We start from the raw sequence: 61257 nt of genomic DNA, 5'->3' as shown, positions 1-61257 counted from the left end.
ATTATGGATGTTTTGACTATATGCTGATCATAGAGTGATACACAAATCAAACCCACTTCGGTTGGTTTGGTGGTATTGTCTTGGGACTTGGGAATGTGCTCCTCCTCAAGGTCTCAGGTTTGATTATCTCTAGTGCCAATTTGGGTGAGCTAATTTAGCCTCTTAAAAAAAAAAGTGATACACAAATCAAATCACTCGAATTAACTTATTTTCTTCCTCTGGTGTATTCATTTGGTTGCACTATGATTTGTTTTTTGGGATCATGTTTGATAATAGAGTTTGCTTGTAGGTTGTATCCTCTGTTTAATGAGTTTCTTATTTACTTTTTCTCCTTCAAGCAACATGATCATGGTGGCCTAGTTGTCAAAAGATAAAGGGTGTCTTTTTTAAGTTCCTTTGTCAAGTTATCTCTATTCTATACAGTTTTTGGTCTGATGGTTGTGCACTTTGCTATGTACTTGCTTTTATTTTTTTTAATTGTTGTTATATTATTGTTCACCATGTTAAAAACTCCCAAAAGTTGTCGGTCCAGCTTTTTTTGGTTGATTGTTGGAAGATTGAGGGTGCAATTCTGAATTTTGGCACATTCTGTTTAAGTTTTTGAGTTTGGTGATCCATAATTTAAGCACTTCATAATGAGTTTTTCTTCATGATCCAAAGTTCATCCCTAAGTTTCAGTTTGAAGAATAATAGGAATGGATTATTTTTATCACTCTTCAAGTTGAGGTGATGCCAGAGACTCGACACAAGTTATAAGTTATTATGACCATGGTACTTGTACTTGATACAAAATGAGATAAAAAACATTGGTAACTCTGGGATTTTTTTTTTTGGACCGATTTTAAGTACTCTTAAGTTATGTCCATGGTACTTTTTGACCAGTTTGAAAAAAAGTACGGTGAGGTTGAAACTGAGTCACTGTGTTTTTGTGAAACTACAGACTACAGTGTAATTTTTGTCAATCTAATCGCTCATCCAAATGAGTGCTTAGATGCAAAATTTAATGTTTATGAAAACAGTTAGGGTTAAAACTGTGTGCTATAAAGAAAAAAAATATGTGGCATGTCACATGATGGAAGCATTCACCCTGGGAAAGTAAATTATTTCGACTGAATTAACCCTGCAAAATTGATTAAAGACTAAACAAATACTCCTTAGTCCTTACTCACATTTCACATTTGCAGCCACAAGTTTCTTAAGCATTGTTGTCTCAATCATAAGTCACACAAAATCCCTACTCGCATACTATTATACTATATTGGCTTATTTGTTCTCTTACGTTTAAAAAATATCAATTTGGTCTTTTATGTTTCAATTAGGTTTTAATTTAGTCATTTTCGTTAATTTTGTCACTAACACCGTTTGAACTATACACGTGTCAGTGTGTTCAAGTGTCCACGTGTCTGTCCACATATACAAAATGGTTGCCACATGTGACAAAACTGACGGAAAAACTAGCTAATGCAAACGATAAAAACGTAAGAGACTAAATTGATATGTTTTAAACGTAAGAGACCAAAGGACCAAAAGTTAAACCTATTATTATATTACTATAGGTCCGTTTGAGTTATTTATTTTTGGCACAAACAATTTAAGAAAGCAAAAATGGCACAAACAATTTAAGAAAGCAAAAACGTATTATGTATGTGTATTTATAGATGTCTGTTGTTTAATTGTGTTAATGAAGCATTTCTCCGAAAAGGAACTCATGTAGCAAGTCTTGTTTCTTGTGAGTTGTGTGTCTCAAATCCCAACTCTTTTTTATCTCTGTGTGTATTGTTTAGTTGATAAAGATATTGTAATATATATAGATCAAAATTTAAAATTAAAATGCTCAACTTATTTATCTTAAGAAATGAAATTCTAACTACTAGACACTTGACCCAAAAAGATAATATCAAACCCTTTTTTGCTGCTTTCACATGAAGTGCTCCTTGCATAGTCGTTTGCCGTCTAGCTTTTCTATCGAACCCCGACTACAAATATATAGGTTTGTCTGTAAGAGCCAAAGATTGAATAGATTATCACTTAAACCGATTTATTATTAATTAATCAATACTTTTTATCAACCACATAATAAATTGAATTGATCAAGCAATTAATTAAGGATGGTGTTAATTTTAAGACTTTGGCTAATCTCCACAATAAATTTATGTTTGTTTTTTTGCCTTTACATTTAGGTGAATTCTTCGGTACACATATTATGTGGATGTGTACCGGTACACCGCTGAGGTGGTTAATAGGTGTCAACCATTTAATGTAGATTTTGTTTCTTTATTAAATTTTCATCATTAGACACAACTTTTTAATATTTATAAATGTATCATTCACATAAATATAGTCAATCAATCATGTTCCACAATAAATCAAAACATGCATCAAATCTTTTAATCTATGTCACATTTTTTTAACAAGATTCAAATAATTTAATATTATTTAATATCCTTTAAAATAATATAATTTTAGTATTTTAACAACACTCAACACATTGTATTTTCTATAAAAAAAAACGTATGATTTAAACAATTTTTTTATATTATTATTATTATTATTATTTTCTTTCATTTTTTTTAATATTATTAATTTACAAAGTTTAATATTTATTTACCGTTTAACCATTAACACATATAATTATTTTTTTGTACAAAAAAACTTAAATTTGTTAATATGCTTAAATATTTTATTGTAATAGTTAATCTAATTAGTTGATGTTGAACCGTTAGATTGTCGACATTTAAATTCTTAAATATTTTCCATTTCAATTTGGTCAATTTATTTCCTTAGTTCTTATGGTAGAATTGGTAGAGACTATTGACAAAAAAAAAATGAATTGGTAGAGACTTAATTATCAGTTCTTGATAACTAGGTTTTTTGAATAACAATTAATCAAACTAGTTGATATTGAGACGTTTATATTGTCAAAAATTTGAATCATACGTGTGTCATTCCAACTAGGTGGTATTGAATTGTTTCATAGAAAATTGATTTCCCTTGTCACAGTCGTTATGCTTGTATCGAAATTCTTTCTGCCATCATTCCATTTCAGGTATTTACAGAAATCCCGTGGATGGTACCACAATCTGTTCGACTAACCATTAGATTATCAAAATTACAATTTCTAAGTATCTACTGTATGTCATCCCAATTAAGTGATTTTGAACAATCTAATTGAAATATGATTTAATATCGGCGTTAAGAGTTGAGTTAGGATTTTTGAAATTAGTAGGTTCGTAGGGTTAAATATGATTTAAGGATAAAACTTATTGACTTATTTTTAAACTTGGAAAAATAAATAAGCTCTTATATATTATTTATAAGCTTGTCAAAGAATTTATGAAAAATTTGTATGAATGATTTATATGATATAAACTTTCAATCCAACGGTGAATTTTGTATAATTTTAACAAGCACACGTGCACCACTTAAGACATTTGTGCATGTTAGCCTTCACCATTTTCACTAGGGAAAACTTGTAAATTAATATTTTTTTAAGCAACTTATAAATCAAAGTTTAGTTGTTTGTAAAAAATATTTTTCATAAGCTAAAAAATAAAAGCAAAATAAAAATTGGTTCATGAAGAAATTTTAAGCAAAATAACAATTATTTATTTGCATAAGTTATTTTTTTTTATAAGTTTAGAAATAATTTAATCCAAATAGACATTTTTACCACTACCCCATGACCTCAAGCGACTACCCAAACCTTTCACCACTAGACCAAAAGATTCTAATTTTGTAAAGACTAAAAATTTAGTAAAAAAATAGTAAAACAAAATTTGGCCTAGGATGGATTAGAAGGCTAATGCTATGGTGGACCGCCTTCACGAGTGGTCCACCGTGGACAAGTGATTTACCGAATACATATTTTACAAAACTTACCGTTAGATTGAAAGTTTATATCATATAGATCATCTATAAAAAAAATTAGAAAAATTGAAAATCATTTTATATGTTATTGATATATATATATATATATATATATATATATATATATATATATATATATATATAAACTTTCGATTTTTCTAATTTTTTTTATGGATGATCTATATGATATAAACTTTCAATCCAACGGTGAATTTTGTAAAATTTATATTCGTTATAATGTTATTAATGACTGGTCTACCATGGACCACTTAATGAAGTGGTCTGTATTATAATTTATCTGGATTAGAATCAGAACCCATGACCATACGTTAACAACACATACAACTTACCAACAAGACAAATAATCATCTTGTTAAAGTAATAAAAGTAAAGATGTAAAACAAAATCCCAACTTTATTCCTTAATGTCATTCTGCCATCATAGTAAACAAAAATTAACATATTTCATTTTTGATTTTCTTCAGAAATACTACCATTCTAAAAATCAACAATATCTTTCAACTTCGATTTTCTTCAAAAATACTATATTTCTAAACAAAAATCAACAATATCTTTCAACTTCGATTTTCTTTAAAAATACTACCTTTCTAAACAAAAATCAACAACATCTTTCAACTTCGATTTTTTTCAAAAATACTATCTTTATAAACAAAAGTTAACAACATCTTTCAAGTTTGATTTCTTTCAAAATTACTATCATTATAATTATAATTACTTTCATTAAGGATTTCTAATATTCTCAATGAAGTCGTTCAATATCACCTAATTGAACTAACAATAACTTATGAATTTAAATTTCGACAATCAAACATTTATAGAACAATCTAAAAAGTTCATTTACAAAACTTTAGCATTTTTCAAAATAAAATGAATTAAATATGAGTTTTTGAAATCAAAATATGAAGATAAAAGTAACAAATATTTTGACTTAAAAACCAAATATTGAGCTCCTTATTTTTGAACAAACTTTTTATAATGTTCAACACGTATTTGCAAAATTATCATAAATACACATCAACTTAACAACATGGCGATAATTGCATGCATCAACAATTTGTAGGGATGAAAGCATGACATATTTTTATGAAGACAAAAAATTAAATTTATTTAACCAATAAAATATATTAGGAAACACTAAAAATTAACAGTATTACAATAATATATAAACATATTAAGAATTATAAGTTTTTTTTGTAAAAAAAAAATGTATTTTAATAATTATATATATTAATGGTTCAACCGTAAATATATATTAAACTTTATGTGCAAATAACTAATAAATTCATATTTAATTCATCTTTTGTTAAAAAAAAATTAAACTTTAGTAACAAATATTCATATAATGTACTAATCATGACCGCGGAAAAAAAAATTAAAATTTCAAATGGTACGCACGAGTTGAATGAAAAGTAGGGACTAAAAACATTGACCGATGAAACTTCAGAGACTAAAAAGTGTGAAAACAAACTTTAGGGACTAAAACGAAAATTATGGGAAACTATAGGACCAAAAACATATTTAACCCTTTGTTTTATATATATATATATATATATATATATATATATATATATATATATATATATATATATATATATATATATATATATATATATATATATATATATAAAGAGCATAAGCTATTACTAAAACAACATCCCCAATGTCATTCCGCCGTCAAGCACGGAAAACAAAAATCAATAATATCTTTTAACTTTGATTTTTTTTCTTCGAGAAATACAAATATTCTAAGCAAAACTCAACAACGTCTTTCAACTTCGATTTTCTTCAGAAATACTACCCTTCTAAACAAAAATTAACAACACCTTTCGACTTTAATTTTCTTCAAAAATACTATTTTTCTAAACAAAAATTAACAACATCTTTCAACTTTGATTTTCAGAAATACGACCCTTCAATATATAATCATGGTATCATGGCAAATATACGGTTTCTACTCTCAAATTTTTGTCTTAAACTAAGCCAGTTCAAATTTATTATGAGATTTCTATTCTCTTTAATTTTCGGTTTCAAAATTCTTTAGTTTCGTGTTTCATCCTAACCCCACTAGAAAAAACAAAAATAAGGGCAATTTTCTATGACCCCTAATACTTAATAAACCTAAAACAAAAAATCCAACATCCACAGCCTAAAAAAAAAATCCATTGGTCAGACATTGAAAAATCACGAAATTGCAGATATCAAATAAAAATATAAACTTAATGGAAAAAAAGAGATCAGACTGAATTCAATGGGTGCTATAATTACAAAAAAAAAAAATAGAAATTGATGGAAAAAAAATACATACAATTAAAACCAGAATCCAAGATTAAAGGAGAGAGAGAGAGGCGAGATATTTACTTTCTTTTTTAAGGTTTCTAAATTACAATAATCTCCATTTTGAAATTTTCGTAAATTAAAAAAGTAATTTAGAAAACTTCTATTTAAATAAGTCTTTAAATGACATGTTAAATTATCATTATACGTGGACCAATTAAAATTATACACCTTAACAGTGTACCGGTACACATCCACATAAGACGTGTACCAGAGTGCTCACCTTAAATTTACTCTCTCCGTCCTAAAATATAAGAACTAGTTGACTACTGCACGTACACCAATGCATAACTTTGATTATGAATATCATTAATTATTCATTAGTAAAAAATATAGAAATTTGTTATTTTGAAAAATACTCGTCGAAACAAATCAAACAAGATCTTATATGATAATATTTGTATTTATATACTTTTAGAAAAATACGGTCAAAACAAGACATATGAATAATACATTTAGTCATATGAGGTCTTATAAAATAGGCCGAAGGGAGTATATTAGTCTCATTATATTCTATTTGATTCGGTGAGGCATGCGCACTGGCCAAGCGTTGTTCCCCCTGAGAATCGAACCCGGTATTCCCCGGGTACGTCCTTAGAAGGAGCTCCTTGCCACTTGAGCCCAATCAACTTGGTTAAGTGAAACAAATCTTTATCGATGCACAAATATACTTTTACTATTAGATCAATAAATTTTATCATTAAATCCAATGAAATTTGACATTGACTCAACTATGAGAATTATTAAATCGATAGTTAAAACAAACTTATTCATTATAAATGACTTATTTCATTTATGCATTAGACAAAACCGTATTTTTATTTTAAACCTTAATTTTATGGAGAATGTTAACTTGTGCCCTTAAGAGTTAAGACACATATTAAGGAAGCAAAAATAGAAATTATTAAATGTTAATTTGTGCATTTTGACTTTTGAAACATTAAATTTCTTGTATCATTAAATATTAAATTTCTATTTTGGTGTATCTTAACATGTGCTCTAAGACCCTAACTTTATTTTGTTGTGACAATATTTCTTATCATTTTAAATAACATTTCTCATTCCGTCACTATATACCCCACCGCATCACACCACACGAACAACGTAGAAACTAACAAAGCAACAACACATTTATTTAGGATTTAGTATTTAGTACACTACAAGTCTAAGCTATACCCCCATTTGGCCCCAATCTTATTTTGCGTGTAAGTATTTTCAACATCCCCTCTTTTCTTCTTTTTCTTAGCTATAATTGCTTTTATTGTCCTTGTTTTCGTACTGTACAATACAATTACAATGTTTTTGGATGCTGGAAAAACTAGAACCCTCCAGAAACTTCAACAAAAGTGAAGTTAAGTTACCTTATGCTTTTTACTATTCATATATAAATGCACTGTCTTGGATCAGTCTCTTAAATTTCATGATCTTCTCATCATATGTGGTTTTGATTTTGGTGGCCATAGTTATTTTTCTCACTTATTGATAGTTGTGTTTTTACTATTTCTATTAACTTTTCAGGTACACATGACATTTTTCTTTCTATAATTTACATTTTTGTTTACATTTCTGATGGAATTGAAATGCATAGTTAGTGACTTAGTTCCCCTTTTCCAGCCCTTTATGTTCAGAGTCCTACACTGAATGAGATAATGCCTAGAAATGTGTTTATAAAATTATATGTGTTGGGTAGTTCTTACCTTATAAGCCGATTTTGTAAATGTAGGGTTAGACTCAACTCACTCAAGTCACTCAACCCAAATTTTAAGATGGTATAGAAAGGATTAGCGGTGCAGCTTGTTGTCTGCCTACTTTTCGTTCATGTGTAATTATCTTACCTATATTAAAAATTAATAAAAGGTATCAGAGTATATCCAAAATTCATTAAGCCACCTGCTATTAGGTCACTCAGGTCACACTCTAGATGTGCAATATTAGGTGTGAGGGTGGTTTGTCCACACCCTTACAAGCCAATTTTGTAAGAATAGATCCGTTTGGCTACAAAGCATAGATTTGTAAGCAATGCATGTATCTTGGTCAAGCCATTTATCTATTCCTTTAATTAATAAATATAGGATAATTACACATGAATGAAAGGCAAACGGATAACAAGCTAAACAGATCTATTTGTAAGCTGGCTTTGTAAGAATAGATCCGTTTAGATACGAAGCGTAGATTTTCACGCAATGAATGTACCTCGATGAAGCCAATGATCTATTTGTAAGCTGGCTTTGTAAGAATTGGTCCGTTTAGATACAAAGCGTAGATTTACACGCAATGTATATACCTCGATGAAGCCAATGATCTATTTGTAAGCTGGCTTTGTAAGAATAGATCCGTTTTGATACAAAGCGTAGATTTGCACGCAACGTATGTACCTCGATGAAGCCAATGATCTGTTTGTAAGCTGGTTTTTTTTTATAAGAATAGAGCTGTTTAGCTACAATGTATAGTTTTGCAAGCAATGTATGTACCTTGATAAAGGCAATGATCTATATGTAGAAAAATTAATCTAGACTAGGTATTAGAATATAGGACATGCTTCAAAAATGAAAGTGATCTTTGCTTTGATTAATCTAGTTAAGTTTTGCAGCTTCAGAAATGCATGTTTGGAAATCTGTTTATATGCTTTGTTTGTTCCTTGAATGGATGAGTCATGAATGCTTATTGATTCTTTTATAATCAAATTAATAACTCAGGATTCTGTAAAACGTCAATTTCCAAATTTGTCTTGATAAGTGTATCTTGGTGTAATAAATCAAAGCATAATATTTGCAGGTTGTGTTGTTGTCGATTGTCGGTTGAAAGAGTTCCTTTGCAATCATGAGTTTTTCTTTTCGAGGGAGTAGGGGAGATATTGAAAGCGGATTTTCAGAATATGTTCCTGAAAGAACCTCAACGGTAACACTTAATCATTGTTGTTTTTGTGTGTTGATGTTAGTCTTTGTACAATGTGCTAGTTTTTTTTTTTTTTTTTTCATTTTTTTTCTTCATATATCTCAGATTGTACATAATTAGACTGATTCTTATGCTCGCTTTTTTTACTCAGCGGGTTCATCCATCTCGGCCATCTAATAGCAACACTCTAGCTTTTCTTATTACAGGTGAGCTAATATCTTCTGTATCTAGTGTTTGTTTGAATTGACTTATTTGAGTTTATCTACTGATGTAAGCACTTGTGGTTGTGGAACTGTTTGACAGAGTTTATGGAAACAACTTATGACTTGTCCATAAGCTATGTTATGCTTATTTTCATAATCTTTCTAGGATAACTTATGAAAACATCTTATAGCTTATATGAAAACAATTTTGACTTTATTGTATCTCTTGTTATAAAAATAGCTTATACATAGCATTTATATGATAAGCGCTTATACTACAAGTGCTCAATTAAACTGTTTATTCAAACTGGACTGATGCTTTACTGCCTTATATATGTAGAATGTTTAGCGATATTTCACTTACTCATACTTATTTGGCAGTTATTTTGTTATTCATGGTATTAAACTCCCCTCAGATGCTACATGATTTTTTGGTAAGTAATTGCTTCAGATTTGATGTACATATGCTACTAGTTTTCATATTAACTCTCTTCTTCATTAAGTTAAAAAAGTAATCATTGACCTTTATCCTTTTCAGCTCTGGATAGTAATGGTGGTCTTTGTGATAGTTACAAGCCTGAGAATGTATGCAACTTGTCAACAGCTTCAAGAACAGGCCAGGGCTCATGCTGCAGCAGCCTCTGGTTTGCTTGGCCATGCTGAATTGCGTTTTAACATGCCACCGTCTATTGCGATTGCATCTAGAGGAAGATTGCAGGGTCTTAGACTTCAGCTTGCACTTCTTGACCAAGAATTTGATGAACTAGGTATTATGCTTCTGAGTTGCACTTTTGGATTTGTATTTGGCATATTCGTTTAAGTTGACAATGGCAAAAGAAAATGAAAGCTTATTTAGCATTATTCTTGTTCAAATATGCATATTCATTTGTTTTTTCATTCATTTTGTTGCAGATTATGAAACTTTGAGAGCTCTGGAATTTGATACTGCTTCTAGTACTCCTTCAATGACTGACGAAGAGATAAATGCCTTGCCTATTCACAAATATAAAGTTCCAGGCCCAACAAAGTAAGTTGCATAAGTTGTGTTAGGCTTGCTTTATTTGTGTGCATCTTTGTTCTTTCTTTTCTTTTCTTTTCTTTTCTTTTCTTGCAATATAGTGTTTTGTGGGTCAGTCCACCCTTTTTTGCAGTTCTTTAGGTGGTACAAACTGCTGAATTACTGGTACTGTTGATTGATTTAATTTTAAAGTTCTCGTATATCGTTTAAGAAAACCAACACGTATGAAGTATAAATCTTACCCAATGCAGCAATAGAGGGAAGCTGCCGAGGTTGACTTTACCAGAGGCTTAGAATTTATATGCCTTAATTAGTACTGATTTTGTATTTTGATAGCTTAACGAAATATAGTGTACAGAAACCATCAATTGTGATTCAAATTAGATAATCAAACATTTGAAGCTAAATTTTATCCTAAATTTATGGTAACTTAAATCTTGCACACAAGAAACATAATCATTTGGTAATAGAATGATGATCTTGAAATACAGATTGGCGTGCAGCCGTGCACTGCTTACTAGTTTACCATTTGTGAGGAAGAGGCTGCCTTATTATGACATTGATTAGGAAGCAGTAACTAACAATAGCTTCTTGAGAAAAAAATTTCCCCGTGGTCTTTCCTTTTTAAATTTTTTAAGGTTCCTCTTAGAATTGGGAGTTGGGCCTAACTCAACCTTACAAAACCGGCTTGTAGGGTGAGGATTGCTCTCACTTATAAACATATTTTCAGGCCTTATCGCAACTGATGCGGGACTCTTAACAGTTCTTATAGTAGGTTAAATGGTTAACAGGATTTGTTTTCTCCCTTTTGTGCGTCCGCGTTTTGTAAAGAAGTACCAAGCCATGATAAATAAGTTGACATAATTTGTTTATATTTACAGAGATGGCTCCACCGGTTTGACATCCTCTTCTTCAGAAGCAGCTGAGGTAAATATCCCTGTCATCTAAACTTTTTCTTTTGGTTTATTTGGTCTCACTAGATCATTTGAGTTATGAAGTCGTTTCTTGGTAGTAATGATTTCAATGCATCTCTTGTTTTTTGTTTTGGTTGTTAGTTTTATGTACTAGTGGTCTATGTGATGTTTGATATTTCGCTTGCTATAAACGTTTTAGGCATTCCTCTCATATATAGACTGCAAATTGCTCCTTCCGGAATGAATCATAAGCGAAAATTGATCAAATTACACATATTAAAAAAGGTAGTTGATCATATGTAATCTATGCAATTGAAAATATAAAAAGTTAAATTAAATGAGGGGTAGTTTAGATATACTATCATCATTAAGTAAAAGAGAACTTGTTAAGTTTTGCTTATATATTTCATTAAGGAGAGTATATATGATAATTAGCCAAGGTGTGATGTATCTTCATTGATATGCTTTTGAAAAAACAAATTGCTTCTCGATATGAGTCTTCTTATCTTACGGCATCTTGATAATGTTTATATATGAGCCTTTTTTTCAAATGTTTCAATCAGGCTAAACAAGACTCTAAAGGAGCAGAGGGAAGTGCCAAAGATCCAGAAGATGAGCTGACATGTACTATATGCTTGGACGAAGTTATGAGGGGGGAACTTGTCCGAAGCTTGCCATGCTTGCATCAGGTTTAATACAGCCTATCTTTTGCATTCATCAATTTTTTTGTTTGTTATAAAACGATGATTTAGCTCTATTGAAAATTAGTGCTTGTTTCTTGAAGTATTAGGCTTAGTTTTCTCATCTTGATTTCTAATCTGGTTTGTTGAAAATTGGAACTAGTCATCCGATCTTTATTCATCGATTGCAGTGGCTTTTCACTTCACCATTTTTAAACCAACCTTGACGTGTTTGTAAAATTTGTTATCATTTTTATTGAATCAAAGCATGATTGCTGCCACTTTACTTCTGTTGCAAGTTGCAACTCATCCCTCCTTAACTCTTAACAATTTAATAGCAAGTATTTGGTGTGTACCGCAAAATACAGAAATGATCAATTTACTTGTTTCTTTCGATTCAGTTTCATGTCAACTGCATTGATCCATGGCTCCGACAACAAGGAACATGTCCTGTGTGCAAATTTAGCATGGGGTCAAGAAGGCAGAGAAACACCGAGGGCGAGTCAGATGATTCAGATACTGTATAGTATTATTCCGATATGGCTGTAAAGTGTGCGATGTTCTGAGTTACATAAGTATGTATATTTTTTTGGAATTGGTTTATACCCTTAGCTTGACATGAATATTTAAGAATGTAATATATCCATTAAAGTAATGAAGGTACAAATTCTTGAATGTTCCCTGAATGTGCAACACTGAACATATATAGCATCAAGTGGGAGGTGATGATGGTAGAGAACACACATATTGATATAAAAATATTGAAAAGAATGTATATACTCCCTCCGGTCACATTTATTAGCAAATTTGACTTTTTTTGTTACATTGAAAAATGGATGTATGTGGTCTAAAGTCACATACATTTATTCTTCAATGTACCAAAAAAGTCAAATTTGCTTATAAATAAATGTGACCGGAGGGAGTATATATATATTGTTAGATAATAAAAATATTGGGTTTATGTTAATGGGTCCTTTAGGCTTTTAAGTTAGTATAGTTCGTTAGATTTTACTATATATAGGGCCTGTTTGTTTGAGATTTAAAAAAATGATTTTTTTGAAAAATATTATTTTCAAGAAAATAATTTTTTTTAGAGATTTTGAATAAAATCTAAAGCTATTTGCCGTTTATTTACGATCATTAAAATCTATTTTTTTAAGATGGTGAGAGATGATGAATGATAAAAAAATGGATTTTGATAAAAGCTATTGAAAATAGATTCTCATTTTGATGAAAAAAATGATTTTTTTACTAAAATGATTTTTGAAAAAATCTCAAACAAACACAAGATAAAAAAACAGATTTTTTTGGGAAAAATAGATTTTTTTTTTTTGTGAAAAATCTGAAACAAACAAGCGCATATTTGCTTGTAGCTTTCGTTATGTTAGGCTATTGTAATGTTATGAAACCCTATTAGCCTCCTATTAGCCTCCTTTGTTATTCTGTTTGGTTTTCCTTGTCTAGAGCTTGTTTCGATCCACCTTGAACTTCTTCGTCATTTTTCTGGTGTTGACTTGAGTTCTCCATAGTTGGGAATTTGTTTACTTTGTTTTTTTTTTTTTGAGTGATTGATAGAATTTTGTGCCTCCGCTGCTAAAAGGGTATTTGTGTTGGATCTTAAGTTGGGTATATATGGTGGATTGGTGGGATATGAAGGCTTGCTGCTTTGGAATTTTGGATCATGTGCTTCGTTCAAACAACTGAAAGTTACATATGTTTGTTGGTTAATCCATTGCCATTCAAGAAAAAGAAGAAAAACAGACGGCATCATACGGTGAGGAACTTTTGTGCACCGTATTGGTATTGATTCTTCTAGGCTGTTAGTGCTTCTTATTTATAGTACCAATAGTTGATAATATATATGGCTCTCTTTTGTTGGTTTGGTTATTCTCACCGGTTTGTTTTGGTTTTGTTGGGTTTCGTTTGGTTTGATTTCGTTTTGTTTGGCTTAATTTGATTTTGGTTAGTAGCTATTTTGGTGGTTTGTGAAGCAAAATTTTATGGTGTTTCTTTTGGATAATTTGGTGAGTCTCACAAGTTTTTGTGAAAAGTTTGAATTTTTTTCCACTACTCATCTCTTTTGATTGTTTTTTTTTTTTGGTGATATTTTCTTTATTGTTGGTTTCTCTATTTAGTTGTCTTCTTCTCTATCGCTCTTTGTTATGGTATTAGTTGGTTTGATTCTTCTCTCGGTTGGTTTGATTTTTCCTCTATTGGTTTGATTCTTCTCTGTGTTGGATTGCATATGATCGATTTTTTATTTGATTTGGTTCTTCCTTTTGATGCATGGTTCCCATCTTCGAGTTTGCTCCTCTCTTTGTTGGCTCTTATGTTTTGATGTATCTCTCTGATGATTTCTCTTCTATTTGGATGTTTCCCTATGATGATTTCTTCTTCTGTTTGGATGCTCCTCTCCGATGATTGTTTGATTTTTTTTTCTCTGTTTGATTGGTCTTCTCCCTATTAGTTCTTATGTTTCGTTGCTTCTCCCTAATGGTTGTTCTATCTAGTTTGGATTGAAATTGTTTGGTTTGGATTGGTTTGATTTGAATCTTCTCTATGTTGGTTCTCTCTCCTTAGCAGCTGTTGTTGTTTTGATTCTTCTCTACGATGACTTCTCTGTTTGGATGTTGCTGCTCTCTGTTGGTTATGCTATTAATTGGTTAAATTTATTACTAAGGTTAAGTTGTAACAAGCTTAAAACTCAGTAAACTTTAGCTTAATGTTTGGTGTTTATATTTTTTGAGTAATGTTTTTCGTTTTTTGTTTAACAAACTCATAATGTTTCTTGTTAATGCATAATTAGTTTGATGGGAGGGGTTAGATAATAAAATATTGGGCGGCTATTGTAGATTAGGTTTTACAATATATTTGTTTGTAGGTTAGGTTATTGTAATAAAATGTTATGAAACCTAGTAGCCTCTCTTGTTAACAAAGAGATGGCAAAAAAGAATAACAAAGGAGCTACTGGAATTTCATAACATTGCAATGATATGACATAATGAAAGTTACAAGTAAATATATAGTAAAATCTAATGGATTATACTAACTTAAAAGCCTAAAGGGTCCAATAACATAAGCTCAATATTTTATTATCTAACACCTCCCCTCAAACTCATGATGCATCAACAATAAACCTTATGACTTTGTCAAACAAAAATGAAAAACATTACTCAAAAATATAAACTCCAAACACTACCTAAAGTTACTAAGCTTTAAGTTTGTTACAACTTAACCCTGGAAATAAATTAAACCAACTGGAGAGAAGCAATCAAAGTGAGTAACCATCATAGAGAGAAGCATCAACCAAAGAGAAGAATCATCCGATAGAGAAGCAACAACCAAAGAGAGAGAACCAACAGAGAGAAGATCCAAATCAAACCAATCCAATCCAAACCAAACAACTTCAATCCAAACCAAATAGAAGAACCAACAGAGAGAAGCAACGGAACATAAGAACCGATAAGGAGAAAACCAATCAAACAGAAGAACCAAATAGGGAGAGAAAGAGACAATCAAAAAGAAGAATCAATAGAGAGAAGCAATCAATCAGAAGAATCAATAGGGAGAAATGCAATCAATCAAAAGGATTAACATGGAGAAGAGCAATCAAACATAAGAAGAGAGGGAGAGTCAATCAAATAGAAGATGAAGCAACCAAAGAGAGGAATCAAACCAAACATAGGAACCAACAAAGAGAAGAATAATCAAAGAAATAACCAAAGGAAAGAAGACAATCAAAGAGAAGATCCAACAATAAAGAGAGACTCAACCATAGAAGAAACAATCAAAAGAGGATTTAACATACCAACAAGAAATCCAAATCGCCATAAACAAAACTCTTCGGTTCATCTGAAACAAAGGAGACTACCTGAGCTATAATCCATACACGCCACCTCTTTTCATGACGACTACCTTGTTTTTTGAAGCTCCTCTTGTTGTTTATGCTGACACTGTTTTCAGGTGTATTAAATCGTTCCCTAAAGGAACGTCGTGCAGTAGAGATGGTTTGTGGGCCCAACACTTACTTGACGCATTGTGTGGGGAAGGTTCTGCTGTGGCAAGAGATCTTACTCCGGTGGTTAACATGTGGCTAGGGGGGAGATGTTCCAATATTTTGTCAGAATTTGTAGCTTCCGCACCCTTGACGCCGTTATTAAAGCCGAATGGTGGGATATGCCCTATTGCTGTAGGCACTATTTGGAGGCGCCTGAGCTAATATTAGATTCCAACTTCTTCATTTCAACCATCAAGGTGTCTACATCGACTCAGCTGCAAATATCGACCATGCATTCTTTTTTTATAAGTGCGTGTTTGATATTACGGTGGGTTATAACTGACCGTGATTCTGCCAAACTTAGGAATTCAAACATGCATTAAATTCTCATATCATATCTGGATGCTTGCAATTTTCTGATTTGTTCAATAGTTCATTAGTCCGTTGTTTGTTATCCTGTTCTTAAACTATGACGATGTTGTAACACCCCCTTTCCAGAGACTGAAAAGAAGAGCGTCACAGTTCTCTACCCAAATTTAAATGCTTAAATACAAGCAAATAAAATTATGCTGGTTTATTTTTCTTAAAAAGAAAGTAATAAGTGAGAAATGTACTCTAATATATGAGTATTATTTTTTGTTTCTTTAAGTAATTTCAAAATACACTTTATGTAAATCGGAGGTAAGCCCATAAATAATGTGCATCACTTATATCAAACAATCATCTAGTAATTTTGCTCAAAGGATTTTCAAATATAAAACATTTCCATTTCACATAAGTATCGTACAATTTTTCAATTTAAAATGATAAAAAAATAAATTCCTACAAAATACTCTAACCCACAAATAATCACGAGCTGGTCAAACACTAAGATACATGTCAGCTAGAGAGTACTCCAATGACGTCATCAATACATATCAAAGAGATCTTTCTCTTCGGACTTCAAAAAAATAAAACCAGACCACCAATCAGCACTAACGTTCTTTATTTTAATGTCTCTCACAATGTCATTTTTCTTTTCTCAATGAACTTCAACTTGAGGTCTTAGAATCCTGCACTAACTGTTGTAAGGGGTGAATCACTTGTACACAAGTTACCATCGTGATGATGTCACAAGGCTACAGATAATATTATACAAGTATATACATTTATTTAATAGTATATATACATACCTAAGTATCTAATCATGTATTTAATTAAATAGAATCAAGTAGTCAAATAGTCACAAAAATATGAGTTGCACAAAACATTATATCAATATCACAATTCAACAATTAGTCAAAAACAAAGATAATCAAATATATCCAATATATCAATCATCAAATATATCAAACATCAAAATTTAATCATTTAAAATGTATATAAAATCCAATCATATAATTCTTCACTCAAAGTTAGTCTTCTAACTTGGTTAGTATTATCTTTATTCAACCTACTCCATGGAGACCTCTATTATGAGCGTAAGGCCGTTTCAACTGCCATAACATGGTCGTTTGCAAATCAACATATATCAAATATGTCTCAACCATTCTGGCCCGAGCGCTACACCTTATTATAGATAGTCCTGCACAGTCAGGTTTCACCACGTCGGGTTATATGATTTCCTCCAGTCAGAGTGGCTATCTCTGACTATTGGTAGGAGTTCAAAACGCCGGTGATCCCCATTAGGTCTTGAGGCGACCCAGCCGAACCTATCCTCAGTCTTACATACATTATAGTACTGTAAGAAACACCCTGTTTTGCTCTTCACCTATCAAAGGTGATTAATTATTTAACTCTTCAACTTAATTTGTCTTTGTCAATATCTAACTTAGACATATTAATCCTCAAAACTCACCATACAACTCATGAGATCACCTCAAACTTTCACCATAAACACTCAAGCACATGAACATTTTCAAATCATATCATTGCAGAAGATTTATTCACATAAACTCAAACCAAATCAATCACTCATCATTTTGCATTTTGCATATACCTTAATGAATTTAAATTACTATAAAGTACACAACACCCCTAATTATAACTAATAATATAAATATACAAGTAACACATTTCTTGTGCTCATCGAAACTTATTATTAGCGATTCCCCTTACGTCGAAGCTTTCCATAATCTCTTGATAAATTACTTCGTTGAACTCCAACATCACCTAATAACTCATCACAATAACTATATCTTAATTCACCATCAAACAAAATCACTCACTCCTCATAACTAATAAATAAAATGTACCTATAAGAAGTTCGGTCTAAATTTGCTTTATTATTGTAAAGAAAGATTAACATGAGTCCATGTGTCCATATTAAATATTAGTCTTGTAGTATATGTTTGATACCATTCAAGTAGTTATGGACAAGAGTACAGAGGACCGAAAGTTTGTTCTTAAAATAAGCTTAAGTATGGAAATTAACAGCTTGAATCAAATTTTAGAAATAAATTCTAGATACAACTGTTCCTAATCACAAGACTTGAATAAAAGCAGAACAAGAGAAATGGAATTTCATCATTCTTGGAGTATATGATCATGATTTCAGGTATTGTCTAGGTTGCATAGCTAAGATCATTTGTTCTTCATGGAATTTTATGGAAAGGCTCATGTATATGTAACAAATGCTAGCTAATGAAAAGATGAAAGAATCTATGAAACTAAGCTAATATAAATAAGAAATGAAATGAAAGAAAAGGAATTTAAAAGAAAAACAAACAAAAGAACAAAGAGAGAATAAGAAAGAAATTACTAACTTCAATTGTATGCAGAGAGGGAGAGCAGAGCTGGTGTGAAGAACTGGTGAGGGTGATGGTTGCTATTTATAGGGGAGTTTGGATGATTTGTATGGACAACTAGGAGACCACATTTTCATTCCCATTTGTGTAGAAAGTTAAACCACGTTTTCACTTCCATGTTTTTACATGTGTAATTCTTATCTAATAGTGCATCCTTATCTCTTTAATTTTCATTTAATTTTTCATTTAATTTTAATAACATGAGTGATAAAATTAATGATACTATCTTTACCTGGATATTTCTATGGTCTCAAAGATATTTTTGTTTTCTTTTTCAGTGATAGAAATTTATACTATCGAGTGAACCACTGTCCGAAATCCGGTAGAATTTTATGCTCAAATTTTTATCATAGCCTACTAAAATATTTCATAATTGATATCTAAAATTACTTTTCTTAAATTCACGGTCTAAAGAATATATTAATTACGAGTCTACACGAGGTGAAAATATTAGGATATCACAATGACATATTTTTATAAACTATTTATTTTTAACGGTGTATATTTTTATACGGTCAGTTCTAAAATTTCAACCATATCTTACATTAAATTATTAGATTAGATCTATAGATTTTCTTCATCTAAAGTTCATTTCCAAAAAAATAATTACTTAAACATTCTTACACTTTAGACACGTAACTAGGACTAACAAGATATTGTATACTCTTTAAATAAATTATTTTCACAAACTATTATGAACATATAACTAAATCATCAAATTTATTTTATTAAAATGTTTAAATTAATAATATAAATAAAATATTAGTTTATAAAATTTGGGGTGTTACAGATGTCATGTGTTAGAACATCTATGCATTGTACTCTCTTTAGTCCATTTTTGCCTATAAACACAGTATATTAACTTTGCTGTACGAGGTATGTACATGGTTAGGTAACATACTATACTATACCAACATATATATCCTCAGTTAACTACTGATAAAGGTAGATAAATTCTGTGGGTCTCTAGAATAGATCAACTTGTATTTCACAAGTTTGGTTTACAGAATAGTTCATAGATTGTTATCAATGTTGCTTTCCTCTAATTATTCTGGCTTTCTAAGGCTTACTATATTAGTGATAAAGATTATGCTAGAAACGTTTTCTCTTTTTTTGAAGGAAGTGCTAGAAACATTGATAATAGACTTTTTATTTGTCGCACTTAACAAGTCTGAGTGTAGATTACACACACAACCATAAAATTTTGGGTTTAAATATGAATAACTTAATAATATAATATTTGTATTCGGTGATGTTGGCAAAATCTTAATAATATCCACATTTTTATTGAGCGGTGTAACAATACTCAAATGTTACACATATGTAATTTGATTCATCTATATATATATATATACACTCTACAATTGTTATCTATGCAGTTTCATATTTTGAAACTATTGTTGAGTAATAAACTCATTATCAATATAAGTCACAAGACAATCTGAAAAAGTGTTAATTGAAATTGGTTTCGGTCTAAGCTAGTGGTACAAAAAAATTAATTAGGGGTTCAAAATGCAAAATGTTATTGCTAAGGTTATTTATGTGAATATCTAGTTAACAAGAATGCTGAACTAGTGTTTAGTATAGTGTGATAATAGAACGTGTCTTGCGAGGGCTGCTTGCTCCTCTATGCGCTCTCCTCCCTTGGAATTTGGAAAGGGGGCGCTCATGCCTCCTTAATAGGAGGAGGGGGAGGTTGAGCTCACCTCCGGCTATTCAGCTCACGTGAGCTATTAGCGTGGAGTCGTAGGCGACTATACTAAGACTTAGTTCGTCCCTATCTTCTTTATATCGGGCCGAGCAGATCTATTGGGCCGCCTGATATTGGGTTGAGGCGAACTCAACCAGCAAAGGGAAGCCACTCAGTACACAATATATATATATATAATTTTTAAGTTTAAGTGGTTTAGTTGAACCCCCTCACTTAAGTGTGGCTTTGCCACTTTTTGCGTTGTCAGTAGAACTAGAACTTGCACAAATATTTTGTTAATAGACTTTTTACTTGTTTGTAGGTGAAGTGACAAACACAACTGAAATTCACACATACAAATTTAAGATTCCAAATTTAAATCTGAGTAAAAATATTCAATTTAATAATATGGACATTTTTAACCAAACACATTGATAAATGATAATAGACTTATTTTAGCATGACAATTTTTGTTGTCTTCCTCGATAAAAGAAAAGGTAGATATTGACCAAAAAAAAAAAAAAGGTAGATAAAATGTCCTCCTCCTTGCTCTTACTTTCTTTATAGCTCAAGTTGAGATAGGTACAAAACATATAACACCAACCAGACACATGAATTTAAGCCTTTCATGAAAAGGATATGACTAATTATTGTGACTTAAACTGAAATGTTTTTTTATGACATAGGCCAATCTAAATGTAGCATCTGAAATAAGACTTTGTCAGCAAGTATAAACAGTTAATTAGAATGATTAAAAATAACAGTTAATTAGAAAATGCCATTTTCTTGTTTTTTTTACATAAAGGTGGCAAAGCCCCAAGAAAAAAAAATTAGGAATTTACACGAATGTTCTGAGGCATGCAAGCGCCGGAAAAATCATCAAAAATAAGACTTTGAAGCTTTTGAGGAGGAGTCTCAAAAATATGTAAATTCAGAGAGTTCAAGGTTATGCTGAAATTAGCTAACCAATCAGCTGATCTATTTCCTTCTCTTCTGATATGATTAATCTGAAATGCCATTTTCTTGTTATTTCACCTGTAAACGATTTTTTTTTCCTATTAAGGGTCCGTATGTTTAAGTTTTTTTTTTTGTTATCATTTTAATAGTGTTTGTTTTAGACTTTGTAGAAAACTAGTTTAAACGGTCCATTGAATTTTATTCGATATTTGAGTTTGTCGTTATATTAATGTAGAAAATTTACTTAAAATTAAATATTTAAAAATTAAATATTTGAGTGATGTTACAAAATATAGGATAATTGAATTATTGTGTTAATTATTTCTTGTAAACTTATTTATTCAATTTTCTTTTTGTTTCAACGACAAATAATGGTCCCGTGTTAAGTCAAAAAAATAATAATGATCTCGTGTATATTTTTAATCAAAAATTAGAAATTTTATTAGAAATATTTAGGATAATTTAGTAAGTTTGATACTAACTAACTTTATTATAGTATTATTAATGGTTAGTAGTAAACTTTGTAGGAATATTGTTTATGTTTCGTTTATAAAAAAAATATTGTTTATGTTTCTATTTTTTTTGGATAAAAAATATTGTTTATATTTCTTTTTTGGGTAAATAGGGTTTTACCCCCCTGCAAAATAGGAGAATTTTGCATTACCCCCTGTAAAATAAAAAGTTGTGATTCCCCCCTCGTAATATTAAGATTCTTTGTTTTACCCCCTGAATTGACAACATGGATTTGGAATCTTAATTTTGCTGACATGGCAACCATACGTGGTTTTTTTTTTTACACATGACTTTTTTTTACTGTTTTTATTTATTTAATTTTTATTTTGCCACATATTGAGCTATGTCATTTAAAAAAAATAAAAAATAAAAAACAAAAAAGGGGAAAAACAAACAGCAAGAAACATCAACAATTTTCACCACTCTCATGGGAAGAACAAACAACAACAACCCATTCTTTCATTCAATTAAAAAAAAAAATCAAAACAACAACAACAAACTTCATCTTCAATCTTAAATTTCATTTCATCAATTCAATCTCAAACCCATAAATCCAAAACCATAAAAAACTCATAAGTTTCTCAAAACATAAAATCTCACGGTTCATTCTCCACCACCAGCCACCACCATTGTCGTCGTCCATCTCTCTTTCCCACCAATTGCATCTCTCTTCCTTGCAGCATCACTCTCACTAATTTCCGCCGATTTTCAGATCTGAATTTTGTTGTTTGTTGATTTTCCAAAAAATTAAAATTAAATCAGAATTAATGATGTTTGGAGAACATGTGTTGTTGTTATTTTTCTTGAACTTGTAATTGCTAACCCAACTCATATCCTTCACCAAGATCAAAGGAATGAACACGTGAGAGGTAGAGACCAGGAAGGAGAGGGATGAAGGAGTTGATTATGTTAGGGTTGTTGTTGGTGGTGGTTATGGAGGAGGTGGAGGAAGAGTTTGAATTGGAGGAACTGTTGAGATGATGATTTTATTTTATTTTTCGATTTAGGGATTTAAGATGAAAGTTGCTTCATGAGATTTGATATGAAAGTTGTTTTTTGGGAAACAAAATTGTGGGATTTAAGATGAAGATTTTTTTTAATTTTTTTTATTTTAAATAACAATGATTTGGAATAATTATAATAATAAAAATTCTAAGAAAATCCACATATGCATGCCACATCATAAAAAAAAAAGATTCCATGTCTAGTTGGCGAATTAGGGGGGTAATTGAATGAATCTTTGTATTACAGGGGTAATCACAAATTTGTTTTTTTGCAGGGGGTAATGCAAAATTCGCCCATTTTGCAGGGGGGTAAAACCCTATTTACCCTTCTTTTTTTCATAGAGTATCGTTTTTTTATTTCTATATTCCTATTTTTATGGGGTTTCTTTTTCTTTTTTTTTCTATATTCTTTCTATATTTTTTTATTTACTAAATTTTCTATAATTTTTTTTTTCTTTCTATTTTTATGTATAAATTGTTCTGTTTTATTTCTATCTATAATCTGTTTTGTTTATATTTTTAAGCATATTATTTTTCTATATTTTTTTTTGGCAAAAAAAAACTTTCTATATTTTTTTTAGTGAAATTACAATGAATGATATAAAACTTGCAACGTACGCTATGATCGGAGTTCGAACTCCAAATCATCCATTTGAGTTTCCAATGAATTTTGTCAAGCCTTAAAATAATGTCAAGCTTTAAAATGAGTCTCTGATACTGATATTGTGAAACACATTCTGGTTTTTGGTGATTGTATTGTTGACTTATTAGCATGTCTTGTGCCTTAATATTTGGATTAGTGTCTTAATGATATTTTCGCTTCTTCAAAAGTTGAAATTATTTTCTACATGAGTCCTAATTTGTGAGTAAATCATAGTAGCATTTTACAATATCAATTCCATTCAAAATCACATTTATGAAACACTCCCACATTATATATGTTACAACTTACAACCCACATTATTTAATTGTGTCAACCAGCGGCTTATCTTCACTTTGTAAAGTAAAAATATGCAAAAATAAATTAGCCAATTTTACATATAAAATAAAATATGCAAAAATGTCTTAATATTGGATGGATGCACATAATACTGTTAGTTTGAAAAGAAAGAAACTTGTAATTAGGGAGTAAAGATTGGGCTACGTATTTGAGACACAACTAGTAAAATTAACGTTAGTGGCACTCAAAATTTGAAAAGAACGGGACCTTACAAAGTTGGTAAAAATCAATACTCTTGCAGAGTTGTATATCCTACTTCGCATGAAAGCATAGACCTACGACCAAACAAACATTACTTTATAATCTTGTACTTGGATATAAATAAGCAAGTTTCCACTTACATTTCATCACATAAGTGATTCCTCTTACTAACCTTGGTGATGCAGTTCAAAATGATTGCCACTTTTCCTTCATCACATGCCCTATTTGTAGCTTTTCTCTTTGCCACCATTTTCCTCTGCACCTCCCTTGAATTTGTTCTGGCTACTTCGCATCATGGAAGCGTTACAAGGCACTACAAATTCGATGTATATACACACACTTTTTTTTTCTCTTTTCAAAATATAATTTGTTCTGATTTATCATGTGATGCTTTTGCACTCTTTTTTGTTTAAAACTAGAATTATCAATATACACACACCGTCACACAATGTAACAAACTAAATTACCCAAAAAGCCTCTACCCCACGCCGGATATCTATTGGTAACCATTTAATCAAGTAACGCGAACCAAATTTCAAGTTTAGTATTTGGACTTTTCAAAAATATAAATCAAAATCTTGTGAAGTGTTTGATCTAAATTCAATGGTCATCGATATCTAAGTGTATGAATGCATATGAATATCCAAACTTGGGAGAATCCATTTTCAACGTATAGAGCACAAAAAATGTTATTTATATAGTATATATCTATATGTATATCATCGTTTTATTATTTGTGCAGATAAAACTAGTAAACGTTACAAGATTGTGCCACACAAAAAGCGTGGTTACCGTGAATGGGAAGTTTCCGGGCCCTCGAATTGTTGTAAGAGAAGGGGATAGATTAGTGGTTAAGGTTGTTAATCATGTTCATAACAATATCAGCCTGCATTGGTATGAACTTATTTTAATTTTTTATTATATTAACTATAAGTGATTTTGCGATCTACAACTAGTTGTACTGTAAAATCGAGCGTAGAAAATCTAAATTTTATTTTATTTTTATCAAATTAGATCTTCTACAGCCGAATTTATCATATAGCCGACCATAAACCGTTAAATTTAAACCTTAGATGAGATAGATTATTTTTTATCTAGGAATGTCCATGCATAAGAAATGAATTATTGTACTAATGTTGACAAATTGACAATAGTGGTGAATGCATGACAATATAAAAAAAAAACAGGCATGGAGTGAGACAACTTCAAAGTGGTTGGTCGGATGGTCCATCATACATAACTCAATGCCCCATTCAAACAGGTCAGAGTTATGTGTACAATTTCACCATTGTTGGACAAAGAGGAACTCTCTTTTGGCATGCTCATTTTTCATGGTTAAGAGCTACTGTTTATGGACCTCTCATCCTTCTACCAAGGCACAACGAATCTTATCCATTTCAAAAACCCTACAAAGAAGTCCCCATCCTCTTTGGTACATTCACAATCATTCATATTATATGATTTGATACTCTTTCAATTTCTAATTTTTAACATAAATAATTCTTTGATTTTGATTTCTTAAGATCACTAGCTAGAGTTTATATCAGGGCCAACTCAAGGATAAAGCGATTCGAGCTATAGTAATGCGGTCCAAACTATAACTTTAGGCCTCAAAGTTTTGTTATAACTATTAACTATGACAATTTTGTTACAAATGTTTCTCTAGTTGAGTTGGTAAATGTGAAGACGCTATATCTTTCTGAAACAATTAATTTTTTTTATTTATTTTCATAAATCCTTATGTAATTTTTTAAAAACAGCCTCAAATAGAAGTTAATTTAAGCCTCAAAATATGTTGGGCAGACATGGTTTGTTTATATATGAAAAAATAATTATTAATATAACAATTTTTTTTACAAGAAAATATATATAGATATGGAAGGGTATTATAATCTTATATAAACATGCATGTATGTATATAGGTGAGTGGTGGAATGCAGATCCGGAAGCTGTTATTGCACAAGCTCTTAAGACAGGGGGTGGCCCAAATGTTTCTGATGCTTACACCATTAATGGGCTTCCTGGACCTCTTTACAATTGCTCCAAAGGTACACGTGCAGCTTCAATATATATATAACATATTTTAATGCAAAATTACAAATTAATTATTAAATGAACACTTAAAAATTAATTTATTTATGTATCTAATTTGATTGAATTGATTAGTTTGTTATGATATATGTATGATGAACAGATACATACAAATTGAAGGTGAAACCAGGGAAGACATATCTACTACGTTTAATCAACGCTGCACTCAATGACGAACTCTTTTTCAGCATAGCTAATCACACCTTAATCATTGTTGAAGCTGATGCAACTTACATTAAACCATTCAAATCCAACACCATCCTACTTGGTCCAGGACAAACCACTAATGTTCTATTAAAAACAAAATCATATTATCCAAATGCCACATTTTTCATGCTAGCAAAACCATATTTCACTGGCCAGGGCACTTTTGACAATTCCACAGTAGCTGGAATTTTAGAATACACTAAACCATATAATAAAAATAATAATAATAATAATAATATAAACCTTCCAATTCTAAAACCTTTACTACCATCCATCAATGATACAAATTTTGTTGCTAATTTTAGTAACAAATTTCTTAGCTTAAATAGTCCAAAATACCCTGCAAATGTGCCTAAAAATATTGACAAGAATTTTTTCTTTACCGTTGGACTAGGAACTAGTCCATGCCCAAAAAACCAAACATGTCAAGGACCAAATAATAGTTCAAAATTTGCAGCTTCAATGAACAATGAATCATTTGCTTTACCTTCTATAGCACTTCTTCAACAACATTTCTTTGGAAAACCTTATACGACGGATTTTCCGGCTGTACCTTTAAGGCCGTTTAATTATACCGGAACTCCTCCGAATAATACTTTGGTTAGTAATGGAACAAAGACGGTGGTGATACCATATAATACTAAAGTTCAGGTGATATTGCAGGATACAAGTATTTTGGGAGCTGAGAGTCATCCTTTGCATCTTCATGGGTTTAATTTCTTTGTTGTTGGTCAAGGTTTTGGAAATTTTAATGCTAGTAGTGATGCTCCAAAGTTTAACCTTATTGATCCTGTTGAGAGGAACACTGTTGCTGTTCCGTCCGGTGGTTGGGTTGCGATACGATTCCTTGCTGATAATCCAGGTGATACGCTTATACTTATAGCACAAGTACCATCATATAATAAAGTCAAACCGTATTCATATAAACTACAAGTTATTTTCACGAGCTTCTTAAAAATCTTATGAAAATAAGTTGAAAACAATTTATGAATATGTTATAAGTTGTTTTCATAAATTATCTTAGAGAATTTATAGAAGTTGAAACCACTTATAAACATGTCATCATCGGCTATTTTCAACTTATTTTTATAAACTCTTCCAAATAGTCTCACAAATATTTATAGCAGTAGATTAATTTATATAAGTCAATTTCCGAAAATATGTTCATCATATAGTTTTTCTTATCTTGTCTCTCAAGTTATATATATTCTACTTTGATAACTTCAATTATAAAGTATTATAATACTGATTTATTTCAATTCATTTTATTTTATTTTGGTGAGTTGCATACTAATTTTGATCTATTTGATATGAATGTATGGTTGAATTAAACAGGTGTTTGGCTAATGCATTGCCACTTTGATGTTCACCTTAGTTGGGGATTGAGGATGGCTTGGATTGTTGAGGATGGAAAGTTACCTAATCAGAAATTGCCTCCTCCTCCTAAGGATCTCCCCAAGTATTGTTGATTCATACTATATATAACTATTTTGGGTTTCCTATACCAATTTCCTCTACCAATTTTCCCTCATAAAGAAACCCTTTTTTTTACACATTTTGAATTTCTAATTCCATGTAAATTTAAAGATTTATTATGGTTTGCCACATTTTGCATATGTCTTTCTTTTATTGTATTGTATGATCAATTTTTGTAATTTCACCTAATTTTCAAGTGACAAGAAAATAAATAAAGGTGGGTGGTTTTCTATATAGCATTTATATATATCATATGGTACTTCCTTAAAGATATTTTTCTCTGTCATTCTTAGAATATAATCGAGCAATCAAAGTCTTCTATGATCCCCTTTATGGTCATTTAGTTGAGTGAAAAGAAAGTGGGATGAAAGAAAATTACGAAAACTAATGAATGAATTTAAACTAATTTTAAATTATGGTGCAGCCAATTGTTGACCATTAAATTAAAAAAGAGAAAATAAATCTCTCTTAATCTAATGGTCTATGTATCGCTAACTGCACCATAAAACCAACAATAAAAAATCCAAACACACTTAACCAACAATATAAAAATGATAAGTGACCAAATAAATAATTTATAAAACTATATATATAATTTTATACCCGTGACCATTTATTGATCCGTTTGGTTTGGGAAAAAAAAGTGAGAAAAAAATTGGAAACCAATAAATAAACTTAAACTAAATTTTAGTCCAAATTCATTCGTACAATAGTAAAACAAAACTCACCTCTGGTGAGTGGTAACTAACAATCCTTTGTTAATTTTGTTTTTCACTTTTATGGGAAAAACAAAGAAGGAACGTGGCTTGTATTTCCAATGTAGATCCAAATACTACTATGCTAAGTTGAAGCACTCTTGAGTTTAATATCCCAACTATTAGTATTGTTTTTTACCAAACAACCTTAAAATTTATCCCAACTGTTAGTATTGTTTTTTACCAAACAACCTTAAAATTTACACAGAATAAACCCCTTTCCTTCTAAACACACAAATATAGGGAAAGTGAATATTGAGAGAGGTGACAGAATCAGATTCAGAGGCAGCAATTACATGAATCTAGCATTATGCAAATAGATATGAATCTAGCATCTAGCATTAGTATAGTGGTACTAGCATTTGTCATTAAAAAAACTGAAACTAAAAAGTGCTTTTCACTAAGTGAATATAACCAAGATAGTCAATTCAGGTGGTTAATGAGCTTCCTGTAGAATAAATTGTTTGGGAGAATTCGAGTTCGATTACTAGTGGAAACAATTATTGATCAGACTTTACTTACCTCGTGTCCGAACTTTAGATTATCAGAACACCATCCCTCTGAGAATCAGAGGGTTAATAAAAAAAATGAAATGAATATTTGCAAATGTGCAAATCTTATAAGTAATTCATAATTACAATTTCAAAGATGAAAAAAACGTACCCTCCAAGTTCAAATAAAAAAATTGGTACACTGAAAAGGGGATCTGTGACTCTAAGCAATAGACTTGTTCTGCTCTCTGCACCTCCCTTCAAGATTAGTACTACTACTTATCTCCATGTTTATGCCAACAAACTAACATTGATACACATTTCCTCATAATATAAAATCTTGCTTTTTGTTCTTTGGCTATATTGGTACATTTCTTACCTATTGATGGATTCTTCTGTGAATAGCTTCTAGGAAGATTATTGCTACTGTTATTTGATGTTGAAGAACTCTTTTGTGATAAGCTTTTCAAAAGTAGTGGTGAGTTTGAAGAAGAGCCTCTTGTTGAACAACTCCTTGAGAATAATGATGTTTTGGAAGTTGATGTGCTTGAATTACTTGTTTCCTTCTTTGATATCTTCCACTTTTCTCCCATTACAAAAACAATTAAAGGATTAATTATTGTAATATATACAGAACTATATAGCTAGCTACAAACCTTTGTGTTGTGTGTGTGTTTTTGTGTGAGTGAGAGTGGAGAAAGAGTAATGTTTAGGAAAGAAGAAAGAAATGAAACTGATTGTAGTGGGACAGTGTAGTGTATATAAAAAGTGGTTTCATAAAAAAATTATTAATAAGATTTGGTATTATAATAAGCTGATTAAATATTAATTAATATACAAATCTGATGTACATAGATATGTATATTCAATCATCATAAAATTGTAACTGACTATAATTCAATAGTACATTGTCAATATCAATGTAGATTAGTCAAATTGGTAAGAGTTTTGCTCAAATGATACAAAGACATTAATTTAAATCTTGATGTTAATGCGATGATTCGATTGGTCAGCAATATGTGAGTACATTTGTCACTATTTAAGACTTAAATTTTTCTTAACTCTGGTGAGCTCTCGAGACCAAACTTAAGTTTTTTTTTTAATATTCTATAAAAAAAATGGATACACTACCAACATTTTAACCATTTTATAATTTTCTCTTTGCATTTTTTTTTCTTTGCCCCTTTTGTAGAACTTGACTGATTTAGCATGGTTCAAATTTGGATGTGAAAAATTGATGGGAATGAATTTGGGATGGATTCATGAAACCCCTTTTGAGACAAACCTATTGTATGGTTCTAAAATGAGCAATCACTTATTAAAATAATAGACTATAATGTGTAGACCAATGTTAGCTGGTTCTCATGTGATAGATTGTGCACCAACTTGTGGCCGTTAGAATCTTGAAAATATGTATTAAAGTCACAAGGACTATATATGTCAAATTTGATTAATTAAGATGCTCTTCATTATTCAGCAGAATTCACATGGATGAATGAATCAAATTTGACACTAATTAAGCAATATGGTTGATATAGTCAAAAGGTGTGTTTGAATTAGAAAATCACGTGTTCATGATCTATATCTTATTGTATGAATGTGACTATTGTTTGTCAATTGTCATTGAAGAAAAGGGTTTTGAATTTTGTACCTATTAAAGAATATATATACATGATATGATGCAAAAGAAGACAATATATTCCTTAAACAATGATTAATTTCCATCTCAAAGTTTTCTTCATTATGAAACACTAATTGTGAAAAAGGAGGGAGATAATTAATTGGCAATTGGATGTACGTATAGTATATGTATTCAATTTTTTTTTTAAACAGCGAATATATTACCGATGTCTGCACAAGACAAACAGAGGTCGGAAAAAGCGAAACTACAACATAAATGCGCCGTATATAAGCGGAACACTATATTCAATTAATCTTATGATCACGGCAATAAAACTCTTACATGTTTACTGTCATAACTTTTGGTCCCTAGTTTTAATCAAGTACTTTTATATTTTTGAATGAATTGTATTTATGCTTATAATATTATAAGAACTTATCCCACGAAAATTTAGAATTGTTTAACGTACGATGAATTAATTATTTATGAATTTTTATGCGTAAAAAACTAAAAAAATCTTATTCAGTTTATTCATTGTTAAAAAAAAAATTAAATGCTAGGCTACTTGACCAATTTTTTTTTAAATATTTGCAAGAGAAAAACTTATAATGTACTTTTGTCAAAAAAAAGAACTTATAATGTACTACTAAACATGACCGCGAAAATTTGTCCAAAAAAAAATACGGCCGCAAAATAAATAAGACTTCAAGTGATATACACGAGTTGAGTAAATATATATGATAAAAAATTATGATAAAAAATATTTGACGAATCAAAATTTGCTGAAATTTTTTATGAAGATTAAAAAGTAATTATGAGATATTTATAGTGATAAAAATATATTTATCACTATGTAAAAAATTAAAGTAAATGGAGTAAAGGTTTGAAAAGGAACATGCTGAGCTAATTTGCATGATTGACCGACAGGACGCCAGTCGCCAGTAAAAATCAAGGTACCATGTTTATTTGGGGACCATGTACCATGTACCATGTAGTCTTCAAACTCTTGTACTACACTACACATTCAGAGTAACATAAAAAGTAAAAACTGTTAAATTTGAGGAATCGAAAATTACAGCAAAATCATTTCATAGACAAGATAGAGGTACTTTGATGATTACTAGTTAGCTAGTACTATTATGCTTAGTTTGGATGAGAAAAGAAAATGAAAGAAAAGAAAGTGAGAAAAATAAAAATAAATAGAAAGTGAGATGATTGTTTAATTGCTTGTTTTGAATGAAAATGATAAGAAAGTGAAAGAAATGTTAGGGAATTGGATCCTATGAAGTCAGCAATCATGCAGTCTGGCTGCAGTTAGAAGTTCCTAAATCAAAATTGAACGCATAGATCTTGATGCAGTTTTAATTTTTAAAAATATTAAAGTTTCTAACTTTAAATTTAAACCGTCTGATCTCAATCAGACGGCCCTGATTTTGTTGACTGCACGCAGTCATGGTCTTTGAATGCACTCAATCTCCATCCAAATGTTAGATATATATTTAACAAATGACATAAGTAACTCTACAATAAATTAGAATATTATATATTTATATATGGGGAGATATCAAATTACACCGGTGTAACATTTCAGTAATGTTAAATTTTCTAAAATAAATGATCTAATTGAAATAAAATTTGTCTCAAAATATTTCACGACGGCACCACCTTCTAACTCCTCTTTAGGGTTGTTTCGAAAGTGTGTTCTTATCCCTTTAAATCTGGGTTTTGGTGGTGGTGGTTTTCGGATTCTCAGGTTGTCAGCAGTGGCACCGCGCTACCCTGTTCGTTCTTCCAGCTCAGGTTCTTGTTGGTTCTTTATTTTTGGGTCGGGTCTAGTTGTGAATGTGTTTCTAGTTCCAGATTCTGAAGTATTTTGAGCCGTGAGTATAGTTCGCTACTCTCTGGTTCAGGTTTGGTTCAACCGACACCACCTCCGCCATGACGGTGGTTGTTGGTATGTAATGGTTACTCTTTTTCTCTGGCGTTCCAAGCCTCCACACGCTTTCCCAGCTCATGTCAATGTTGTTCCCGGGCTCATTGTTGTTCTTGAGGATGTAATGGTCGTGTGGTGGTGCTGCATCCAATTACACGACCATTAAATCCTCAAGAACGACAACGAGCCCAACAACAACATTGACATGTCGGTTTCTGATTATGGCCTTCCTCCTCCATGTCGGTGGGTTGGGGTTGTTTTAACCAATTGGCTCTATATATATTGGAGAGATCATATTACACTAGTGTGACATTCGAGTAATATTATATTGCACAATAACGTTTTAACGAATATAAATTTTACCAAATTTTTTGTTGGATTTAAAATTTATATTATCCTCCAAGTAAAATTTTAAGGCAATCTAAAATAATTTGATTTGTTATCGTCGCCATCAAAATTAACGGTGTTCAACAAAAATACATAAAACATTAATCTTAATGTGTCTCAATAACATATAAAATGATTTTAAATTTGCATAAAATTATTATATATAAATGAACCGTATGATATAAATTTTGAATTCAATGATATAACATTAGTGGTACAATTTCATTCCTCTCGTATATGTGTTGAAAATTTTATGTTGGTCTTCTTTTTTAGTCAAACAAAACTTATATTTTAAAAAATGAAAATAAAAGCTAATTTGGCAAATGACCGAGTCAAACTCTAGTTCGCAAGCAAATACCTGCGATACTTTACCACTATGCTACACAACAATTATGTGTTTTATTTTATGAGGCAGATGGCTAAATTTCATTTTTTAAGATAAATAAATGAGAATATATCATGTTTCGAATCTCAATCTCTGCATATTACATATAATGTCTTAACCAATTGAACTATGTTTACGGGGACACAATCTTGTGTTTAATTGTGAACATATTAATATAGTATAACATAATGTCTAGCAAAATTACGGATTGTGTAAAAAAAAGTATATGTATGTAACGACTCTCCGCAGCCTATAGTTGGCTCCGCCCCCGAGAAAGGTAATCGAGTCTAATAAAAAACCGTTTCATCCAAGAATTAATCTTAAAATTTTCTTGAATGAAATTAACCATGTGAGTTCAACCATTTAATTAAATATTCTTCATTTTACTACTCCCTCCGGTCCTATATATAAGGAAGACATTGAAAAAAACAGCATACCAAGGGGACTTATTTTTTTTATTAAAAATTCTAAAATGTTAGATGTTATTCCAAAACTAACCTTGAGAATGTGTCTGCGTAACTAATGCATAACATTGGAATATGTTGTATTTTATACAATTTAATAAGGGTATACAAGAGATTATCTATTTAATAAAGAATAAATTTAAAGAGTGTTTCTTTTAAAAATGATCATTTTTTTTTTAAGTGTTCATTATGTATAGGAACGGAGGGAGTATTAACTACAAGAGAATCATTTATATATATAATATCATAAATACAACTCGGATAATAAGAAAGGATGCTTGGATTGAAACATGTAATTCTTCATTTATGCATAATGTGGAACTTTCCCCGCTAGATTGCAGCACATGTTTTGGGTTATGATAAAGATATTACCGACCATGTCGGGTCAGGAGAATATAAGCAACGAGGAGTCCCACATGCACACACGTGAACTTCACAAGGAATGCTCACTTCATCAGGTGCTGAATGGTGTGATAGATAGAGTTGAGTGGGGAGGATTTTATTTAGAGTTTAATTTTAATTTTATAAAAACTTTTATTGTAACCAATAATGTTGCGCTTGATGTAATTAACATAAAAGAGTCCCAACAAAAAACTTAGATGCATTTCCTTTAAAAAAAAAACTTAGATGCATTTCTTTAGGTTTTTTTTATATGGTTCTTAACTAAAGATTCATCTTTTGTGGTTATAAAAAGCAATGAAAAAATTATGGATTTAAGGGATAAGGATCATAGGAAAAGCAATAAAACTAGGTGGCAAGCTTGTTCCTTATATCAAGGTATGAAGCTTTTGTGTAAGAGTTATTTTTTAACTAAATAGAGTATAATGAAGCTTGTCATACGGATGTAAATGGATATATGTGGGGCGGATAATATGATATTCGTGTTCATTCTATTGGATATATATATATATATATATATATATATATATATATATATATACTCCATATCTATAGTGGTATCCATGATGTGGATAATTCACAGATTTTTAGGTATCCGCGGATATTATAGATATCTATGGATAATGAATTTTTAAAAAAAAAAATTGTGATTTTGTAAAGAATTTTAAAGTAATCCAAAAAAAACACACATAATAATAGTATTCATACCTTTCACCTTCAATTTAACAATAAAAATATATCCATTAGCTGCATCCGTATCATTTAGCTGACGGATAGTTAAAATATTCATTTATCATATCCGTAAATATTCATTAAATTACCGCTCCATACTAGTGGCGAATTTTATCCGCATATATCCATGAATACCGATATGTTTGTCATCCTTAAACTTGCGTAAGAGTTATTCTTTAATTAAGTAGAGTACATACGGATGGATGGGGGCAAAGCAGGAGTTCCAACCCCCACCCCCAACATGCATAGTTATTAGTTACACACCTATTATAGCTTGGTCATATATGTATATGTGAGATGTGTTTTAGTTGTTTTGTTACCAATGTTTCATTCAAGAGATGGGCCTTTAATGACCATGGTTGGTGTCACTGTCTTCTTGTGTACCAGTTGTTCGAAATAACGCAATGACTATGGGTTGCTATCGGCACCTCATAATTTACTCACTCTAGTTATATCTATTTAACTACAATTCTTATGATTTTATTTTAGGTTCTTTTGATTTTTTTGGATTGAAATAAAAAAGATATTTCATTCATTCAAATTGGTAGAGTACATCAAATTCAAGTACAAATTCAACAACGCCAGAAATGAAAATGATCAATCTACGAACAAACACACGCATACAATGACTTACTTATGTCTGCAAATAATGTGATAAAATTAAAGTGACTGGAATACAAATGCCTCCAGATCTACATCGTCGACCAACTTAATCACTGTGAAAAAAATTATTTTATTTATCTAGGTATTATTAATAACATTATAGGCCCTATCCATCAAGTTCTAAATTCGGCCCTGTACAAATATAAATTTTAGGGTTAAATATGTTTTTGGTCTCTATAGTTTTACAGAAATTTTGTTTTAGTCCCTGAAGTTTGTTTTCACCCTTTTTAGTCCCTGAAATATCATCACTCAATGTTTTTAGTCCTGCCGTCCACATGTGTTAAAGGATGATGACGTGGCAGTGCCACGTCACTGCTACATGTATTTATTTATTTTTTTGGCTTGCCACGTCACCAATCAGTTTTTTTTAAAAAAAAATGTCAATTTTTTTTTTCAATTTTTTTCCAGATTTTTTTTTGTAACCTCATTCCCAATTAAAAAAAAAGAAAAAGAAAAATTAGTTTGTTAAAGATTTGTTGTTTTAGTTTGTTAATGTTAAAAATTGGTTAAATACGTTTTTAGTCCCTATATTTTTTTTACGGTGAAAAAATATCCTACACTTTTTTCCATTAACACTTTTAGTCCTGGCTGTTAAAATTACAGACTTGGCACCTATTTTTACTAAAAAATAAATTTAATTTAACTATAAAAAAACAAAATAAACATAAAAAAAAATCTGGACAAAGTCTTGTGTCCGATGGTTGTTTTGCTAAGTTTTTTTTTTTTTGAAGGAAACAATTATTTTATTCAAACAAGACAAGGAGATACATTGCCTTTATCTTTTTGGATAATAGGCCTAATACAATAGGGTATGTCATTAGTCCAATCCTTGTTGGGTTCAATTTCGGCCCATTTTGCCATTTCATGAGCAGCCTGGTTTGCCTTTCTTTGCACCCAGCCAATATTAGATCGAGGGTTCTCTTTTAGGAAGAGCTTGCAGCGCCGAACTGCTGAGCCCCAGCTTCGCCGAACCTCATTATTCCCCTGTACAGCTCTGACGATGATCTGAGAATCAAGTTCGAAGAAAACGTTTCGTTCGCCTCTATTCTCAATCGCGTCGTTTAATCCCATGGCTTCTCCCGTTATGATATCTGTAATCCCTTTGTGAGACCTAGTTGCAGCTCCGATGGCACTTCCATCCGACCTCCTTAGGACCATACCCGTTGACCAATGGCCATCACTGCTTAGGTGAGCATCCACATTGATCTTCAGGATGCCCCTAAGTGGTGGACTCCAGCTAGTGTCGTTCCTACAAGCGGTCAATTTAACATGAGGATCACAAATTTTCTGTTCAAAGCCATGAAGTTGGTACTCTTGAAGCTGTTTGAAAGCCATTGAGCTGATCTCTTGAGGAGGTAAGTGTTTTTCCTGAAAGATAAGCATATTTCTTTCATACCATATACCATAGATGATAGCAGTAATTTCCTCTACGCATTCCTTATTAGTGTTGTTCATCATAGAAATAAGCCAATCGTGGAGGTCAGTAAGCTGATTTTTCCCTAGGTTTAGGGTCAGAGATGATGCAAACCATACTTGTTTTGCCCACTCACACTCTAAAAACACATGGTGAGTAGTTTCCAAGGTATTTGAGCAGCGTGGGCATAAAGGGTCACATCTGACCCCTCTTTTGAACAGGTTATTCTTGACTGGAAGGGCGTTATTAAGAGCTCTCCATAGGAGGTGACTGTGCTTAGGGGGCACATTTAGTTTCCAGATAGCTTTCCAAACATCCTGAGAGTTATTAGAAGTAGTAGCATTTGATAGATTACCCCATTCCATGATGGCATGATAGCCACTTTTAACTGAATATTGGTCATCTTGTGTGCTGTCCCAAGTGAGAGTATCAGGTTGAGATTTGTCAATAATAGGGATGTTAAGAATCATTTGGGCCTCATAGGGGTGGAAGACTTGATTGATGATATCCTCATTCCATTCATTGTAGTTATAGTCCATGAGTTCCTGAACTTTAATGAGGTTCAAGTTATTAGGCTTTGGGTTGCTTCTATAGTTTGTACCAGTTTGTTGTATCCAATTATCATCCCAGATGTTAACATCCTGACCAGATCCTATTGACCAGTAGCTACCTCTTTTTAGGATCCAGTTGGCTTGGATATTGTTAATTATTAACAAATTTAAAAAACAAATCTTTAACAAATTATTTTTTTTTTAACTGGGAATGAGATTGCCAAAACAAAATCTGGAAAAATAATTGAAAAAAAAATCTGGAAAAAAATATTTAATTTTTTTTAAAAAAATTGATTGGTAATATGGTAAGCCAAAAAAAATAAAAATAAAAAATACATGTGGCAGTGACGTGGCACTGCCACGTCGTCATCCTTTAACCCATGTGAACGGCAGTGACTAAAAACATTGAGTGATGAAACTTCAAGGACTAAAAAGTGTGAAACAAACTTCAGGGACTAAAACAAAAATTATGTGAAACTATAGGGACCAAAAACATATTTAACCCTAAATTTTAACATCATTAGAACTAAATACGACAACATCTAAATTAATAACATAAAATGACATACTCAAACCTACAAATAATATGACAAAATCAAAGTGATGCATTTGGTTGCTTCAAATTTTTGTGCAGGATCTTTTCAAACTTTGCTATAGCATATGATTTCTACGCTTCATCTTCTAGACCGAACTAGTTATGCGGTGTATTCTTGACGAGAAGCGAATAATGTACCCATTTTTTGTCCAATGTCCACTTTGAGAGCTCTTTAATATTTGATAGTACATGTTTACTTTAGAGATAAGTGATGCGGCGGACCAATGATTAAAATTATTAAGGCTCAATTAGTCTATTGGTCCTTAAAGATAATTTAGGTTTTACAATGGTCCCTTAAAGAAAAAAGGTCTGGATTGGTCCCTTAAAGAAAAAAATGTCTGGATTGGTCTCTTAAAGACATATATGTTTGCCATATTGGTCCTTTCCGTTAAATTTTAACTCCAAATATAACAAAAAAATTCTAATGGTTAAAATTTTAAAAATTAATAAGGTTTTTAGTGGACCACTTACACTTAATGACATCCACAATTCAGTCAACTAAAACTTATTTTTTTTTTTTGTAAAAAATTGACGGAAATGACCAATGTGAGAAACATATGTGTCTTTAAGGGACCAATCAGGACTTTTTTTCTTTAAGGGAATATTGTGAAACCTAAAATGTCTTTAAGGACCAATAGACTAATTAAGCTAATTATTAAAACATTACCGACAGTCGACGATATTTTTTAGGTACTAGTCCCACATCCGTACGATGCACATGTGTTATGTGGTATTTTATATTATAATGTTGAAAAATTATTCGTATAAATTGTAACAATAAGTGTTGTGAAAATGAAAATAATAATAATAATAATAATAATAATAATAATAATAAAAGTGATGTACTTATCACTTCCTTCAACCAATATATTTTCAACTTTATATGTTGATCCTTCTTCAACCAATTTTTTTATCTTTGAAACCAAACTTTTTTCCAAAGTAGCAAGAATCTTATCACACTGGATGATCAAAGTAAAAAAAGGGAAAAAGTCAATAATAAAAAAAAACATCAATAGAGATTTTGTGAAAATGTGAGAAGTATATCAAGATAGTACATCACCTTTTCATCAACAAACAACATATTCATAGACGTAACCTCAGTTTGGTTTGTATTTGTCTGTTACATTCCACACATGAACAATTCGAACTTTCAACTTTAGATTTGCTTTTCCAGCTACTATAGCAAACACATGAGGGTAGATAGGAGCTGCTATGGTTTGAAAGAGTGATTTTTTTTTAACTAAAAACTAAACTCAATAGAAATGTATGCATGGATAAAGAAGTAACTGTTATGCTAATTATATATACCTATATGTATAGAGAATGAGTAGGGACCATCAAAATTGAATGAAATATGATAATGATAATGATTATATATTTCAATCTCATAACCTAACTTTTTGCATAACCTTCATTCTTCTCTACAATTATAATGTAATTAAGTCAATAATGTATACACTCTTCGTATTTTTTTTGTGTGACTAAATTATAAACTTTTTGTTGTTTCTATGAAAACGGTTGACATTTAAATGGGATAAATGTTGAAAGAGAATCCAACTATGCTCATCTTCATTGTCACTAAGGAATGTTATAATAATATAGAAAAATGTAACATCTTGTGACATCAATTTTTGGATAATTGGAGAGGCATAATTCAATAATAATGTAGAAAACTGTAACATCTTGTTACATCAATTTTTGGATAATTGGAGAAGCATAATTCTTTATTATTTATTATGAGACTGATATAATATAAAAAAAAATAGAGATGAGAATGATATAATATAAGGAAGTGATGCGGCATTATTGTGTGATTTAATTGGATGTAAGTGGGTGATGTGGATTAGGGTTAAGATGGATAGTAGGAGAACTATCTAGGAATTATATATATGAGAATGATATAATATAAGAAAGTGATGCGGCATTATTGTGTGATTTAATTGGATGTAAGTGGGTGATGTGGATTAGGGTTAAGATGGATAGTAGGAGAACTATCTAGGAATTATATATATAGATATGTGAAGGAATAGTAAAATTGTTTAGGTATAAATGAAGAAATGATAAAATTCAACCGACAATGATCGATGCTCTAAACTAATGGTAATAAGCAACTTTTTGGCTTGTAGTAATTTTAACATCCATCAAGTTGATTGTGAGGAAGAATAATAATATGTAATGAATGTCCATTATTGTATAGGTTTTCTTGTCCCCTAAATGTGTCATATAAATAAGATCTCTTTGTTATAATGTAATGTACATCTTGAAGTATAATGATATAATACAATAGTCTATTCTTTCTTCTCTTTCTCTCCTTCATCTCTTCTCTTCTATATTCTTCCTCATGTTTAGAATTAGAGCTGTCAAAGGGGTCGACCCGGTCCGGCCTGGCCCGATCATATAAAGGGGACAGCCCGTCCCGTTAACTTCATAGCCCGACCCACTTAACCCGGCCCGATAAGCAAAAGCCTACATGGCCCGATGAACCGACCCACTAATTTTTATAGTATTTTTTTTTGAAAAAAAAATCTACTAAATTTATGTTATATTTCTCAACTAAATCTCCAAGAAGGTAATTCGTATCCCTATATTTTCTCACATAATCTCCCAAACAACAATATCTTCATCTTTATCCTCATCAAACAAACAAATAAATCTCTAACAAATATTCTCATTCTAATCCAATAAGGTTTTTGTGTGATTCGCGTTTTCTATTTTGTCTTATGTTATTATGGTGAGTTTGTTAATAAGATATTGTTGCTATTATGAAAAGTTCACACCAATTTTTTTATCCTCTTTATATATAGGTATAGATTTCCAAATCGTATCTCAGTATTTTATATATACTTTTAATATAATAAAATTAATTACTACCAAAATTACTAATTTATCCTTAGTAGGTTTAACCATATTCCACTTGATGTCAGAACTGACCTCCGAACCAGATGAAACTGGTGGTGAAAACAAAACAAAAAATATTCAAAGTTTTATATCTTTCATTGTAATTTAAGTAAAAAAAAAAGAATAAAAAGAATATAGAAAGAATATAAAATAAATACAATAAAAAGATGATATGCTTAAAAATAGGAATAAAACAGATTATAGATAGGGACAAAACACAAATAATAACAATAAAACGACAAAAATAATAAAAAAGATTATATATGAATTTATGCATAAAAATAGGACTAAAATATAACAATAAAAAGATTATAGAATTTTTTAAAATATTTTTTTTAATTCTTTAAGGGGCCGACCCATGACAGTCCTTGAAAAAGTCTGACCCAATAAGGTCCGGCCCGATAAAGTCCGACCAACTTTGACAATTTTTTTTCTACCCCTACATTTAACCTTCCACCCCTACAAATAATCTGATATTCCGATATTACCCTTTGTAGTATATGATTTTTTACACTAATGTATTCTGGTTCATAAGATTTGTAAATATACCGACAACTTTTAACCAATATCCCCATTTGTAAAAACACAACCGGAAGTCCGGAACACTTTGAAACATTGTTCTGGTATGTTATTAAATACTAGGGGTAAACCCGTGCGTTGCACGGGTTCGATTAAATATATAATTAAAATATTTTTATAAATGAAAAATAATAATTGTTATAAATATAATAATATCATATAGTTAAATGATAGATATTAAAATAGCTTATTTAACTCCTCTTCATTGTATTATTGGTCAAAAAAGAATAAGAAAATATGAGATATAAGAGCAATTTAAAGTTCGCTTATAGAGATGTCGTAAAATAAATTATAACCTTTAACTTCTAAACTTTTGCATAGGTCATATACATTCAAATTATTTCTAATGTAGTTGAGACATACATATTTTTTTTTTTTACAAAACATACCAAATCCATGGTTTAAATAGAAGGAAAACTTCCGATCAAATTGACGTGCTCCACAATCATCACACTGCAATGACCACATTTATTCCATAAAGCAATCTTTAAACTTCAGTCCTTAAAAAGGTGAAAAATGGATATTGAAAATAGAATAACATTCATATATATACTTAAAAAGATAAAGATATATAGTGGCTGACTTACTTGTTGAGAATATATATAGACATAATTTGCTAAAATGTCTATACACATACAAAATAATTTAAATACAAAAAATGAGAGAGCATGACTAAACAAAAAGTATGTGATACAGGTGAATAGATATTAGTTATATAAGGTCCATGGTTACATTGAGAAGCATTCCAACGGTCATAAGATTTAATTGTAATGAATGTTTAATTATCATTGCATTATATTTTTACAAATTAACTATGCAAAGGTTAATTTATAGCATAAGAAATTAGAACTTTTTATGCAAAAACCACAATAAAACATGGAGTTTTATTCTTTTCATTTTAGTGTGTCGTTTCTTTTGCAGATAATCAAAAGTCACACTATTAATTGGTGTTTCCAATTATTTGCAATTAAGCATAAAATAAATCTCATAACCGATTTCAATTATTTTTTCTTCTATGGACTAATAATAGACATATTGTTCTCGTATTTATCAATTATCTTTTGTAAAAAGTCTGGTATCAAATATAAAATTATATTCATAGTTATACAATAACTTTAGTAAAATTACATATTATTAATTTTTTTTCCTAAGGAAGATTTTTTTTTTTTGTTTATCAGAGAAGTTTTTAGTAAAGTTGGACGCAAAAATGTCAATATGGCGCAATTCAGTTTTTCCTCAATTACATTATATAAGAATACATAATTGTTTGTTGATATATCTTCTTGTGAGAATTTCATTTTAGAATTCCAACAATCATGAGAATTTGATGGTCATAGTATCATTTATGTCTATCTCTAAACCATAACCGAGATATAAATTTTTTAGGTCTTATAATATTAGTTGGTCACTTTTAATTAAATTTTTCATTTTTCATTATTGATATATTCTTTTGTAAGAAATTCTCTTAGAGGTGCCACATCATCACAAAGAAGGCCTAAGAGCAATTCAAGCTTCCTTTTAATAGTAAAAGAAGATGTTATATCAATTTTCAAGATATAATTTGGCCGATCAATATAATAGATATCCAACCATAAAAATTATGGATTAACATATATGAAGAATATGAAATACAAAATGGATAAATAATAAAAGGGTGAAACTGAATATACAATAGATAATAAGATATTCTTATATGAGTGACCATTTGTTTTACAAATTTCTCAATAGATACTTTGGTCAATATTCTGTCATAGAAATCAATAAATTAGTGAAGGCATACATGAAAAGTAAGAAAAGAACATAAGACATTATTAAAAGTTGAAGAATATGTACCCAAGAGTTATTTTGGAGAAAGTAAATGATGACTCAAACAAAAAATCTATAAATTAGTAAATACATTTTTCTTCCTCTGGTTCTATCACATGGATCTGGAGTAAGTAGACTAAAATAATATAATCGTTCTATGTTCTCGATAACAAATGAATAACCAATATCAATAAATAAATGAGAAAAATAAGATTGTTTACTTACAATCATTGTTATGCTAAAAAATATATTTTAAAGATAACTTTTAAATGAACAATATAATTTGATAAGAGTAATTGAGAATATCGACCTTTTCATCCATTAACATTCTATTTGTAGTGAAAAATTATTTCTTTCAACCTACAAATGAAGAACAAAAACTAAACATTAGTACAAATGAATATTGTTGGATATCAATACATAGCACCATGGTAGAAATACGCTCAAAGATTGAGTGAAAATGTCAAATATTAAGATTTAGAAATGAGTAGAAAAAGAATGTGGGGTGGTGGTTATAAAGAGTGAGAGTGAACCTATTAGTCACTAAACTTTCTCATTTTATAAGTTATATTTGGAGGAATGTAAAAGGATGCATACAATTATGATGATTTTTTTGGTTACTCATACAATTATGATGATGCTAATTTAGTTTTTTTTAGATTTAATTTAATAAGTTAAAAGAAATAAGTAAAAGATTTTAATAGAGATTATAAACATTTTCTTAGAGTGACACATCATCAAAATGCTTGCCTATGAGCAACTCAACCTTCCTTTTACTAGTAAAAGATTCCAGAAATTATATCCAAAACAATTGATAATTTATAAGAATTCAATCCCATCCCGAATAGTGCATAATTTGTTCTGGTTTGTTAAATTATATAATCTTTTGATTTAAACTATGGGTGCCTTCATCTGGTTTATTAATTTGTATCCCATTCGGAACAGTTGTATAATCTTCTGGTTTTTTCTGATTTGTTAATTTGTTCTGGTATGTTAATCTTTTGATCGAAACGACGCTCCATTTGGCTAGATCTTTGAACCTTGAATTTTTTACTCTTGGTGAACATGAAGCTAGCATGACGACTTGGGTTGGTTTTGTTGAATCACAACCTGGGTTTTTGTCTTTGGCTTCTTGGCGTTGATTTGATGATTTGTACACAGATTGGGATATTGGTTTCTTCCACTACCGTCGGAGCCGTCGTTTCCTCCGAAAGATTCATCATCATCGATAATCAGAGCCTTCTTGTTCGATTCGCACGAATAATTGGATCGATTGCACAGATTTTACAGGAAAAGGATAATAAAAAAGCGAGATTCGTGTTTCGATGAAACAAAAGAGAAAGAGGAATTTCGATCGAGGGAAAGGGAAAGGAAAGAGATTGGGAGTGCGGCAACAAAAGAATGGTTATAACGGCCATATGATGTTACATATTGAACTTTTGGAAAACTTAATATACCAGCATAATTTTTTAAAGTGTTCCGGTTAATAAAAAATGTGTACCGGAACACAATGTAGGAGGGTGAATAGGCTTCCGCAAAAAATGAAATGAATGGTGAAAAAAAAATATAAACAAAGGCTAAAATTGGAATATCATATTTTTTGTAGGGGTGGAAGGTTAAATGTAGGGGTAGAAAAAAAATTCCTCACCAACTTTTTATGAAGCCCGACCCGTGTAAAAATATAGGACATGGGCCGACCCGATAGTCCGACCCTTTTTTACAGCTCTATTTAGAATAGTTTAGAACAGTCTTTTATTTTTCATTTATACAAATATAAATAATAAAAAAACTATACTAATGAATTATGACTGATTTTTGTCCTAAATTAAAACATTGTTCATCACTTCATTGTATTCTTAAAAAAAAAAAAAATTGTTCATTGTGATTGTGAGGAAGAATAATATCTGTGGGCGCTACTACCTTGTTTGCCAAGACAATATAGAACAAGCCAACGTGCACCTTTGTTGACCCCAAAACGTGCTTTTTTATAGAAAAATACGACGTCGTTTGGGCCCAAACCAAACACATCGTTAAATCACTCGTGATGTTATTATTTTCTCCTTTATTACGTTCTTACCCAAACACCTACAAATACCATAATCGTATTTCTCTTATTTTCAGATCTAATTACTAATAATCTGTTTCACTGATTTTTCAATTTCAACAAAGATTTTATTTACATATACACTTATTCCTAGTACTATTGTATTGTTCCTCTTTCATAACAATAACAACCTCGTTTTCTTCAAAGCATGATTTTTTCAAGAATTGGGCGTTCTCTATCGCGTTCTTCTCGCGTTAAAGTAAGCACTTTTTTCTTCAATTCGATTCATTCCTTTTACAAAGATTCTAACTTTGATGATTCCTTTTCATTGGGTCATGTAGAATTTCTTGCACGGTGATTCGAGATTGGGAACGCTACTTTCTGGAGTTCCGCGAACAAATGTCTATTCTGAAGGAATTGAAGGGGGATTAGGGTTTTCCAAGAGTTATTTAACTTCTGCAATAGCTCGCAATAATGGTTTTGTTTCTAATAATTTGTCTGATTTTAAATCTATTGCCGCAAACCCTAGGTTTCTTCGTTTGTTTTCCAGTGAATCACCAAAGAAAAAGAGTAAGTTAGGGTTTCATTGTTGTTATGTCTTAATGTTAATGTGTGCTTCGGTTAGTGTTCTGATTAGTATTTCTTGTTTTTGGCAGATTATGAAAACTTTTATCCCAAGGAAAAGAAGGAAATTCCAAAGGGAGAAGAGAAAAAAAATGAGTCTAAAGGTAATAAAATTGAAATATTGGTGTTGTACCTTGTTTCATTGTGAATTGGGAAACTGTCACTGTAAATTATTTGAGAACTGTTGCTGTAGCTGATGTGATGAGTAATGTGTTAGTGATGGCGCTTTTTGTCATCCTTGATTTGCTATAAATTTGTATGCAATTTTTTTGTCATTTTAGAGCTTGAGGATTCATGGAGTGGATTTGGTTTACTTGCCTTTTGTTTATGTTTGTCTTGCCTAATTAGTGTTGGGTTCAAACTTAAATTACAACTTCACTCTAGATGGGTGATTTTGGATTCTGAATAACATTTTCCAATCCCAACTCTTACTCATATGATTTTCGTCTGTACTGATTTAATTTTGAGGTATTTATAGGTGTGTGTGGGAACTAATCACGCGTCTGAGTTCCTTTTTATCTTGTAATAAATGGGGTACAACCAATAATTTTTTAACACTTGAATTCTTGCTTTGATTTCAGAGGAGTCAAAGTCAAACACTGATGATCAAGGAAGTTTTCAAGAAGCTTTCATGAAACAATTTCAAAATTATCTCACCCCATTGTTGGTGATGGGGCTATTTCTTTCATCCTATTCTTTTGGTCCTCGTGAGCAGCAACAGGTGAGCCTAACTTCAAACATGTTGAAAGTTCCAACTGTTATTTTAATTTGCTTATGTGGGGGGAGTTGGTTTGAATCGAGAAATCACTGCTATCGGACCACTTGGGTCACGCTCTAGATGTCCAGTCCTGGGTGTGTGTGTGTGTGTGTGTGTGGGTGTGTGTATGAACTTAAGTTTATAACTGGGGGCGGTTGTCACCTTATAAGTCAGTTTTGTAAGATGAGTTAAGCCCAACCCAAATTCTAAGAGGCTAGATGTCACTGCTTTACTGCAATTTTATGATTGATATGTGAATATCTATGAAATGAGCCTTATGCTTCTGTGATTGACAACTTTTATTGAAGGTCTATTAAATAAGAATACTATACTTTTGGGATATATTTTTCCTACCTTGATTTTGAACAATTATTGATATTTCACCTATGAAGCTCGAATACGTAGTACATGTGCGATCCAACACGGATATGTAGATATGTCAAAGTTTTGAAATTTAGGATATGATACGGCCTAGATATGTTAACAAAATTGTTACAAAAAAAAAAATATATATACATGTAGAATACTATAACAATCAAAATTTACATTATTTTTTTGTGATATTAACAAAAATTGTAGAGTTTTTGTCTAAATTATGATATATTTAATCCCTATGTTAGGATGGATATCAACAAAAATATCATTAAAAGAACTCAAAACAAGTCTTTTTTCTCTATGCAATAGCCAACAATCCAATTGAATAAATTATTGTCTAATGCTTATTTATCCATAAAAAGCATGACTTCTATGTTTGGTTCATTAAGAGACAACTCTGCCAATTCAAGAAGTCCAACCCCATCTAAAATCGAGTTATGTACATCTCCACTGATGTCCCACAACTCTTTCTCACATTTTTTATACCCTCCATCTTTCCTAAAATACATATCCGCGTGTATTTAACTCACTACATATTTGGTAAAATATTTTTTTTTTAAAAATAAAATAATTTTGATACTTGTAGGTTATGTATTCACACATATCTCGCAGGTATCCGATACGTTTCTGGTATGAGTACTTCTCAAATTTTGAAGTATCCTGTCTTCATAGCATTTTACTATATATCTTATTTGTCCCAAGGGTGCCTTTTTATGTGAATTGAACCACACACCTCGTAGCAATGAGATGACTCTATCTCTGTCTGGCTTTTGTAGTTCATTTAATTACTATCATTTTGCTAATGTGGATCATAATTTGATTATCTGCAGATTAGCTTTCAGGAGTTCAAAAATAAGCTTTTGGAACCAGGATTAGTAGATCATATTGTTGTCTCCAACAAATCAGTTGCCAAAATATATGTGAGGAGCTCTCCCCGTGATCAAACTGACAGTGAAGTATTCCAAGGAAACCTTCCTGCAAAGGGATCTGGTGGTCAATATAAATATTCGATCAATATTGGAAGTGTCGAGTCTTTTGAGGAGAAATTAGAGGAAGTGCAAGAAGCCCTTGGTGTTGACCCTCATGATTTTGTACCTGTTACGTATTCTTCTGAAATGGTTTGGTACCAGGAGTTGATGAGGTTTGCTCCAACCCTGTTGCTTTTGGGAACTCTCTTTTTTATGGGAAGAAGAATGCAAGGTGGATTTGGTGTTGGTGGCGGCGCTGGTGGTAAGGGTGGTCGTTCATTATTTAACATCGGAAAAGTAACTGTTCATAAAGTAGACAAAAATGCCAAAAATAAGGTTGGTAACTTATTCTTCTACAAATAATGGCTAATATTTTTTATATTTAGCTTCAATTCATTTAAGAGAATAATTTTCGTATTTGAATTCATTTTGCTCAGGTCTATTTTAAAGACGTTGCTGGTTGTGATGAGGCAAAAAATGAAATTATGGAGTTTGTGCACTTCCTCAAGAATCCTAAGAAGTATGAAGAGCTTGGTGCCAAAATTCCTAAAGGTGCTCTTCTGGTGGGTCCCCCAGGCACAGGAAAAACCCTTTTAGCAAAAGCAACTGCAGGGGAGTCTGGTGTGCCATTTCTTTCTATATCTGGTTCTGATTTCATGGAAATGTTTGTCGGTGTTGGACCGTCCAGGGTGAGAAACTTGTTTCAGGAAGCTAGGCAGTGCGCTCCCAGTATAGTATTTATTGATGAGATTGATGCAATTGGTCGGAAAAGGGGTCGTGGAGGTTTCTCTGGTTCAAATGATGAGCGTGAAAGTACTTTAAATCAATTGTTGGTGGAGATGGATGGTTTTGGAACTACTGCTGGAGTTGTTGTGCTAGCAGGTACAAATAGAGCTGATATATTAGACAATGCCCTACTTAGGCCTGGGCGTTTTGACCGCCAGATATCAATTGATATCCCCGACATCAAAGGTCGTGACCAGATATTTCAGATTTACTTGAAAAAGATCAAACTTGATCAAGAGCCTTCGTATTATTCACAAAGGCTTGCAGCCCTTACTCCAGGATTTGCTGGAGCAGACATTGCTAATGTTTGCAATGAAGCTGCTCTGATTGCTGCAAGGACTAATGAAGCACGAGTCACAATGAATCATTTTGAGGCGGCTGTTGATAGGATCATTGGTGGTTTGGAGAAGAAGAACAAGGTAGGCCTTTAAAAGCCTGTTTGTTTGCTTTCTATATGAAAAAACACCTTTTTAAAATAAAACTAAATATTTGCAGGGCGTGGCTTGTTAAGCTGTCTAAAACAGTCAGATATTGAAAAAAAAAAAAACAAATTACTTATTATATGAGAAGCTATTTTGACTGAAAAATGTAGTGATATTCACTTTTGAATAAAAAAGTGCTCTTTATAATTGTAACCGAGAATTATTGCTTGTTATAAGTAAACTCTCTGCACTTATTTTTTACAATCTACACATTCCAATAATCTTTTCAAAGTTTTGTGTACCTAATATGCAAAAACAGTTTATATTATGTAGTTGAAATCTAAGACATCATGATTATGAGAATTATATGCTACAGTGACCTGAAAATGATTTAACTTGTCCACTTTCCTTTTTTCAATTACTAGTTATAGTCTCTAAAAATACTCATCTTTCTTATCTAGGTAATAAGTAAGAAGGAAAGGCGTACTGTTGCTTACCATGAAGCAGGTCATGCTGTTACAGGTTGGTTCTTGGAACATACTGATCCATTGTTGAAAGTAACCATTGTTCCTCGCGGAACAGCAGCTCTTGGGTTTGCCCAGTATGTTCCTAATGAGAATCTTCTCATGACAAAGGAGCAGCTTTTTGATATGACTTGTATGACCCTTGGTGGTCGGGCTGCTGAGAAGGTTGTTTCATCATTTCCCATTTTGTTTACTTGCTTCTTTCATTTAATTTTAATTCACTGCTTTCCGATGATTGATGGTGATCTTTCTATTGAAAAAATTCAATATGTTTTTGTGCATTACTTATTTAGGGCCTTTTACTTTGTGAAAAATGTTCGTTTCTAAATTTTGTGTTAGTTTACTTGTTAACAAGAATATAAGAGACTTTTAAAGTGAGTCATTGTGATGGAGAGAAGACAAAATGTTAGCTAGGGATGATGCATTTTCATTTTTTTCTCCGAAAATGCAAGATAATATTTTCTCTTTGTTAACAAGTAAAACTAACACAGATTTTAAGAAATGAAAATATAAAATGTTTTCACAGTAAAAGTAAGCGGATCTTAGTTTTGTCAAGAATTATTGACTTCATGCCTTTCTCATTGCTATTTCTTGTATATATAGAGGTTACAAGGTTATACAGGTAATTACACTAAATAATTACATTTAAATAGAACAAATCAATATCTGATTTGTTTTCCTTATTCTAGAAACAAACTGATAATTATAATTAAGAGGAGGTTTTGTAAGGATGAGTTAGGTCTCGATATTTGTGACATGGTATCAGATCCTATCGGGTCTATCGTTGGGCTTCCGACATCATTCACGCTTCAGGCCCATTGCGTCGGGCTGAAGCGTGAGGGGGTGTGTTAGCGGCCAACACTCGGTGGGATTTAGTCCCACATCGGATAGATAGGACTCTTGAGAAGAGTTTATAAAGAGGAGGCAATCCTCACCTTACAAGCCGGTTTTGTAAGGATGAGTTAGGCCTCAATATTCGTTACAAGTTTTTCATTTGCAAATCTCATTATTGCATAATGTTATATCACTTTGATAATACAGTTTCACCAAAAAAAAAGAACCCCTCTTTGATATGCACTCATATCGCAGATGCCCCAATATTGTAAATCATGAGATGAGAATGATGGTTTCTGTCCTTTTTTATGGCAGGTTCTCATCGGGACAATCTCTACAGGAGCACAAAATGACTTGGAGAAAGTGACGAAGATGACATATGCCCAAGTAGCTGTCTATGGTTTCAGCGATAAAGTGGGCCTCCTCTCTTTCCCTCAAAGAGAGGACTCGTTTGAGATGTCCAAACCATACAGCAGCAAAACTGGTGCAATCATTGATACTGAAGTCCGAGAATGGGTGAACAAAGCATATGAACATACCTTACAGCTTGTAGAGGAACATAAGGAGAAAATAGCTCAAATTGCAGAGTTGCTGCTAAAAAACGAAGTACTTCACCAAGAGGACTTGGTTCGAGTCTTGGGAGAGCGACCCTTCAAGAGTGCTGAACCTACTCATTATGATACATATAAGCTAGGGTTTCAAGATGAGAAGAAAGTTATAGAAACCACCGTCAATGAACCCGAGGATGATGGTGGGTCTTCACCTCTAGAACCTGCGGTTGTTCCCACATAGTTGAGTAAGTTTATGATTGTTACCTATTGTACATGAAATTGATAATCTTATTTTGTCATTTTTCTGATTTGGACAAAACTTGTACGATAACTGCTAAATAAAAATAATTCGTTTCTGATTTTTGTTAATTACATGTGTTTTAGACAAGCAATTCCATGTCTATTTCTGTTGCCTCACTTGCACTGTCAATGGACGATAGTGCATGCATGTGTTTGTCAATTCAACCAACAACTCTGGTCTAAAATTCTTAATGGCCTGTTAAGTTTCGGAAAATGCTAACTAGCAGCGTCTTTACAAGACTAACAACTTATAGATAAACAGCTTAATTTTCTCCATTTGATGTTTGCCTGTCTGTACAAGACCAACAGCTTATAGATAAACAGACTTGGTGTCTTTAGCCTTAAAATTATGAATGACTTGCTCTCAAAAAAAATACGCATGATCTCAAACTTTGGTAAAAGTATGAGTGGGAGGTGGCAATTTAGAAAAGAGGTAAAAATTGAGGGGTCAAAATCAAACATGTGAAATTTAGTGGGTTAATAGTATAATTAAGTCAAAACTATTCTCTGCAATTTTGTATATGGAGGAGATATCTCAATTGATCTAAAAGGGTCGAATATCGTTTTTTAAAATGATAAACAGATATGGTAGTTGTTGTACCTAACTTAAGCTATTGTCGTGATAATGTTTTTAAATTCCGAATCTCATTAAAAAAAACTTGATGATAAGTGAATTTGATTAAGTCACAGTGTGTAAACAAGATGACATTAGATTGATTCAAAGCATTAATTAATCAAATAACTTCAGTGTGTACCGAATATGTATATTAAGTTTTCAATTTGAAAATAGTTCGAATTATTTGTAAACTTCAAAAGAGTCGAACTGGAGTTAACAAAAGTTTGTATCCATTTAAATGATCAATTTAATCTATTACAAACATTAAACTTAAAAACTTTTGAATCCATTTTACATTTTAAATTACATCTTTACTATTTTGTTTTTATTTGTTGACTATATAACCTTTACTAACTCTTACAACAAACTTTTTTTTTGGTTTGACACACACAACTACCTTTTAGAAATAAAAGAAAACAAACTCTTAGAACGTGGGATATATTTCATCAAAATCAAAATTAAAGAACATGTGAATCTATTCCGTTTCTTTCTTGACCAAATCTCCTTTCTTTTCTTATAAAAAAAATTCTCCTTTCTTAAGTGTTTGCTTTTGTAGAATACTTTTATTCATATATATTTGATGCTTTCAAAAATCAATTATAATTTTATTAATAGTACTACTATTTATTGTAAAGAGAGGAATAGATGAAAATAGTAAATAATGTAGATTATTATAAAAAAATGTTAAATCTCGTATTAGATAGATAATCTAAATTTATTTTTGGCTTAAATGCAGTTTTACCCCATATGTTTTGAAAAATGCGGAATTTTACTCCCCCTATTTTAAAATGCGGAATTTCACCCCCCTATTTTATAATTTGTTGGATTTTGCCCCCCCCCCCCCACAAAAATTATGCACAAAATTATGCTTCTGAGCCTAAAGTTCAAAGCTTTGCACAGAACTCAATTTTGATCAATAATTCACAAAACGGATACCGAAACGACCGTAATCGAGTTAGTTTTCCACAGAATCAAACCCCACTAAATTTGGAGTTACAGAGAGAGATTAATTACCGTTTTAGTGAAGGTCTGTCCAATTACTAATTCTGCAGAAATCTACTTGTGATCTTCAAATTCAACATCGTCTACCGAACGCATCGTAACTCCAAATTCGACGAAATTGAAGTGCCAACAAGGGTAATTTCGTTAGCTTTCCATACATGTAAGTAGTATTAAAAAATGAGCTACAGGGTGAGAGGCATGACGAAAATACCAGTAGTAGTTCCATATGATAATTAATTTGAACAGACCTTCACTAAAATTGTAATTAATCTCTCTCTGTAACTCCAAATTTAGTGGGGTTTGATTTTGTGGAAAACTAACTCGATTGCGGTCGTTTCGGTACTAGTTTGGGGAATTATTGATCCAAATTGAGTTCTGTGCGAAGCTTTGAACTTGAGGCTCAGAAGCAGATTGTGCAAAATTTTGGTGGGGGGACAAAATCCAACAAATTATAAAATAAGGGGGGTAAAATTCCGCATTTTAAAATAGCGGGGGTAAAACTGCATTTAAGCCTTTATTTTTACAAGTAGAACAATTCTCATTTGACAGATGAACAATTCTCATCTTATAAACTGATTATGTAAAATGAAATTAGACTCAATTTTATCACAAAAAAAAAAAAACTCAATAGTTTAAAATTCTAAAAAAGGACAAGTGATTTCATAAAAACAATAAATAATTTTATTTTTTATGAAACACACTTGAGTTTGTCCGGTAATATTGACTTCGAACCTGAGAATGCGCTAAGATCTTAGATTCAATGATCATAAATGCCAATTTGGATGAATAATTTAGCTTCTTCAATTTTTTTTTATGAGATAGTAAAAAAAATTTAATTATGTTTTTTAATTTTATATTTATTTATAGAAAAAACGTGTGAATAAATAATGATGATGTGAAGAGACACTAGGGATGTCAACAGGACAGGGAATATGCGGGGGAAGCTTTCCCGTTCCCCGCCCCAAACCAAAGTGCATGCAGGGGAGATTTTGCCTCCATTCCCGTCCCCACGGGGAAATATTTGTCGCCATCCCCACAGATCCCCACGGTTCTCGCGAAGATCCACGAATATCAAATATTAACAAAATTTCTATATTTTTCTGTCAAATTATGACGGTAGTATGACGTTATTTTTTCTATCTTATTTAAAAAAAAAATATTTTGCACCTTTTTTTTAAATAATAAAAACATCACATAATGCATTTATAACCAAAAAACATTGCAAAAATATTTGGCTGCTAATAATCATACAAAACTTAACAGCCAAAATATTCCATAGCAAAGTATGGCAGTTCGGGGAATGGACTAATAATCATACTAAAACATTGCAAAAACATTTGGCTATTAATAATCATACTAATAATAATGTATAGTGTCTATATGGATGGATTCGGGGAATCCGTGGGGACGGATGCTTCGTCCCCGATCCCCGCCCCAAAGTGCCTGCCGGGGGGGATATTTTTGCCTCCATCCCCATCCACACGAGGATAAAATCTTTGTTTTCAGAACTCCAAACAGAACTATCCTCGTGAGGATCCGCTCCACCGGATTCAAATTGACAGACACATGATTTGGGAGGTAAGAAAGAGATGCTTAACTTGAGAAATGATTTTGTATTATTCTAGTTCTAGATTTATTTTGTTTCAATTCAATTATTGAAACGCTGTCGCTGTATTCATTTGAAGAGTTGATTAAGACGACTCCACAAAACGTTTTCTTTTTTTATTCCGTTCAAACACGCTGTTTCACTTTTTTATTTATTTATTTTTTTTCTTCCTATTTAAACAACCCTCCTTCTTCTCCCTCTAATCTATTCTCCTCCACTCTATCTTCATTCTCTTCTCTACGCTCTGCATTTCTTCTCTTTCTCGATTTCGCTTCTGTAACTTACTAGTAACTCTTCTTACTCTTTCCCTCTCTCTATTGTTTCTCAATGCATCGTTTCTGATTTCTAGATCTGCAATTCTGCATCAACCATTACCCTTTCTTTTTCTCAATTTTTCATTTTCAATCTAACATTTTTCAAACAACAATACTAAACTGTTTCACATTTCATGAGTTCGTTTATTTATGTTCGGAAACAAGGTTATTCATTTTCTAACTAACTGCATTTTTTAGTTATAATTTTGCCTAGTTAAGTTGAAATGGAAAACGGGCATAAGTTTCAGGAAGTTTCCAACCCAAAATATGATTGTCTCTTGTTTGGTAAGTCTTTAAAGTAATAATAATTCCTTTAATATTTCTCTCTTTCAGGCTTCATTTTCATGTTTGTATTATTGTATGTATGAACCGCACTAACACTGACACCAGATATGACACCGACACCAGATATGAAACATACAATGGTGTTAGTGTCATATCTAGTTGAATTTAACCATGTTTCGGTGTGTCTGTGCCACGTGTTGGACACCTAACACAACTTTAATAGAAGTGGTTGAATGTTTGTGATTGAATAGTGTTAGACATCAGACACGTCTTCAATATAAAGTGTCGTGTGACTGTTGATGCTACATAAATGTTCCTAATTTTTTTCTTTTTTGATGATTACAGATATTGATGACACACTTTATCCTTTTAGTTCTGGAATTTCAGCGCAAACAGCAAAAAATATTGAAGGTAATGGATTATATCACTGTGGTGTTTCCACATTTGAGGGCTTAGATATGTATATTAATGTTATTATTTGGTAAATTGGTATTGAAGTTGAATCATGATGTAAATTATTTATTTAATGTTGGTGTATTGCAGAGTATATGCTTCAAAAGCTCGGAATGGAGGCTGATAAAGTTCCCGAGTTGTGCCACACATTATATAAGACTTATGGAACAACAATGGCTGGTCTTAGGGTACAATTTAATTTAATTTAATCAACCTTAGAATGAATTGTTTGAAAACACTTTTTTATGTTAATAGGATAATTAATGAACTTATCATTTTGTCTGTTGTCTTCTTGCCAGGCAATCGGCTATGACTTTGACTACAGTGACTTTCATAGGTAAGTTGTCATTGCATTTGTTTGTCCTTTTATTTTTAAGGTATTTGTAGCATATAACACTATTTTGTGTGGAACAGTTCTGTTCATGGGAGATTGCCATATGATCTACTGAAACCAGACCCCGTTCTCAAGGGCATTTTGCAAAGCCTTCCTTTTAGGAAAGTGGTAAGTTTCATTGTTATTTTCTTAACAACGAAAGTAATAAATGATTGATAGCAAGTCTCTTTTTGTAGTATGCATGTGTGTGATAATATATGTATTATCTGTTTCCCTTTTGCAGCTTTTTACTAATGCAGACACAGGACATGCAATTAGAGTGCTTCAAAGGCTTGGACTGGAGGACTGTTTGTAAAGAATTATAAGCTTTGATACTCTTAATTCCTTTGACAGAACCAATCCTCCTAATGATAAAGATGGCTGTGAAATTTTTGATTTCTGTGAGTACACACGCCAACCTGATTCTGATTTGGTGCTTCCGGAGACACCAGTTGTCTGTAAACCCTTTGAAGATGCATTTGAAAAGGCTTTCAAGTTGGCAGACATTGACCCTCAAAGAACAGTAAGAGTGACATATATTTCCCTCATTAATAGGCTAACCCTTTGAAGATTATTCCTCGTTAATAGATTATCCTTTTTTCATTTGTCTTCAATTATAATACACACCTTTATTTGCAATAATACTTCGGTACCTTTGGAAACTAAAGACTAGTTTAATAATACTTCAAATAGATAGGACATGATTGCGACAGATGATATTATTTATTAACTCGGTATTTTTTTGTATTGTTTCCCTCTTTTCAGTTGTTCTTCGATGACAGTCTCCGCAATTTACAGACAGCTAAACGTTTGGGCCTCCATACGGTTGCGGTAAGTGGTCCGGCTACTGATGAATGAACAAATATTATTTGCATTTGGTTTGAACACATCAATTTAATAAGTATTAGAATTAGATAATTTAAAAAAAGAGTATTAGGATCAAAGTCTACATTAAATATTTCCATTCCTAGTTTGTATTTGTTTTTTATGATTAAAAAAGATTTAATGTTAGAAGAATTATATTTGGATGATGATCAAATGTCCCTTTTCTCCTATCCAATAAAAAACAGCCAGTTGAATGGAACTTGTAAAAGTTTTGTTTGTTAATTATAAAAACTTGTGAAGGTCATGCAGAAAAACTTATGCGTCGCGACACCAGACATTTTCTTTTCTTTCTGCAATCTGGTTGTAACATAGCAACACTTCAAAATACATACACATCACTTAACAATTAAAATAACTTGTATATACAAATTGAATTTAAATGTCTATTCCAAATGCCACATGGATGCAGGTGGGAACATCTGTGCGCAGTACAGGAGTGGATCATGCATTAGAGAGTATCCATAATATCAGGGAGGCCTTTCCAGAGCTATGGGAAGCCGATGAGAAGCATGAGATTGTCAACTACAAGGTTGCAATTGAAACAACAGTAAAAGCATAGCTTACAAGTTTATCCACTACGATTTCTTTGTGGTAGATTCGGTATGGCGGCACCTATGTAATTGTTATTAAATTTATATATGTGAATCTTTATTCATAGCTTGAAGCTTGAAGTTTGAAAACAATGTGATTTATCACCCTAACTGTATCTCTTATATAATGCAATTTCTTAAACCATTCTACTTCTATGAAGGTGTTGTTCTGGTGTTCTGAGTGAGGTTTCTTTTGCCCGATCTATATATTATGCTTTGTGTGGATTGAAACACAGAAAACCAGCTTAATACAGTGTGTTCACCCTTTTTTTCCATTTAATTTTGAAATATCTGAATGCAAATCTTTTGTTCAATTTTTGGTCTTTTCTTTTAATTCAACCATATAAGTGCAGTAATGTTTTTCTAGAAAACACATTGCGCGTTATTCTTAACTAGGGCAATGATTTCTCAGATAATATTTAAACATCCCGTCATGTAATGGAAATATGGAATTATACCATATTTGCATAGCATGTGGCTTTGGAAGGAAAACGTTCATACATGAAATCTAGTACGAATCGAGTAAATGTCTTGGCTTAAAAGACTTCAATTGATATTATTTGTTAAATGGGATAATTATAAACTTTGCAAGGCAATAATCATCATATACTGAAAAGAAAAAACATGGATATGTAAAAGTAACATCAGAATTTGAGCTCTAAGCCATGTCAAATAATATAAACTGTCTGTCATATATCAAAAGAAACAGCTAATAAAAAACCCTACAAAGGATCAGTCTCTTAATGAATACTTCTTTCCTGAGAAAGCTTGGAATTGTGGGGTGTCTGTCTTCTTAGATGATGAATCTTGACTTGTACTTTTTGGAGAAGCTTTTGGCTGTGTTTGAACATTAGGTGCATTAGCTTTTGATCCAAAAACAAGCTTTCCAGAAGTTCTGTTGGAACTCATGGTATTTTCAGTTTGTTGCTGCTTGAGAATTGGAGTGGAAGTTTGCTCAACTGATTGTGTCGATGGTTTTCCACCCAAACGCCTTCCAAAACCACTAAAAGGAATCACCGCGGGAGTCTTTGTTGCAGTCTCTTCTTCAACTTGCGGAGGTTCCTTATCAGACAAATCAGATGGCAAGGGCTTCTCAGGTTCTTTGTAATCAAGAGGTGGAGCAAAATCAACCTCACAATCTGTTTCAATTATAGAAATTGCTGGAGTAGGTTTCGTTTCGACCACATCAATGTAGTACTTTTTGTCGTTATATGGAATCATTATAGTGCGGCCGGTTGTTAAACATGAGTAACTCCTCAATGATTTTTCTAACATGACTTTTGGATTAGTGATATCCAAAAACTCTTTGGAGTGAGGTTGGAACTTGACAAACTTTCCCTTCACAAGACTTGTGCTTTTCAGAGACACAATGCCTCCTTCCTCTATGAGCATATCTTCCATCATCCAATTTGGTAAGTATGCAATCCCCTCATCAGCAGTGAATTCTAAGACTCCACAGTGAGTAGTTCTTTCAGCAGAAGGATTGTTCAGTTCAAATAGCATTGGATATTCTATTTCCAAACGCACAAGGCTATCTAGTGCTGAAGACGGCATGATAATTTTATCACCGTTTTCAAGATTTGGCCTTCCAAGAGACGAGACAGAGAAACAGCGGTAAACATGTTCAAAGACTTCAATCTGCCAAGCATACTGCATATAATCACAAGAATCCTCCTGATTCCGCTGATCATGATACTCGGGCAAATTCTCATTCCACTGATTCTGATCCTCGGGCAAATTCTTGTTCCACTGATCATGATTCTCGGACAAATTCTTGTTCCACTTAATCCGATCCTCTTCCTCTTCCTCCGGAAACCAACTATCGTCATTGTCATCAGACATATGATCAGAAAGTGAATCCTCACTCAACTGATCATCATCCTGCTTATGATTCTGATCCTCTTCCTCAGGCAAATGATCATGCAAATCCTCAGTCATAATGAGCTTTGCAACAAGATGATGTTAACCTTCTAAGTTTAAAAAAAAAGAGAACACAACAAACAAAGGGAAAAATTTTATGAAGAAACTGCGGATGTTTCAAAACTAACCTACTTCCACGTATTTATAAGTTTGTCAGAAAGAGAAAAAAAAAAAAAAATCTTTTTCAAGCCTAGCCCAATCAATCTTTTATTTATTTAAAGATATTTTAAGATTTCCTTACCAAAAAAAGATATTTTAAGATTTCCTTACCAAAAAAAGATATTTTAAGATTTATTATAATTTTTCATATAAAGATTTGAAGGGTTATACAATTATATTTTTTTTTAATAAAATATCAATATCTTAATTTATTAGTATCTACTACTAATAACAAGACAATACAAAAATAAAAAATACTATTATACTTTGAATATTCATTGCAAGAAAGAAAAACATTATACCAATTATGTGTGAATATTCATTCTTAACTTTAAAAATGTCATTAGACAGTCTTTATAAAAAAGAAATAGGAACAATCAAATCATCAGTCGGCTTCACGGTAATTACATTTTTTAAAAGTAATCTACATTCACCGGAAGTTGGTTTAAATTTAATGGTTAATCTTATCAATTGAGATATTTGTCTCATAACATTCTCTCAATCAAGATTGATATTTTGCAACACTGTTGCTTCACACAGTACATTAAATTGGAATATGCCGCTAAAAGATAAAGAAGTAATAAATAATTAAAATTAGGTTTTAAAGATAAGATATAACAAATACTGAATAAAAACATTGTAATATACTCCTTTCGTCTTTTTTAAGAGTATTTTTAGAATAGTAACACTAAATTAACAAAGTGTAATTTTGCACCTTATCTTTCTATTAACCCTAATTTTAATCTCTCAATAAATTCTTATTTTTTTTCACACATTTTCTTTCCAATAAATTTAATATATTATGTAAAAAAATAATAATTAATATGTTATGTACTAAAAAAGAAACTTTGGTTTTCCAAATATATACTCCCTCACATTAAAAATAAATAAATATATACTCCCTCCGTTTTTTTTAATTGTTCAGTTTTGTCAAATTTAACGTTTCTAATTAACTGTCAATTTGATGTTTTAGGATCCGTTTGGTGCGCCGTATAGAGAGACATGATAGTATAAAATTAATCTATCATGTTTAAATTTTGGCAAAATTACACTGAAGGTTCTTTATCTTATTTATTTGTAACACTTTAGTCCTTTATCTTTATTTTTTCCCACTTAAGTCCTTTATCTTTTTTATTTGTGACATTTCAGTCCTTTTTCGCATTTTTTATTAAAAAAATACTAATGTGGCTTGCCACATCAGATAATTTTATTTTAAAAAATATATTTTTATTATCACATGAAAATCTTCATCATCTTCATCACATTCCTTTAAATCTTCATCACCTTCATCAAAATTCTTCAACTTTCTCGACCACTTATCTTTCTCAACAAAACTCAATTCA

At 31.4% G+C, this 61257-nt stretch overlaps 5 protein-coding genes, 1 long non-coding RNA gene and 1 pseudogene across 9 annotated transcripts; 4 read left to right on the top strand and 3 right to left on the bottom strand.

The window, feature by feature from the left end:
- Nucleotides 1–7295: 7295 nt before the first annotated feature.
- Nucleotides 7296–12606, top strand: LOC123918594 (E3 ubiquitin-protein ligase SDIR1-like). Of its 4 annotated transcripts, none has more exons than XM_045970667.1 (9): nt 7296–7426; nt 8997–9119; nt 9268–9322; nt 9701–9753; nt 9858–10086; nt 10232–10346; nt 11219–11264; nt 11815–11940; nt 12333–12606. In XM_045970667.1, exons 2-9 carry the CDS (start codon nt 9042–9044, stop codon nt 12456–12458), a joined length of 828 nt encoding a protein of 275 aa, XP_045826623.1. In that variant the 5' UTR covers nt 7296–7426; nt 8997–9041; the 3' UTR covers nt 12459–12606. The 4 variants fall into 4 exon arrangements, with proteins under 4 accessions (XP_045826623.1, XP_045826624.1, XP_045826625.1 ...); XM_045970668.1 differs by lacking the exon at nt 7296–7426 and adding an exon at nt 7461–7572; XM_045970669.1 differs by lacking the exon at nt 7296–7426 and adding an exon at nt 7579–7739.
- Nucleotides 12607–16588: 3982 nt separating this feature from the next.
- On the bottom strand, nt 16589–18364 carry LOC123918593. Its single transcript, XR_006812855.1, has 2 exons — nt 18026–18364; nt 16589–16989 (listed from the first exon to the last, which is right to left on the bottom strand). It is a non-coding gene; the product is annotated as an uncharacterized LOC123918593 (long non-coding RNA).
- Nucleotides 18365–24205: 5841 nt separating this feature from the next.
- On the top strand, nt 24206–28085 carry LOC123918592 (laccase-2-like). Its single transcript, XM_045970666.1, has 6 exons — nt 24206–24405; nt 24822–24973; nt 25267–25511; nt 26002–26127; nt 26274–27239; nt 27713–28085. The coding sequence occupies exons 1-6, from the start codon at nt 24259–24261 to the stop codon at nt 27844–27846; spliced, it is 1770 nt and encodes a 589-aa protein (XP_045826622.1). The 5' UTR covers nt 24206–24258; the 3' UTR covers nt 27847–28085.
- A 1098-nt stretch (nt 28086–29183) lies between these two features.
- Nucleotides 29184–29804, bottom strand: LOC123918591 (small polypeptide DEVIL 13). The gene has a single exon (XM_045970665.1). The coding sequence runs from the start codon at nt 29690–29692 to the stop codon at nt 29375–29377; it is 318 nt and encodes a 105-aa protein (XP_045826621.1). The 5' UTR covers nt 29693–29804; the 3' UTR covers nt 29184–29374.
- A 15652-nt stretch (nt 29805–45456) lies between these two features.
- LOC123918590 (ATP-dependent zinc metalloprotease FTSH 10, mitochondrial-like) lies at nt 45457–51780 on the top strand. Its single transcript, XM_045970663.1, has 8 exons — nt 45457–45829; nt 45912–46140; nt 46227–46298; nt 46776–46915; nt 48157–48630; nt 48732–49499; nt 49964–50191; nt 51176–51780. The coding sequence occupies exons 1-8, from the start codon at nt 45779–45781 to the stop codon at nt 51650–51652; spliced, it is 2439 nt and encodes an 812-aa protein (XP_045826619.1). The 5' UTR covers nt 45457–45778; the 3' UTR covers nt 51653–51780.
- A 3312-nt stretch (nt 51781–55092) lies between these two features.
- On the top strand, nt 55093–58020 carry LOC123918589 (annotated as a pseudogene).
- A 113-nt stretch (nt 58021–58133) lies between these two features.
- On the bottom strand, nt 58134–59535 carry LOC123918588 (ubiquitin recognition factor in ER-associated degradation protein 1-like). Its single transcript, XM_045970662.1, has one exon. It carries the CDS (start codon nt 59489–59491, stop codon nt 58568–58570), a length of 924 nt encoding a protein of 307 aa, XP_045826618.1. The 5' UTR covers nt 59492–59535; the 3' UTR covers nt 58134–58567.
- Nucleotides 59536–61257: the final 1722 nt, after the last annotated feature.

The sequence above is a fragment of the Trifolium pratense genome, linkage group LG3, assembly GCF_020283565.1.
Source record: "Trifolium pratense cultivar HEN17-A07 linkage group LG3, ARS_RC_1.1, whole genome shotgun sequence".
In the NCBI taxonomy this organism is placed as follows: domain Eukaryota; kingdom Viridiplantae; phylum Streptophyta; class Magnoliopsida; order Fabales; family Fabaceae; genus Trifolium; species Trifolium pratense.
The sequence above is the reverse complement of the archived record's forward strand: the minus strand, read 5'-3'. Positions and strand labels throughout refer to the sequence as shown.

What these genes read in the sequence shown, in the direction of transcription:
- LOC123918588 (XM_045970662.1), bottom strand. Translation starts at nt 59,491, where the DNA reads ATGCAGTATGCTTGGCAGATTGAAGTCTTTGAACATGTTTACCGCTGT.
- LOC123918591 (XM_045970665.1), bottom strand. Translation starts at nt 29,692, where the DNA reads ATGGGAGAAAAGTGGAAGATATCAAAGAAGGAAACAAGTAATTCAAGC.
- LOC123918590 (XM_045970663.1), top strand. Translation starts at nt 45,779, where the DNA reads ATGATTTTTTCAAGAATTGGGCGTTCTCTATCGCGTTCTTCTCGCGTT. An exon ending in TGAATCACCAAAGAAAAAGA is followed by an intron (nt 46,141 to 46,226) that starts GTAAGTTAGGGT and finishes TGTTTTTGGCAG; the next exon opens with ATTATGAAAACTTTTATCCC. An exon ending in GAAAAAAAATGAGTCTAAAG is followed by an intron (nt 46,299 to 46,775) that starts GTAATAAAATTG and finishes CTTTGATTTCAG; the next exon opens with AGGAGTCAAAGTCAAACACT.
- LOC123918594 (XM_045970667.1), top strand. Translation starts at nt 9,042, where the DNA reads ATGAGTTTTTCTTTTCGAGGGAGTAGGGGAGATATTGAAAGCGGATTT. An exon ending in TCTAGCTTTTCTTATTACAG is followed by an intron (nt 9,323 to 9,700) that starts GTGAGCTAATAT and finishes CTTATTTGGCAG; the next exon opens with TTATTTTGTTATTCATGGTA. An exon ending in AAAGTTCCAGGCCCAACAAA is followed by an intron (nt 10,347 to 11,218) that starts GTAAGTTGCATA and finishes TTATATTTACAG; the next exon opens with AGATGGCTCCACCGGTTTGA.
- LOC123918592 (XM_045970666.1), top strand. Translation starts at nt 24,259, where the DNA reads ATGCAGTTCAAAATGATTGCCACTTTTCCTTCATCACATGCCCTATTT. An exon ending in AACAATATCAGCCTGCATTG is followed by an intron (nt 24,974 to 25,266) that starts GTATGAACTTAT and finishes AAAAAAAAACAG; the next exon opens with GCATGGAGTGAGACAACTTC. An exon ending in AGAAGTCCCCATCCTCTTTG is followed by an intron (nt 25,512 to 26,001) that starts GTACATTCACAA and finishes GTATGTATATAG; the next exon opens with GTGAGTGGTGGAATGCAGAT.